The sequence below is a fragment of the Triticum aestivum genome, chromosome 4D (assembly GCF_018294505.1).
Source record: "Triticum aestivum cultivar Chinese Spring chromosome 4D, IWGSC CS RefSeq v2.1, whole genome shotgun sequence".
Classification (NCBI taxonomy): domain Eukaryota; kingdom Viridiplantae; phylum Streptophyta; class Magnoliopsida; order Poales; family Poaceae; genus Triticum; species Triticum aestivum.
Window position 1 is genome coordinate 478401402 of NC_057805.1, and position 72089 is coordinate 478473490.

At 43.8% G+C, this 72089-nt stretch overlaps 2 protein-coding genes and 4 pseudogenes across 2 annotated transcripts in view; 5 read left to right on the forward strand and 1 right to left on the reverse strand.

Annotated features, from left to right (window-relative positions):
- LOC123098798 (mitogen-activated protein kinase kinase 1) overlaps positions 1 to 2248 on the reverse strand; it is a 12618-nt gene extending 10370 nt beyond the window's left edge. Inside the window, exons 1-3 of the mRNA XM_044520872.1 lie at positions 1857 to 2248; positions 1642 to 1767; positions 1204 to 1291 (exon numbers count right to left, since the gene is read on the reverse strand). Coding sequence (XP_044376807.1) covers positions 1204 to 1291; positions 1642 to 1715 — 162 coding nt within the window. The 5' untranslated portion in view covers positions 1716 to 1767; positions 1857 to 2248. The remainder of the gene's footprint in view (positions 1 to 1203; positions 1292 to 1641; positions 1768 to 1856) is intronic.
- Positions 2249 to 12625: 10377 nt separating this feature from the next.
- On the forward strand, positions 12626 to 15793 carry LOC123100413 (calmodulin-binding receptor-like cytoplasmic kinase 2). Its single transcript, XM_044522353.1, has 6 exons — positions 12626 to 13004; positions 13458 to 13720; positions 13809 to 13977; positions 14075 to 14164; positions 14734 to 15026; positions 15180 to 15793. The coding sequence occupies exons 1-6, from the start codon at positions 12752 to 12754 to the stop codon at positions 15396 to 15398; spliced, it is 1287 nt and encodes a 428-aa protein (XP_044378288.1). The 5' UTR covers positions 12626 to 12751; the 3' UTR covers positions 15399 to 15793.
- Positions 15794 to 25952: 10159 nt separating this feature from the next.
- Positions 25953 to 29414, forward strand: LOC123097098 (uncharacterized; annotated as a pseudogene).
- An 8910-nt stretch (positions 29415 to 38324) lies between these two features.
- LOC123100414 (uncharacterized) lies at positions 38325 to 40499 on the forward strand (annotated as a pseudogene).
- Positions 40500 to 58524: 18025 nt separating this feature from the next.
- Positions 58525 to 59822, forward strand: LOC123097099 (uncharacterized; annotated as a pseudogene).
- Positions 59823 to 67575: 7753 nt separating this feature from the next.
- LOC123100415 (uncharacterized) lies at positions 67576 to 69819 on the forward strand (annotated as a pseudogene).
- Positions 69820 to 72089: the final 2270 nt, after the last annotated feature.

A 72089-nucleotide genomic window follows, 5' to 3' on the forward strand; every position in this document is an offset into this window, starting at 1 on the left:
CCAAGTTTAAACTGTAAGGGTTCCTCTGACCCCCGCGGTCCATAAATTAGCAACTTTGGTCGATGAAAGTACAACATGCCCCATCTTCACTTCCATCTACCCTATCGTGGCCCAGGCCTTCCTCAAGGTTGCTCCGCTCTCTCAGCATGCCTCCGCTGGGCAGATCCAAACTCCATATCTCCATAGCAGTTCACCTGGTCTCCTACCTACTCCCCAACTAGTTTAAGGCTTTGGCCAGTTCCATATTCATCTCCTAGCGAAGAAACACTAACCATAGGAAGATACCATTGTGACATCCTGGCTTAATAGGAATGATAGACTACTCATTTCAACAAGGTGCGCCTTCTTTTTCAGAAGCTCATCTCCAAAGAACCTCCAGGTTGCTTCGCATGGGGTAATTTGAGGATGGGTGACTGACCGAGAAGTCCTTCTGAGGTGCGCACGAGTGAGGACAAAGTGCGCAGGAAAGACTAGTGTTGGTCTATGGGGCTAGTCTAGATCCCGTCAGGCATAACGGCCAGGAACCGATGGTTGTGGCCGGGGCGTTACAACCATGAGGGGGAAGAGGCCGCTCAAGGAACTCCAGCTCGTTCTGCCGGCGTAGGAGACGCCTCTCAATAAACTCATGTAGGTTTCCTTGATTCATTGGCCTAAACTGCCCATTTTATATAATATGTTTTCCTTTTCCTTCTCCCTTTTCCTGTTGAAGCTATTGAAGGCTTGATCTTTTACTGCACTACTTTTTTGTGTCTAGAAATGTTTTTGAGACACTTCTTGTTTCTTCAGAACACGAAGTAATGTGCAAATTAAATGGTTGTCTTTGATTGCTGGAGGTCTTTAGACTTAATCAAAGCGGTTTGTGGCATCTCTGAGGAAAACAGAGATGAATATGTAAGTTCCTCGTTCGGTAATTTAGTGTTTGTGTTGTATTGCACTTCATGTGGCGACATGTATGCTTTTTTTTATAGTGGCGTATATACGATTCAATCTCAAATCTTATCGGATGTTTTGTTGGTTCCACCTGGTTGATCAAATGCAGTAGACCCTCTGAGTGCACTGACTCTGAAGCACGCAACAGTGCAACACGCATGCGCGCCCACGCATCAAACATGAACGATCGAAGTACAATACAACACAAACACAATTGGACAGATTGAGAGAGAACAAAAGTAGTCATTTAAAACTATTGAACCGGGAACTCACATGTTCATCTCCATTTTCCTCGGAGATAAGCTGCAAACCTCTTTGATTAAGCCGCAGTTCACCATCCTTGAATGTACCGCTCGCAGTCCTGAAATACCACAGGCAGCTCAGCAACTCAACACGTATTGAGTTCAAACTAATCATTGGACTTAAATACTTTCGTTGACATACAGACTGCTGAGTCAGCCAGCAGCTCAGACCGTAATAATTTCAAATCAAGCACTACACTTAATGCCTTCAAAGTAAATATATGCTTCAGCAACCCAGTAATGGCTACCCAGCCCCATCAAAATCCACAAATAAACCACAAAAATCTACCCAGGCACCCAAAAAATCTCTCATTTATTAGACATAAAGCGCAAACCTGTGATAGCTTTAGTGGGGGAAAAAGAGAGGGGGGAAACATGAAATTTAGGCCAAGGAATGGGGGAGACATACAGGAACTTATCGACGGGCGTCTCCTGCGCCGGCACGGAGAGCGTGAGCTCCTTGAGCGGCTTCTTGCCCCTCATGGTGTCCTCCTTCCTCTGGCTAGGGTTTCTCGGGCGGGAGATGGACGCGGAGCTGGACAAAGCCGGAAGCAGGTTAGATGGAGATCGGACGAGTCGGCATAAAGATACGGACTTTGGACCAGGCCGGATACGGAAGCTCACCGGAGGCGCGGCGGACGGGGAGGAGCGGCCGGGGCGCCGTCGGTGCGAGGGGAGGCCGGGGCCGGGGGAGGAATTTAGGGAGAAAAATAGCAGCGGCGGAGCTGGTCAAAATGGTGGCACGTGGTGCGACTTGGGTTGACTGAGAGGGCACGGCTAGCAGCCGTGCTCCACGTTGGTCGCTGGATCGATCCGCGCGGCGGGCGGTCGCTGTCGCCGGCCACTGGATGGATCGAGCTCGGAAGAAAGTTCCCGGCGGCGGCGGGCGGGGAGGGGTCAGGGGGCGCGCGGATCTGGAGGTGGGAGGTGAGGGGAGGAGATGCGGTCCGGCGGCGAGGGGTGGTCGGGTCGGCCGGGGACGTGGCGGCTAGCGGACGGAGGGGAGGGGAGGTGGGAGGGGCTGCCCTGGTCAGTAGACTCAGTAGAGAGTCAGACAGTGGTCGCGCTCAGTGAAGCCGACTGGGCTGTGTGTGGCCTGGCCCATCGTAGCTTTCAAAGCCCTAAATGTGAGTCAAGCTTTTCTGGGCCATGATCGATGTAGACCCAGTGCACATTCCTCCTCAGAAAACAGAAGAAGAATTCTCTAAGGAAAAACAAGAAGAAGAAGTGCACTTTCCCCACTTTCAGTGTGTAGAAGCTGCAGCAACACGTTGTGAGATCAAAAGATAAATTACATCATCATCAGTAGACTCGATCTCGCGTGTGTCCGTGCCTATGTACGTACTCCCTCCATTTCCTTTTACTCCGCATATAAAATTTGGTCAAAGTCAAACTATACAAAGTTTGACTAAATTTATATAAAAAAATATAAACATCTACAATCCTAAAACTATATAGTATGAAAATACATCTCATGATGCATCTGATAATATTGATTTCATATTATGAATGTTTATATTTTTTAATATAAAGTTAGTCAAACTCTACAAAGCTTGACTTTGACCAAACCTTATATGCGGACTAAAAAAAAACGGAGGGAGTACGTACTACGTGGTGTCCCTACGCACACACGCATACTGGTGATTTTGTCTCGATCCGACCAACTCTAGCCTCCCGGAAATGTCTTTGCAGTTGCAGGAATTAATTGGCCTCCAAGAAATGGACCACTTGATCAATTTTGGAGCTGATGACAACCTCTCCTCCAACAACTAGTTTATGTTGGATCAAGCTCCCCGACCGTTGATCATTAACTCATCGGTACGAAAAGTCATACCGGATCTAGATCATGCTTCCCTTCCATTCGTACGCACTTCCGTGGCTCCAGCCAATCCAAACAAGATCAAACCAGATGCTTCCTTTTCGAAAGAACACGAGGTGTCGGGAGACCGTTCATGTTTATCCCTTTTTCGAAAGCCTTTGATGTGAAAAAATCAACTTTAGTGGTAGATGTTATTTTTATATCTTGTGATGTTCATTTGTGGTTGTTCCTCATGAGAATGATTGGGTGCTTCATCACTATGTGCATTTCAAAATCGAATCGAACAACCATATCGAAAATAAATCGAACCGAACCAAATTTATTGTTTTTATGGTTTCTGATTTTGGTATGGTATGAACTTTTCATACCGATTTGAACTTTGGTTTTTATGGTATATACCAAAAAACCAAGCGGTTAACCGAATAAACCGAAGTAAAAAATAATTTTATATTTCTTGTGATCAACAACCATACAAGTTGTCATTTTTTTTATACATGAGTCAAATTCACTACTAAGCACGCAATTTTTTCTTGTAACACAGTCATTTTTCTCTTTTTAAAATGCTAAGCACGTCCATAACCAACAACAGATGAATCAATGCATGCATATATACTTTTATATATATCGGAAATTGGCAATGGCTTGTAGGTGCATATGCACCCATTGTCTAAATACACATTTTGAAAAGTTGAAAAATTCCGAACAAAAATCCCGCATGTATATCCGGACATTCTATATGCGTGCACAAAGTTTTCGGTGAAAAACGAGGTTTTTTGTGGCTTGTGTAAAAAAGACAATTTCTGATGCTTCATTACAACTATTCATTTTGCATTTCTTTATCTTTTTTACACAAGCCACAAAAACACATGGTTTGTCACCGAAACTTTGTGCATGCACATAGAATGTCCGAATATACCCGCTGGATTTTTGTTCCGAATTTTTTAACTTTTCAAAATGTGTATTTAGACAATGGGTGCATATGCACCTAGGAGCCAAAACACCGCGTAGTATGTATATACTATTTGTGTAAAACAGTATGTGTTTTGAGTCATAAATTTGTAAATTATTATTACGTCATTTTCAAATTCGCGTCAACTTTGGTTATTATGGTATATACCGAAACCATACCGAAATAATTTGGTATATACCGAAACCGAACCGTATTTTAATTTCTTGCCGTATTTACCGAAGTATTAATACTGTACAAACCGAAAAATCGTATAAACCGAACGCACAGAGTGAGTGCTTCTGCTTCTGCTTCTGCACAGAGTGAGACCTCCTTCCAAAAGAAAGGTCACCGCAAGCTGGATCTGGTGAATTCGCTCGCAATGGTGTGGTTGGAGGGTTGGCGGGTTCCGCACTCACGTGTTTGCGGGACTCGTCATAGGCGCAACAACACAAGGTCAAGGTTGTGATGCTTCAGGCAAATGCCTTCTGCCGGTGTTGTTGACGTTGATGACGGCGACACCTTTGGTCGCCATTTTTCTTCTTCAAGCATGATCGTGAAGCTTCTGCACCTTGTCCTCCAACGCGGTCCGGGTGAAAGCCTTAGATCCATATTTGGAATGAGCGACGATGGCACCATCAACATCGCTACTGAAGGAAATATGCCCTAGAGGCAATAATAAAGTTGTTATTTATATTTCCTTATATCATGATAAATGTTTATTATTCATGCTAGAATTGTATTAACCGGAAACTTGGTACATGTGTGAATACATAGACAAACAGAGTGTCACTAGTATGCCTCTACTTGACTAGCTCGTTAATCAAAGATGGTTAAGTTTCCTATCCATAGACATGAGTTGTCATTTGATGAACGGGATCACATCATTAGAGAATGATGTGATTGGCATGACCCATCCGTTAGCTTAGCACTATGATCGTTTAGTTTGTTGCTATTGCTTTCTTCTTGGCTCATACATGTTCCTATGACTATGAGATTATGCAACTCCCGAATACCGGAGGAACACTTAGTGTGCTATCAAACGTCACAACGTAACTGGATGATTATAAAGATGCTCTACAGGTGTCTCTGATGGTGTTTGTTGGGTTGGCATAGATCGAGATTAGGATTTGTCACTCTATGTTTCGAAGAGGTACCTCTGGACCCTCTCGGTAATGCACATCACTATAAGCCTTGCAAGCAATGTGACTAATGAGTTAGTTGCGGGATGATGCATTACAGAACGAGTAAAGAGACTTGCTGGTAACGAGATTGAACTAGGTATTGAGATACCGATGATCGAATCTCGGGCAAGTAACATACCGATGACAAAGGGAACAACGTATGTTGTTATGCGGTTTGACCGATAAAGATCTTCGTAGAATATGTAGGAACCAATATGAGCATCCAGGTTCCGCTATTGGTTATTGACCGAAAGTGAGTCTCGATCATGTCTACATAGTTCTCGAACCCGTAGGGTCCGCACGCTTAACGTTCGACGACGATCGGTATTATGATTTTATGTGTTTTGATGTACCGAAGGTAGTTCGGAGTCCTGGATGTGATCACGGACATGACGAGGAGTCTCGAAATGGTCAAGACATAAAGATTGATATATTGGACGACTATATTCGGACACCGGAAATGTTCCGAAGAAGTTTCGGATAAAACCGGAGTGCCGGAGGGTTACCGGAACCCCCCGGGGGAACTAATGGGCCACATGGGCCTTAGTGGAGAGAGAGAGAGAGAGGGGCGGCTAGGGCAGGCCGTGTTGGGGATCGTTGCAGAATTTTAAAATTTTCTACGCATCACCAAGATCCATCTATGGAGTTTACTAGCAACAAGGGGAAAGTAGTGCATCTACATACCCTTGTAGATCGCGAGTGGAAGCGTTCAAGTGAACGGGGTTGATGGAGTCGTACTCGTCGTGATCCAAATCACCGATGACCGAGCGCCGAACGGACGGCACCTCCGCGTTCAACACACGTACGGAGCAGCGACGTATCCTCCTTCTTGATCCAGCAAGGGGGAAGGAGAGGTTGATGGAGATCCAGCAGCACGACGGCGTGGTGGTGGAAGTAGCGGGGATCCCGGCAGGGCTTCGCCAAGCGCAAGCGGGAGAGAGAGGTGTCACGGGAGGGAGAGGGAGGCGCCAGGGGCTAGGGTGCTGCTGCCCTCCCCCCCTTTATATAGGCCCCCTGGGGGGGCGCCGGCCCTGGGATCCCATCTGCATGGGGGGCGGAACCCCCCGGGGGAACTAATGGGCCACATGGGCCTTAGTGGAGAGAGAGAGAGGGGGGGCTAGGGCAGGCCGCGCCCCCCTCCCCCTTGGGTCCGAATTGGACTAGGGAAGGGGGGCGCCCCCCTTTCCTTCTTCCTCTCTCCCTCTCCTTCCTTCCCCCTCTCTTCCCTTGTTGGAAACCTACTAGGAATAGGATTCCTAGTAGGAATCCTACTTGGGGCGCGCCCTATGAGGGTCGGCCGGCCTCCCCCTTGCTCCTTTATATACGGGGGCAGGGGGGCATCCTAGAACACACAAGTTGACAGTTGTCTTAGCCGTGTGCGGTGCCCCCCTCCACAGATTTCCACCTCGGTCATATCGTTGTAGTGCTTAGGCGAAGCCCTGCGTCGGTAACTTCATCAACACTGTCATCACGCCGTCGTGCTGACGAAACTCTCCCTCGACCTCAGCTGGATCTAGAGTTCGTGGGACGTCATCGAGCTGAACGTGGTGCAGATCGCGGAGGTGCCGTACGTTCGGTGCTAGGATCGGTCGGATCGTGAAGACGTACGACTACATCAACCGCGTTGTCATAATGCTTCCGCTTTCGGTCTATGAGGGTACGTGGACACACTCTCCCGCTCGTTGCTATGCATCACCTAGATGGATCTTGCGTGTGCGTAGGAATTTTTTTGAAATTACTGCGTTCCCCAACAGCTACCTCATGGGGCGGCTGTCTTGTGGCCATTGGTTCGTTGTTGGTTGTCTGAGGTCTTGATTGGAGCACGGTTGGTCTGTTTGCAATCATTGTGGAGGTATGTCGGTGGTGGATGAAGTGCTCTATGACAGCGGGTCAACTAAGTTTTTTGCCCCTTCATGTTCCATGTTCGACTTCCTCCCAAGGGTGTTGGTGGCGGTGGTGAGGTCTCAACGTTCAATGTTCTTTATTGACGTTTTGAGGCTTCGTTGCCTTGCATAGTGCCCCGGTCCACTCCTTTAGTTACGGTGGTCGTGGGTGGTCAAGAGGAGGTGCAGGGGTTGTTTCGGTGGAACATTGCACTTCGGCGCGGCCAATCGCTCACTTTCGACGTGCCCCTTGGCGGTTGGATGCCCTTTGCGGCGGCTGCGACTTTCCTAGTTCTTCGCGATGGGGAGTGACTGGAAGGCAAGTTGTAGACATCGGATATCTTTTCGACTAATTCAACAACACTCGCTATTGCTCTTTGTTGTCAAAGTTGTGCAATGAAGACCGAAAAGGTCAACCGGCGCCTTGTATGTTGGGAAGGAGGGAGTATGATCTAACGGTGATGCCAAGAACAAAAATGTTGGTCGTTTGACTGAGCTCCTCTCCGGTTCTCTTTCTCTATCTTCTTGTTGTGTGTCGGGTGCTACGTCTTTGTAACGGTTGTGTTGTGTATGCTTTTGCCCTTTAAAAAACGAAAAATAAAAAAATGGTTCTGGCTGACTTTTGGTCGCCGTAGTTACCACATTCGGCCCCGCCACGACCTTTTTAGCTCCGCGCTGCGGCCTGCGTACGTACGCCAGGCCGCGTGCTTTGCAAGTTGCAACCTCGTGCACCAGTGCTTGCCTTGGTCAAGTGCCGATCGACGCATGCTTCGCTCCGTGCTTCCGTCCCTCCGTCCGTGTAGCTCCAACTCCAAACCATACCAAACCAAACCAAAGGCGAATAGGCGATCGTCAGGAGCACGCGGCGCCGGCACGACTTTACCTGCGCACGCCATCGGCCGGCCGGGCGCTACCGTCATGTCACGCTGTCACGCATGCCGTAGCGCGCGGTGGCGACGCCGGCGCGGCCGTTTCGCGCACGGGATGGAGACGTGCGCTGGCCGCACGCCGCAACCGACGGAGAGTCTGAAACTCGCTCACAGCCAGAGTCTAGCCTGCTGCTGATTGCTGACCGCCCGCTCACCGGTCGCTGCATGCGGTGTGTGTCCAAGCCCCGAAGCCACGCTTTACTACGGCTGTACCAGCAGTCCAGCACGCCGTCGACTTCCATCCAGGTAAGCGGCTCCCGTGGGCTGCCGGCCGGGCCCCATGCTGCATGCGTAGGCACGTGTAGACCAAGACGAGGCGTTGGACGAACCAAATTGGACTGACTAGTACGTTTCTCGCGAAGCTAGAAGCTGGAGGAGATGCGAACGGGCTCACACGTACTAGTACGTTTCCTGCTCCACACGGCAACGCTAGCTTGTCCCGCTAGCTGCTGATCCATGACTGGTGAGCCATAGTGCACCTCTAGCACGATTTTTAGGTTCCTGACCACTAATATCTGTGCCGTAAATTAGTCTTCCGGTCAATCGCTTTTGTCTCTACTACTCTCTCCACTCCGACCCAATTAATGGACGCAACCTCTATACAACGTAAATGTAAAATGGACATTATACAGAGGCTGCGCCAATTGATTCGGACCAAAGGCAGTATTATAGTGATTTTCATTCTTTTAATCTCACGTTTGTGACATCGTTCACCTCATTTAGCAGCCTTTTACACTTAACTTGTGTCATAAATTATCCTATTTAAAAGCATAATTGGTTTGTTGCCAATATTTGGCTTGCCAAATGTTGGCATTGCCAACTATTGGCAATACCAAGACTTGCCAACTATTGGCAATTTTATGTGAGATAGGCAAAATAACTCGTAGTCAACCAAGTAGTTGCCAATATTTGGCACAATGCCAAATATTGGCAATGCCAATTTTTGGCAGCAAACCAATTATGCTCTAATTCTTTTTTTTGTTTTAGGTGTTCTTTTTTTTTTACTGTATAGGCGTTCTTTTTTCAGTTTTGAATTTTCTTTTGATTTACTTGGACCGAACCGCCCGCGCCAACCACCTAGTCACTTAACAATCCCATGCCCACACCGACCTCCCCTCCCCCCCGGGTCCTCCATGCGGTCGTTAACCCCTCCCACCATCTACCGCAGGGTTAAGCTTCACTAGGATCTCGTCGTATCCGGCTCGATGTCGGATCTCCTCCCCGGAGCCTCGTTCTCGACGGTTATCCACACCTCAGCTTCCATCGACCCTCTCCATGTACATCACCACATCGACAACCACCTCCGGTCACTCCCCCTCCCTCGCTTCCTCCTACCCCTGCCCTCTCCATCGACACACGCTCATCGCTCCGTTGACTCCCATTGGATGGAGGCAACCGCTGCGTCAGTGGCGGAGACAGGCCCCAGCCCTGGGGGGCCTAGGCCCGGGGCGTGTGGATGTATTCCTTCGTTGATTTTAGTGTTTTTTTGCATTGTTTCACACTGTTGAACACTGTAGCGGTGAAGCAGGCCCGGGGCCCAGTGCTAGCCTGGATCCGCCCCTGGCTGCGGTGCTCTGACTGATGCCTCGATGTAGGCCTGCGTCTGGCACTTGCTTTGGGAGAAATCCCCTATGACTTGTGCGTTAGATGACCACGACGACACCAACCGGATGTCGCCCACCTTTCTGGGGGTGTGGTCCTTGACCTGTACCTGACCCGCTCGATATGGGCCTCCGAACTAAAGTCCATTGACGGCGTCGTCTACATACGTCGTTTACCTTCTTGAAGACGTCAGTTCCGAGCCCTTTGCTATCATCCATCCACCTTTGTCCATTGTGTATTGCGCTGTCCCCGCTGATGCTTGCTCAAGACGGCGAGCTTCATGCTCTTGGTGTTGTCTCGGTTCATCTTCGCTGAATGATGGCGCAAGATGTTTCCCAACTTGCTAATCGTTTCGGTTTCCCATGGCGAAGTTCCCAGCCAAGGTTCATGTTCATCGGGGGTTGCATTGCTCCAATTCTTCTGGAGCATGTGGTCATGCTATGCCGCTCGTTGATTCTAGATGCTTTTGTGTTGCACCTCGGGGTTCGGATACACACGCCGATGCTACTGTCGTCTGTTTACAAAGTCTTGGTATTGTGATCCTTCAACTACATCCCACACCTATTTGTGTCTCTCATGGTGGTGTCCCTTCTATCTGCTAGCTAGACCATGCTTTGTCATGGGCACCCATTATTTTTTCTCTTCTTCTTTTACCCTTGTTATTTTTCCGGTTTTGGCCCGGTTTTCCGCATAAATGCGGTTGACTTGTTCAGATTTTCCTTCTAAACTTGGTCAAATTTTCTTTGAACCAGATCAAATTCAGGTGGGGAGTCCCTCCCCGGTGACTATTAAAAATAAACTTTTTTTTTACTGAAAAAGAGATGGTGGACATGGGCGAGGGACTAGTCGTACATGCAGTCGTTTACCTTCTTGAAGACGTCGTTTCCGAGCCCTTTGCTATCATCCATCCACCTTTGTCCATTGTGTATTGCGCTGTCCCCGCTGATGCTTGCTCAAGACGGCGAGCTTCATGCTCTTGGTGTTGTCTCGGTTCATCTTCACTGAATGATGGCGCAAGATGCTTCCCAACTTGCTAATCGTTTCGGTTTCCCATGGCGAAGTTCCCAGCCAAGGTTCATGTTCGTCGGGGGTTGCATTGCTCCAATTCTTCTGGAGCATGTGGCCATGCTATGCCGCTCGTTGATTCTGGATGCTTTTGTGTTGCACCTCGGGGTTCGGATACACACGCCGATGCTACTGTCGTCTGTTTACAAAGTCTTGGTATTGTGATCCTTCAACTACATCCCACACCTATTTGTGTCTCTCATGGTGGTGTCCCTTCTATCTGCTAGCTAGACCATGCTTTGTCATGGGCACCCATTATTTTTTCTCTTCTTCATTTACCGTTGTTATTTTTCCGGTTTTGGCCCGATTTTCCGCATAAATGCGGTTGACTTGTTCAGATTTTCCTTCTAAACTTGGTCAAATTTTCTTTGAACCAGATCAAATTCAGGCGGGGAGTCCCTCCCCGGTGACTATTAAAAATAAACTTTTTTTTACTAAAAAAGAGATGGTGGACATGGGCGAGGGACTAGTCGTACATGCAGTCGTTTACCTTCTTGAAGACGTCGTTTCCGAGCCCTTTGCTATCATCCATCCACCTTTGTCCATTGTGTATTGTGTTGTCCCCGCTGATGCTTGCTCAAGACGGCGAGCTTCATGCTCTTGGTGTTGTCTCGGTTCATCTTCACTAAATGATGGCGCAAGATGCTTCCCAACTTGCTAATCGTTTCGATTTCCCATGACGAAGTTCCCAGCCAAGGTTCATGTTCGTCGGGGGTTGCATTGCTCCAATTCTTCTAGAGCATGTGGTCATGCTATGCCGCTCGTTGATTCTGGATGCTTTTGTGTTGCACCTCGGGGTTCGGATACACACGCCGATGCTACTCTCGTCTGTTTACAAAGTCTTGGTATTGTGATCCTTCAACTACATCCCACACCTATTTGTGTCTCTCATGGTGGTGTCCCTTCTATCTGCTAGCTAGACCATGCTTTGTCATGGGCACCCATTATTTTTTCTCTTCTTCTTTTACCCTTGTTATTTTTCCGGTTTTTGCCCGGTTTTCCGCATAAATGCGGTTGACTTGTTCAGATTTTTAGTTCGGTTTTCCTTCTAAACTTGGTCAAATTTTCTTTGAACCAGATCAAATTCAGGCGGGGAGTCCCTCCCCGGTGACTATTAAAAATAAACTTTTTTTTACTAAAAAAGAGATGGTGGACATGGGCGAGGGACTAGTCGTACATGCAGTCGTTTACCTTCTTGAAGACATCGTTTCCGAGCCCTTTGCTATCATCCATCCACCTTTGTCCATTGTGTATTGCGCTGTCCCTGCTGATGCTTGCTCAAGACGGTGAGCTTCATGCTCTTGGTGTTGTCTCGGTTCATCTTTGCTGAATGATGGCGCAAGATGCTTCCCAACTTGCTAATCGTTTTGATTTCTCGTGGCGGAGCTCTGAGTCAAGGTTTGTGTTCATCGCCGCTCGCTGGGCTTGCATTGCTCCAATCTTCTGGAGCATGTGGTCATGCTATGCCGCTTGTTGATTGTGAATTCTCGTGTGTTGCGCCCTGGGGTTTGGAGACGCACGCCGATGCTATTATCATCTGTTTGCAAAAGTCTTGGTATTGTGATCCTTCGACGACACCCGCCATCTACTTGTGTCTTTCGTGGTGGTGTTCTTCTACTATATGCTAGCTAGGCCATGCTTTGTCATGGGCATGGGCGCCCATTTTTCTCTCTTCTTCTATTACCCTTGTCATTACTTGTTCGGTTTTCGGACCGGCTTTCTGCATAAATGCAGTCGACTTGTTCAGATTTTCAATCCGGTTTTGCTGATATAACTGGATATTTTTTCTTTGGACTAAGATCAAATTCAGGTGGGGAGTCCCTTCCCGGTGAGCGGTGACTGTAAAAAAAAAAACTTTTTCACTAAAAAGAGATACTGGACATGGGCGAGGGACTAGTCCTACATGCAGCCGTGGTCCACCTCTACGGGTCTTCTCTCCCTCGCAAGTCCTGAATTAGTCCACCTTGACGCGCCAAACTAAACAATCGTCGTCCATCAAAGCCACCGCTTTCCGCAGCAATAGCGAAGCCAGCGCGTCGTCCCGCTCCTTCCCTCTCCTCTCCGCGGCTGCCGCCTCGCCACGCCACCTCCATGAGGAGCAGCAGCAGCAGCGGCAGCGCCGGCTCGGCGCCCAGGAGGAGGCCGATGAGCGACCTCATCGGCGGCAGCGACGACCTCTCCCGCTACTCCGTCGCCACCACCACCGCCTCGTCCGAGCGCTCGTCCGGCAGCGTCCGCGGGGCAGCCGCCTTCCTCGACGCCTTCCGCTCCTGCTTCGCCCCCGGGGACGCGCGCTCGCCGGAGACCTCCCTCTCCGACGTCGACTTCGACGCCTCACACCAACGTACGTGCGCACCCGCCTTCCCTCAACCTTTTCTCCAGTGGCCCCTTTGCTCTTCTAATCCAAGATGTCATTCCTCTTCTTCTTCTTCTTCTTCTTCTGATATGATATGTATTATTCGTCAACTGTGCCTGGTCAACGCGTACGATTGTACTTCAACTTTGCTTTTTATAACTCGCTTGTACTACGTCTTCTAGGATCTTTGCAGGTGTACTGTTTGTGTACTACAGTAGTGTGTACGGCAATAACAGTACAAGATGCATTCTCCTCTTGAGCCTTAGTTTAATCAGACGTCTGTGACACACTCTCCTTCAGCTTGTACTTTCCTAATTACTAGTACTCCCTCTGATCCAAATTAACTGATGCACACTTAGTACAACTTTGAGTATTGTTTTCCATCTGTTCCATTCGATTTGTCAAGTTCATAGATGACGGTTGTTTCTTATGAATCTACAGACTCGCAGTCGCTGAGCTCTCAAGGTTCTACCAGCGGGAGCACTTTCGAGAGCAGGAGATCAGCTAGGGGACTATATGGCTCCACCCTCAGGAACTCTTCAGAGAGGGAGGTACCCGGCGATAGGAAGTTCACCTTGCCAGAGATCCAGAAAGCAACGAAGAACTTCTCACCCAACCTCAAGATTGGGCAGGGTGGTTCTGGGACAGTGTACAAGGGTCAGCTCAGCGATGGCACCCTCGTCGCCGTCAAACGGGCCAAGAAGGTTTGCAAGGGCTTACTTCTTATGATCGGTTCTCATAACTTGGTGACTGTTACATAACATGGCTATGTTCGTCTTCTTTTCATTTCAGAATATGTATGACAAGCATATGGGCCACGAGTTCCGGAACGAGATAGAGACGCTGCGATGCATCGAGCACCTGAATCTGGTCAGGTTCCATGGGTTCCTTGAGTTTGGTGGTGAGCAGTTGATCATTGTGGAGTATGTTCCCAATGGCAATCTTCGAGAGCACCTTGAAGGTAACAATCATAGGGTCCTGCCCGCTGCTCCTATGGGGATGACAAGTGCCATGGTTTTTGCTAATTCTATCGTCTTACCGAGTTTAGACGTATGCAGGTCTGAATGGAAAAGTTCTGGAGTTCTCCGTGAGGTTGGAAATCGCGATCGATGTGGCCCACGCCATTACCTATCTTCACACCTACTCTGGTAATGCAGAGTAATTATTAATGTTTCCTTGCATTTTGGTTTCAAGTTTCTCAGGTTGTTGGACAATTTTTGTTCTTATTTTGTTTTTTTTGTTCTTGAATCTGAAAGGTTTGGCAAATGATGTTGGCATACCGGGTGGCCAATACTTGTTTGTGCTCAGAAAAAATCCCCGGAAAAGAAATTAGAGAAAGAGCATTAAGAATTTTAATGCAGCACTTCCTTGTTTTAGTTCAGATACGATGCGCTGCAGAATCCTTCAGAAAGAAACAGAGTACTATTGCATCTGTTGGCTGCTTTTGCTTAGCTTGAGATGGAAGATAAGCTGAAACCCATGTTGAATATTTCTGGAACTGCCATAACAACCAAGCCTAGGATACTTCCTGGTATCAATAGGAAATAAGCCTATATGTAAACTGGGATTCGACTCTCGAAACCAAATTTAGACTAGAGCTATAATTGGTGATAGAAGAGGACCAGAGAGTTTTTATGTCAAATATCTCAATTCAAACAGGGGAAAGTATGATTCGTTGCACTATTAAGATTCTGACCCATATATTTCACCTGTGCAGATCAGCCGGTCATCCACAGGGACATCAAATCCTCAAACATTCTTCTCGCAAACAACTGCCGAGCTAAGGTTGCTGACTTTGGATTTGCGAAACTGGCTCCGACTGACGCTACCCATGTCTCTACTCAAGTCAAAGGAACAGCAGGGTACCTTGACCCAGAGTATCTCAGAACATACCAGCTCACTGAGAAGAGTGATGTCTACTCCTTCGGAGTGTTGCTAGTGGAGTTGGTTACTGGGAGGCGCCCGATCGAACCTAAAAGGGCTATCGTCGAACGTGTCACAGCAAAATGGGTTAGTTTGTGCCACTCTTATCATTATCTTTGTACCTTTAATAGTTTTCAATATCAAATGAAATATGTACTGTACAATAATTCAGAAAGATCGACAACTGATCCGTATATCTGGTTTTGCTAATTAAGTTTGCTCCATTTATGGTCGGCACAGGCAATGGAAAAATTCTCGAAGGGCGATGCGATATTAACACTGGATCCAAATCTGGAAGTGAACGACGCGACGAACCTGGCGATCGAGAAGATGTACGAGCTGGCCCTGCAATGCCTAGCTCCCAAGAAGAGGAACCGGCCGAGCATGAGGCGGTGCGCAGAGATCCTGTGGAGTATACGTAAAGATTACAGGGAGTTGGCTCAACCAACCTCCTCTTGAACCAAAGCAGCTCATATGGAGCAACCAAGAAAACAGAATGCAACAACATCCCCAGTTTGCCTCACTTCAATTCAAAGCATGGAGGCATGGATCAACCGACCGCTGAGCTACGGGTTGCCAAGCTGTGAATGGGACCTGTGGCCTTCCTAGAAATTGTGTGCTTATTAGGTATCAGCTAGGAAGAGTTACATTGAAGTTTCTCCTACACAGCAGTACACGTAGAATAGTCGCCATAGCAAGCACAAGCAATTTCAAATATGACTTGAATATACGATGGTGTCTGTATGTTATAGAAGGAAGATGATTTCTGAGGAGAGCATGCATTTCCCATGTATTAGATGCGTTCTCCTGTATATGATGAACAAAATTCAACAGCAGTGGTATATCTTACTTTTTGGGTGCTTGTGTGCGTCATTGTCAATGTTTGACATAGTATAGAAAATTACAGATGAAGAAAACTACAGAGCTGCAAGGAAAATACCGCGGAAGAAATTACAGATGTATATTCGTATTCAAATCTGTTTGTGTTCGCTCATGTGTGTGATGGTGCATCTTGCTCCACTAGATAAAATAGCAAAACCCCATGTCTCCATCTCTCTGCCTTCTCCGAGCTCCTCGACATGGCTTCCTTTCGACTCGAGGAAACGGTACAACCTCTGCCGATGTCGTTGACTCCATGCAGGGTTGGATGCTTTAGATGGGGAACTTTCTAGAGCGAGCTGAGTCTGTTCTAAGCGGGCTCTCTCATGTGTCACCTGTGTTGCAAATCGCTCCTACACCGCGCCCCCTGGTTGTGCCTGATGTCAACCTTGAGGACGAGAGTGGAGATGGGCTTCATGGACGTTTCTCTCCTTGTGCCGGGGTCAGATCGTCGTTATCTGCCTCTGAGGGTTCGTGCATCGATGTGGTTGTGGCTCCGATGCTACAGATCATGCCCAAGCTTCTGGAGCTGTGTGGGGAATCGACTCCGCCTCTGTCCGTCGAGTAACTGAAGGTGGACCCCCTTGAGATCTCAGTTGTAGCATTACCGCCATTACCACCCCTTGAGCCCAGCCATATGCTCGACTTCGAGGAGAAGGGAGATTCAGACGTTGCAATGTCTTGCTCATCCGAGTCCATTGGGCACATGGTTCCTGCAGGTGATGTGGTTGTCGCACCCAGAGCGATGGCTCGTGTGCCTAGGGCTCTCATAGCGAAAGAGATTTGTGATTCCCTCGCTACCTTGGACGTTGCTAACCCTGGATCCGGCAAGACAATTGGGTGTCTCCTCAAGGAGAAGGCCAACAGGGATAAGAAAAGTGGTGGTGCTAGCTCTCGTCCTGTCGTCTTGAAGGAGAAATCAAACAAGTGTAGAAGTAAGAAGAGTGGCGCTATAGGAAAGGCGTCGACAATTGCTTCATGGATAGCTCTCAGTGTTTGGACATGTCATCACGGGTGTGCTTAGGTCCGTGGCCTTTGCCGATGTTGTTTCCTCTAGTTACCTTCGATATGCGAGGGCTCACTTGTGAAGTTGAATTTCATGTGCAAGCGGATTGTAGGGGTGTCGTGATGGGGGCGTTTGTCTGTCTTTCTTTGTGGTCTTGTGGTCTTATGATTTGGGAGTAGTCCGCTTGTATCATGGGGTTGTGGCTTGGTTGTTTTTCGAGGCCAAGCATGTAGCGGTTTTCGCCCGGTTTTCTGTAAATTAACCGGGCAACTATTTTCTTAATTAATGAATGAGGTAAAGCTTTTGTTCGTTTAAAAAATGTCTCCATCTCTCTGCCTTCTGTGGTGTTATATGGGTCGCACATTCTTTGGTGTTGTAAACTTTCTTCTTAATGAATATACATGCATGCGGGTCTCGAAATAGAACAACAAAGAGCCCATGTCACATTCTCTCTGCTGCTTTGTCTCTCTTATGCAAAAATCCCAAATCCTGACATCTAAGATCACTGCCCCTCGCCGCTCCACCACTTGTCTGTGACTTGGTTCGATGCTCATTCCGAGAGGTGCCTTTTGGCAGTTGGTCTCCCTACTTTAACAACACATCACAACATCTATTTGCTATAATACCCACGCTTGCCTATGACAGTTCAACTCAACTGAGGTTGGCCACCATAGTCCATCATGTTCCATAGGATTTTTTTTGACTGCGCATGTGCTTATGACTATGGATTCTTAGTGTGATGATACAAAATGCAAATTCAGACATAGATTGCTGAATGACGTGTGTACTTGCCATTTCATAAGAAAATCATGTTTGTTTGTGTTCTATACACATATAAATGGAATGAAAGGCTAGCAACTATAAGTACATACCTTTCTTTTTGGCAAATTTCAAATGGGCATATATTTTCATGAAAGTTTGTAACCGCATGTGTTTCCATAGCGCCTATCAGACACCCACTATTTTGTCGCTCCGCCGTAATCCCAAACATTAGCCTATTGGACCCCACCATTTGTTGCTTTGTCATAATCCCAAAGTTTGTCGCTCTGCTGAACACAACACCTTGATTCGAGCCATGCGAATTCGCAAGAATCTTCAAGGCTACTCAAGTTAACCAACTTTGATGAGCACCATACAACGCTGCCTCCGCATCAGCCCGCATGGTCAAACTTAAGCATGCCGGCCATGATGCCACCAACAAATGCGAATGTTGGCCATCAACAAGATGATCGACCCAAAGCCCGCCTCAGAGATGGTCTGGGGGTTGAGCATGTCAACATGTGATGGGATGCGGGTTGAGGCCAACAATCTACATGTTAGTATCAACCTACTAATTTTCTAGAACATGGCTTGACATTTCTAGAACTAAAAATCGTGATTCGGGTGTGTGACCCTATAATGGATTTAGACTGGGCAAGATTGAGGTGACCAGTTCGCCAGACCAGGTTTTGTGCGAGCTCTATGCCTCGACCAGAACCCTAGTATATCTATGTGTTCCTCTTCATTATATGCATAACTCCTAGCCCATGTATATTTGTCTATTTTCCATGGTTAGTTTCTTGTAGTTTAGCATCCTTTGCGATTTTAGCATTTATGTGGTTAGCTTATTGCAGTTTAGCATCATTTACACTTGAACATTTATGTGGTTAGTTCTTGCAATTTAACATGGTTTACATTTTCCATACTTACATTTAGTTCCTTGCAATTGACAATCGTTTAAGTTTTAATACTTTAAGGGTTAGTTTGTTGCAATTGAACATCGTTTACACTCTTAACACTTAAGTTGTTAGTTTGTTGCAATTGAATGTCGTTTACACTTTTAACACTTAAGTGGTTAGTTTGTTGCAATTGAACGTCATTTACACTTTCAACATTTTCATGGTTAGTTTCTTGCAATTTAACATCATTTATATCAAGTGACTTGTATGGGTGGAATTAAAGATGACGCCTTTGAAAATTGCACCATGCATATCACCTGTAGAGTTGGCATGTGCAACTATGCCGCCACGAAGCAATTTGATGTAGAGTCAGTCATGAAAAAAACATAGAAGTTTGCCTTACTTCAATTAAAAAATATGGATGTATGGATAAACTGATTGCAGAGCCCGGAATCTGTTACTTGAGCTACGGTCGACAAAGTTGTGACGCAGACTCTTGGCCTTCCTAGAAGCAAAAACAATTTCAAAGACAAATATATTATGGTCTCAGCATATTTTAGGTTTTCCACTTTCTCTTGCACCGGAACGGGGTGAAGAAAGATGATTTCTGAGTAGAGCATGCATTTCCCACGGAGTAGATGTGTTCTCCGGTATATGATGCAGAAAATTATAGAATAATGGACACATGTTCCCTTTTGACCCCCATGTCGCCCCCTCTAGGGAGACTCAGGTGGTTCCCCACCCATAGCTTCCCCAGCTTGCCTACCACCATTCCCCCTCCCTCTTTGTTGGTCGAAGTCACTGGTGGAATGTTAGCGTTGTGGGCTATGCTTGCAACCGTATCATGGTGCGGTGTCTGCTCCTCTAGACTATTCTTGTGCAGCCCATGTCACTCACGTCATTCATGTTGTCATGCCTCTCTTCTCACAGTCATCCTCGGCTAGTTCCGGCGGCGACCGTGCCAGATCTGACTCTCCCTCCTCCTGTCGCCTAATCTCCGCCCGACAGATGGCTCTGGTCATTGGACACAAGCGATGTTGGTGTTATCTGGTTGTAGGTTGTCTGAGGACCCCTAGTTTGTAGCAGAGCAGGCATCGCGGGTAACCCCCTCTTTCCTCGGCTCATGTATGATGAGGGCGTGTCTTTGGACTTTCCCACCTTCCCTCTCTAGTCATGTTTGGAGTTGTCATTGGTCATGGATGGATTCATCTTTCGTGCCTGCTCTTCTGCTCCCCTAGGTTTGTGCATGTCCATCCCCTTGTTCCTCCTTCCATGGCCTAGGTAGTGATGTTTGAACAAAAGTGCTCTTGGATCGTTAATTGAGCAATTATGTAGATAAGGGAGCTAGAACTAAGGGTGCTCAGGCTGGGAGCAAAACTAATCTATATCTATATCTATACCTACTGATAAAGCAAGGTGCGTTTCGCCAATTTTTTCATCCGTTCACTGCCGAAAAGAATTTTTTCCTATCCAAGGTGGTACTAAATTCTTATGCATTCGTGTGCTAAAAGAAGGCTTTTCTAGAATTTCATACATGGACCGCGCGCTGTGGCCCAGCGTAGCCATCCCACTTATTTTTTTGCCCACGCAACAGTGAAAATTCTATTTTCCGCACAGGGCGACAAATAGTGGGAGCTTCGCACAGGACAACTAATAATGGCTGGCCTATTTTTCTTTGTTTCAGTGTTTTATTTATATTTTTATTCTCCTTCCCCTATCTCTTATTTCACTTCCAAGTTTTTTTTCTTATTGAATTTATTTCATAAATTCAAAATTCTCAAAAAACATTCATAATTTCAAAAAAATAATCAAATTATAGAAAATTTTCAGAATTCCAAATTGTGTTGCTATTTTGAAAAATATTCAGAACTTGAAAAATGTTTCCCATTTTTACGAAAACTTTTATTGTTTTTCAAAATTGTTCAAGATTTCTAAAAAGAAAATGGCAATTTAAAAAATGCTCCATATTCAAAACATATTCTTGTTTTAGTGAATTTTTCACAATTCAAAATAATGTTAAAAGATACACATTTTTAAAAATGTTATGAATTTTTAACACATGTTCCCGTTCCAAAAACAATTCACAGATTCAAATAATGTTCATGTTTTTATAAAAAAATGTTGTTGTTTTCAAAAAATATTTGCGAATTTTGAAAGATGTTCATGTTTCAAATTTTGTTCACGTTTTTCTGAAAGAGTACATAACTTTCGAAAAACTGTTCAGGATTTAAAAAATGGGTCATGTTTCCCACAATATTCAGAAAGTTCATACCTTAAAATCTCCCCGATTGACAGGAAAAGTAGATTGAATAATTCATGGGCCTTCTCTTACGTACAATGACATAACAAAAACTCTTAAATGCCCTCGATCAATGGATAGAAAAATAGCGGATTGATTACTTCACACTCGGCGAAACCAAGAAGCTAAATGTTCCTTTTCACGTGCGCACAGGGTTTTGCTTGCACATATAATTCTCACTAACTTTAAATGCATAGTAATTTTTCTCCCGTTGCAACGCACGGGATATGTGCTATAGAGAAAAAAGCAAGTGAAGTGTATCGGGCATCTCAAGGTTGGAGACGTGGAGTTCTTTGACCTTGTGGTTAACTGAAGATAACTAAAAATTGTTTGGTGTCATAGCCCTAGCTTAGTCTTTGCCTATCATTGCATGATCATCATTTCATCATGTTTTAATTCAAATGAATTTGAAATGGGGATAGCTGAAAGCCTTAGAAATCATTTTGGAATGATCAAGATAAAAAAATTGCTTTAAATAAGTCCAAGAAAATGTTTCTGTTTCTCTCTGAAAATATTGGCAAGAGGTAAAATTCAAACCAATATTTTTAGGAGCCTAGAAATATTTATTTTGGGCATTTGAGTTAATCCAATAATTATGTGGTTAGATGAAAATATACAAAACCACATAAAAAGTGCCAGAATTATTGGATGTATATTTAGGAGCGGCGCACCGCGAGGCGCTCGGAGATGTGTGAGAGAGAGAGGTCCAGGGGAGGGGAAAGAGGACATGAGAGAGGGGGAAGGATCAGGGCTCCGTGGCGTCGAGGGAGGCGTCCAACGCAAGCAGGGAGGCTAGAGGTGGCCTCGCGCATGCGTGTGCTCCGCGGGCACACGCCCTCCTGCCTATTGGCAGGAGGTTGAAGACGGTGGCGGCTTGGGTGGGCTGGGCCAAGTAAGTGGGCCGCCAGGTGGCCTACGGTAAGCTCTGTCTTTCTATTTCTGCTTTTTTTGTTTTTATTACTTTGCAATATGTTTTGATTTGACTTAAAATCAAACCATTTTATATGCTTCTAAAAATAATTATGTGGTTAGATGTAAAATATCCAAAACCACATAAAAAGTTCCAGAATTATTGGATGTACATTTAATATATAACAAATATAAATCCAATGCAAATAATTATTGGATTAACTCAAAAGCCCAAAATAAATATTTTTGGGCTCCTAAAAATATTGGTTTGAATTTTACCTCTTGCCAATATTTTCAAAGAGAAACAGGAACATTTTCTTGGACTTATTTGAAGCAATTTTTTTATCTTGATCATTTCCAAAATGATTTCTGAGGCTTTCAGCTATCCCCATTTGAAATTCATTTGAATTAAAGCATGATGACATGATGATCATGAAATGACAGGCAAAGACTAAGCTAGGGCTGTGACATTTGGTTGGCTCTATTACGCTTCCCCTTTTTGCTCTCCCGGTGCTGCTGTTGTGGTTCACTACTTTTATTTTAGTAAAAGTACCATTTACCCCAGAGTCAGTAGATTCTTTGGAGGGTTTCCAGCTTTTACCTGGCCTCCTTTTCTTGGATCTTGCTTGATCCTGGTGTGGATGGTTGGTTGGTCTTTGTACCTCCAACATGTAATGGGCTTCAACTCTCTTAACCAACGCTCGTGGCAACTTTTGGTTTGATTGGTGATGGTTGTCAACATTTTGTAAAAAATAACACTGTTTTCTTTATATGAAATCAGAGAGGGAGGCCTCTCTTTTGCTAAAAAATGATCAAGGTGGTTTTGGGTCTTACGATGTTGGGCTGGTGGACTCGTAACTTGGTGATGTGGTGTCTATGCTCGCTCAAGCAGTGTCGGTTCAAGGTGGATGGTCATTTTGAACTTGTGTTGCTTGTGCTTCAGTCATTGTAGTCACCATCACTATTATAGTAGACGTGTGGGTCATTTCATAGCTGACTAAAGTCCATGCGGTGGATAGGTCTTCATTTCTTGCCTCATGTTTTACTTTTGCTTGATTGTTGGATTCATTCATACTCTGGTCAAAAAATATAGACTCTTTGGTTGGTGATCCTTTTTTGTGTGAAGAAAGGCACCCAACGGGCATCTCGCATTTGATAAATATCAAGGAAAACAACTAGTACAATGGAAAGACAACTAGACACAGAATGACAAGTAAACAATAAAACTACACTGAAAAACATACTAGCCTTCTTCTTCCTTTGATTGATTGTCGTTCGCCGAAGATTGAAAATCGCACCGAACCAATAGTAAAGAAGAGGGACACCTGCAAACGCCCATGCCATACCAGGCTTTAAAGACCACAATAACCACTTGTCACTTGAAACGATATCTAAAAATCGGTGAAGAAACATGAATTGGAGCATCACCCTACGCAGTACAGGATTGCAGTCCATCACCACCAGTCGAGAGAGTTGGAGAAACCAAAACATGCCTAAAAAACACAAAAGGAGATGTCAAAGTCGCTGCACCAATAGCTAGTCAATTGCACTCCTTGATAGACAAATCAACTGCCAATATTCAAAGACAGCCAACAGATTTGGTGATGCAAACTCTGACAACCCCTTCGTTGGCGCCGGATCGGGCATAGTGGAGGTAGGAAGAGGCTGAAGAGACCTTACTCAAACACACCATCATCGCCACCACCTCGTTGATACCGCCAGGAAACCAAAACCTAAGTAAAGGACAAACATAACAGATGGCTCCCAACTCCTCTTGCCACCGACGAGGCCGCATGACAGGGGAGAGGATGGGGACAAAGCCGACTAGGGTTGGTGATAGTGAAATCATATGCATCTCTCCTACATTTTTTCAAATAAAAAAACTCAACAATAGTTGTATATCTCGCTTTCTAGGCGTCTATGAGCATCATTGTCAACATTTGGAAAAATGGTGCATTGAATTAAAATTGAAGAAACAATGGAGCAGCTAGACAAATACCATAGAACAAATTGTAGATTCCAAACTGTCATATTTGCTCGTGTGTGTGTGTGCATCTTGTTCCACTAGATAAAATAGAAACCCCCCACGTCTCCATCTCTCAAACTGTATATGGGTCACACATTCTTTGGCGTCATAAACTTCCACCTTAATGAAATGCATGCGGCTCTCTTTGTGTGCCGCTTGTTGGTGGCCTAATTCAAGTGATGATCATTCAAACATACATCACATCACTAACACTATCAATTTTGCCAATCTTGACCTCCATACATAGGCCATCATGTCCCACTGGATTGTCGTTTCCAATTTTCCATGTGGTATGCCTATGGCTCAAGTGTGATGACTATCTTGCCTTTTTTTTTTGCAAAAATTCGAAATTAAATAGATCTAGACATAGATGGTTGAATGGCGTGTGTACTTTCCATTTGGTAAGAAAATCATCGTTGTTTGTGTTGTACACATAAATGAAATGGAAGACTAGCAACTATAAGTGCATACCTTTTTATTTGGCAGAACACTGAAATTTCCATATTTTCTTGAAAGTTTGGAGATGCATATGTTGTCATAACACATTGGAAACTTTACTTTCCTTTTCGTTATTTCTGGAGACATATTTTAGTATTATGACTTTGGCCATATGAGCTTGATTCATCTTGAAGAATTTATGACTAATTTCCTTCTCATTTTGATGGTTTCCTCCATTCTAGTGCATTCAATGTCGTCATGTGATGACGTGAATTTTGCAATCTCTTAAGTTCATTTCCATTTTCCTAACAGGCAAAATAAAAGGCCCGCCATTGATTAAAAGAAGTCAACACATACCCCAAGGGACAAATTATTACAATGCCCCAGATAACACGTGCCACTCAACCATGCAGGTAGAGGGCACGTGGAGGGCCACACGTCTAGCAAGCGCTGGGAGAGTCGACCGACCCTACTCCACCTCAAAGCCTCGCCGCCAAAAATCACCATCGAGTAGGACCCGCAGCCGAACGCCGTTGATGAAGATGATGGCCGACAACCTAAAGGTGGATGAAGACGACTTCATCTAGCATCCTTTGGACATAGAGGATCAATGTCTCACCAACACCGAGGATCTTGTCAAACAACTTGCACCGGAGAGGAATATGCCCCTTAAGGAGGCGGTGGCTTCCTCAAAGAAGTTGAAGCGACACTGAAGATCTGCTTGCCAAGGATATGCATCGAAAGACAACAAATTTGGCCTCCAAGAGGAGGTTGAGAGGGATGCCATTACATGCACAAGAATTTGACAGAGACTCCCTCCAGCTAGAGCAGTAGATGTGGTATGATAAATCTCCAACTCAAGTGAAGAGGACTGTTGCCTATCCATGGAAGAAGAAAGAGCATGCACTGATTCCAAAGGAGGTCGGTTCAGTTTTTTGGATACCAATAGTGAAGCACGAGATCGCTAGAAAATGTTATTTTGAGTCTTTGGAGGTATGACAGGTATAAGTTTGCAGGAGATTAAGGGATAGGGGAGGGGCAACGATCCAGGGAGATCCCCGATGCAACATTTTACCGATGGCTTGGCACCATCGCGGGGCCAAAAATCAAAATGGGAGAAAATGATGGGGAAATCAATGGAAGAGAAGGGAGGTTACTTGGAAGGGCACCTTCGGTACGAATCGAGCAGAGGCCTTTGACGAGGAAGGCGGTGACGGAGACCATACAAAGGACTACCATGATAGGAGCTCGGGTTCAACATATTATGCTTGCTTTGGCTTGCTAATGGCTCTAGGTTTTCTTCAGCATGTGCTTTGAGTGTCTAGAAAACTATATTTCTTTCTGGCTCAAAATCTAACATTGGTTATGTACATATTGCTGCGTATTTGACACTTTAGTTTGCCGTACCATTCCCAATGATCCCACCTTTTGTATGAAAACATACATAAAACTGTTTTTGGTTTTGCTAATACATGGTACTCGCTTGCTTTTGGATCTTGGACGCCACCCTTTTTTGGCCACTAAGAATTGATACTTGTGTGTTTGTTTTCCTTGGTATACTAAAATCTAAAAGTATGCTTAATATTTTGTCTACGTGCTTGGCCAGAGTATTATTGATACATGGCATACCTTGGAAACATATGGCTCTCTTTCCTGTTTCCTTCTATCTAGATTTTATTTCCAGCTGTCCCCAACCAGCCTCACTCATCACTCACAACCCGCCGACCATAGTTCCCACATCGCAAATCCGATCTGAACCCCAATCAGTCCCACCACCGATTGCCGTCGCCCGAGCACGATGTTTGATTTCGGCAGCAAAGAGGACATGTGCAAGATCTTCTCCATCTCATGCGAGTCCCCGAGGCACCCACATCATGACGCCGTGTCCCCTCCCCCGCATGGATGTTCCTCGAGCCGCTGGCGTACCTCGCCAACGTGAGGAACGCCACTACCGTGGAGGCCTTCTCAACCGGCGGCCACATTGTCCAGGTCATCCTCTGCATCATTGACCAACCTCCTACCTGTGCGTCTACTGCCCTGGCCTCATGGAAGTCGGCCGCGGCATGCCCACCATCCTCTTCTTATAGAAGGAATTCCTCGTTATCTACATCCTCTTCCTACCCATCCTGAGAGGGCACCGCAAGTACTTTGTCTATGAGGTCGGCCCCATGCCATCGCTGCCTACTCCTAGGTCCCTACCCGCACATCCTCACATCCTCGGACCCCGACTTCTTGACCTGCCACGACGACGACCATTTCATCCTAGCCGCGTTTTGCTATTCATCGATCCCTTGGGTTTATACCCTCCATACCTTCTCCTCCAGGACCTGGGTTTGGAGCGGTAAAGTGTCGCAGGTGGAGCAATCTACATGTTAGCATCAACCTACTACTTTTCTAGAACATGGTTGACATTTCTAGAACTAAAAATCATGATCCGGGTGTGTGGCCCTATAATGGATTTAGACCGGGCGAGACTAAGGTGACCAGTTCGCCAGACCAGGTTTTGTGCTAGCTCTATGCTTCGACCAGAACCCTAGTATATCTATGTGTTCCTCTTCATTATATGCGTAGCTCCTAGCCCATGTGTATTTGTGTATTCACCATGGTTAGTTTCTTGCAGTTTAGCATCCTTTGCGATTTTAACATTTATGTGGTTAGCTTATTGTAGTTTAGCATCATTTACACTTGAACATTTATGTGGTTAGTTCTTGCAATTTAACATGGCTTACATTCTCGATACTTACGTTTAGTTCCTTGCAATTAATAGTCGTTTACAGTTTTAATACTTTAAGGGTTAGTTTGTTGCAATTGAACGTCATTTACACTCTTAGAACTTAAGTTGTTAGTTTATTTCAATTGAAAGTCGTTTACACTTTTAACACTTAAGTGGTTAGTTTGTTGCAATTGAACGTCATTTACACTTTCAACATTTACATGGTTAGTTTCTTGCAATTTAACATCATTTATATCAAGTGTCTTGTACAGGTGGAATTTAAAGATGATGCCTTTGAAAATTGCACTATGCATATCACCTACAGAGTTGGCATGTGCAACTATGCCGCCACGAAGCAATTTGATGAAGATCCAGTCATGAAAAAAATAGAAGTTTGCCTCACTTCAATTAAAAGTATGGATGTATGGATAAACTGATTGCGGAGCCCGTAGTCTATTCCTTGAGCTACGGTCAGCAAAGTTGTGATGCAGACTCTTGGTCTTCCTAGAAGCAAAAACAATTTCAAAGACAAATATATTATGGTGTCCACATATTTTAGGTATTCAACTTTCTCTTGCACCAGAACGAGGTGAAGAAAGGTGATTTCTGAGTAGAGCATGCATTTCCCACGGAGTAGATGTGTTCTCCGGTATGTGATGCAGAAAATTATAGAGCAATGGACACATGTTCCCTTTTGACCCCCATGTCGCCCCCTCTCGCGCATCCTCACATCCTCGGATCATGGCCTCTTGCCCTGCCACGCCGGCGACCATTTCATCCTAGCCGCGTTGTGCTATTCACCAATCCCTTGGGGTTTTACCCTCCATATCTTCTCCTTCAGGACCTGGGTTTGGAGTGGTAAAATGTTGCAGGTGGATTCATCGTTCCATGTCAGAGCATGGATGACCTTGTTTCTAGCTTCCAAGGTGATTCACTTTGGAGAATCTCGGTTGGGTTGATCTATCGACGGGGATTCTGTTCTGCAACGTGCTCGACAAAATGCATGTGACGCGATTCATCACATTTCCTAAGGTGATGCCTGGCAACCCGGACAATGAGAAATTGTCTGTGTGGCTGGATCAGAATGTTGCATTCAGTAATGATATGATCAAGTTTGTTGAGATATAATAATATGAAAGAAAAGATGTTGATGAAAGGTTGCATGATGACATGGATACACTCTATGAGTCAGACTGCTTGATGAACCCCAAAGAAATTTGTTGGAGGGCCATGACTTTGTACAGAATGAGTTGATGGGACCATTGGAGCAAGGGACTCATGGCTTATGACAAGGAAATCTCGGTTGACTACCCAAGTCATTCTAAGTTGTACCCTGACCCGACTCTGAGTGACACCTCTGCAAGAGAGTTGACATTGAAGGACCTGCTAGCATCTCACCCTTTCCTGACCTTGACATGTGATTGTGATGATGTTGTTTACTTGTTGTGCAAATCCAAATTTTGCAACATAAAGACTTGGCTGATCACGTTGACCTGAAAATAAGATATTAGTTGATATGGCACCATTTTCTTTCAAAGGCTCAGTCCACCCTTGTGCATTGTCCAAGTATCTAGACATAGCTCCAGGTAATTATGCTAATGCTTGCTTGTTGATTATTTGATTTCTTCTTGGAGGCAAAGTACTTTGTTACTTGGTTTTGATGAAAGCAAGTGTTATGATTATGAGTACATTTGAGCATGCAGATTAGAGACATGTTTTAGTGGTGTATCCTGGTTATCCACTACACTAGGTAGGGTTCACATATTACTCATGTCCTAATGAACAAATATAAATTTGTTTATAACTTCAGCTGGCTTGATGGATGCAAATCAATTAATAAGGACACATGCATCCTTTGTTTGCTAATGCGCCCTTGGTTTTTTGATCTAGAGTCCACCTTGCATGTGCAATGTTTATTATGGTGATTGCATTTTGTTCACATGTGGTTGCCGAGTCTAGAATTAAATCCTGATAGCCGTCATACTGTGTGGGCAAGACTCAAATGGATAAGCATTTATTGTTGTCAAAATTTACCCACATGTGTGGTTCTCAATCTTTGAAATATCTGGGTGTTCTAATTGATCAACAAAGACATGCATCATAGGATTTTCACTATCAGGTTATAGAGGATAGTACTGCAGCAAACTAAAAAAAGATTTGTGCAAAATACAATTCAGTCAACTAAGCACCTGGAAATATTGAATGTGACCTAGAGACGTGACTGTGAACTCTGTGGGGATATAGCAACTTCTAACCACATCGTGCTTTGCTATCCTTTAGCCTTTTTTGAGATTATCTGACAATCAGTTGTGGACTTTTGTGGCCGAACTCTCAGTTGACCATGGTACCTAACAATATTAGATATTTCCTGACCAATTGATGTGATTTTGGTGATGAATGATTTAATGGGATTCTTATATTTGGTATATTCTCGTGTGGTGATACATGAGAAACACCATGACCATAAATTGATTTTGGACCCACTGATGCTCATTTATCTCATGTGTCCCTAAAGCAGCAATGGAAGGTAGTTTAGGAGGACCGTGAGGAGCTTGTGACAAAGACATTTTTCTCTCGAGCGCCATCCTCATCATCTCAAAAGCCAACTCAAGCTTCCCTAAAATGCAAACATGGAGATCTTTAAATGGTGGCCCTAGCTTCTGTTGCGCATCCTCTGGGAGAAATTTTTCACTAGGCTATCTTGTGTTCCTATGACTAGCTACCTACCATTTCAGTATTATTAGCTTAACATTATGTGTAGTTCTATCGAGTATGTTTGTATGGTTAACTGGTTTCTCCAATTTGTGGACCCTATCTGTCTAGTTTGCTTTCATCAAAACCAAGTAGTGAAAATCGTACCGTTGGTCTAAAATATCTAAGGGTTGGCAAGAGAATCTATTCTTTATATGTGGAAGATTAGTTCTTATCAAAGCTAATTTAAGTAGCAATATAACACCCTTTCTACATGCTTGTCTCTTATAGCCCTCCGAAAATGTCGAAAAAGGAGTAGACTTTTTTAGGTAGACATGTGGTAACGGGGCAGAGGACAAAAAACCACCTAGTTAATTGGTCTTCAGTTAGTGTGTACCCAAATCAAGTGGTTGATCTTAACCTCGCAGTGATGAATATGACTATTTTGGAAATGGTTATAGAATCTTGAAATGAAAAGGGGTTAGTTTTGTTGATAAAAAACCATGTCCGACAAATTTTGTCTCTACTTGAGGCTTCTTTGAACTACAAAACAAGAGTGGGGACCCCCCTCTCTCACCTCACTGGCAGGCGAGGCCGCCGGATCTAGTGGAGAGAGATGGATCTGGGGAGGAGGAGAAACACAGGAGGGATGTGGAGGGGAGAGGTAGAGTAAAGAAGGTTGGGGCATCCATTTGTAGCCATGTTGGCTATGGAATCTTAACTTCAGTGCCGCAAAAGTGACATGTTTTACATTCAAGGGATGCATTTGAGAGATGACACATGGTTGCCTCTTGAATTTCATTTTTTGAAGGTACCCGCATTGTGCGCATCTAATGCAATTTTGTGGTTGTGCATTTGCTTTCCAATATTAAATTCGAGACTATCATTCTTAAATACCATTCTTTTCAAGAACAAAACAAGAGCGTGTATGTGTAGTAATAAAATATTGCCGTGCAAATATGAACACAATGAAAAGCGTAAGTCTTGCAAGCATAGGAGTTATCTTGCAAACCTCTCAAACAAAGTGTCTCTACTTATAAGATTGACTTAACTTATTGTTCCGCTTATAAACCATTTGGCAATAGACAACTGAGACCAAAAATATAAAATCAAAGTCTTTATGCATCAGTTGGACACGCATACACAGATAAATAGATCCTCTATAGCCCCTTCAAAATACCACATTGTCTGTTTAGCATGCCTTACTACAGAGGCACATGGGATAAATTCAAGGATATTTTCCATAGTAACCCCATCATATATTGTTTCGCTGCCCGCAATTCCCTGATCCAATCCATGAGGATCCACATGAATCCTTCAAGGATATTCATGCTATTGAATTCTTGTAGAACCACCCTGAATTACCTTTGCACCAACTCATACAACCAAGCCCTATGCATGCTGGCCATGATGCCATGAACAAATATAGAGGTATGGTTATCATTGATAGCATCAACTCAATCCCCACTGCATAGGACAGTGTGTGGGTTGAGCATGTCGGCATGGGATTTGAGATCCGAGCTTGATGCCACCAATACATAAGTTAACATCCGCCTTCTACTTTATAACTTTGTATTTGGAGCGTAGCCATGCTTCCCCGCGTACGAGATTCAACTATTTTTAAATCGAGCAGATCGAGGTGATGAGTGGTCATACCAGGTCTTGATCTAGCTCTACGTCCCTTAGTAAAACCTTAGTAGACCTATGTGCTCCTCTTCATTGTTATGCATAGCTCCTAGCTTTTGTGTATTTGCTATGATTAGTTTCTTATAGTCTAGCATGGTTTACATTTTAAAATTATGTGGTTAGCTTCTTGTAATTTAGCATCGCTTACACTTTTAACATTTTATGTGGTTAGTTCTTTCAATTTAACGTAGTTTACAAATTTAGCATTTATCTGATTAGTTCTTGCAATTTTATGAGGTTTACACTTTTAACATTTATGTAGTTAGTTGTTGCAATTTAGTGGTTTACAATTTTAACACTTCACTGATTTGGTTCATGTAGGTTAATGGCATTTACACTTTTTGCACTTAATTGGTTAGTTTCTTGCAATTGTTCTAGTTTATACTTTCATCATTTATGCTTGATCTCACGCACACATGATGAAGTTTGTAAGGATGCAATTTCACGAGGGTGCCTTTGAAAACTGTATTTTGCCCCTTACGTGTAGAGCTGGCTTGAGAAAGTGAGTTGTGGAGAAATTCAATGAAGAGTTGATCATGGATGACAAGATAAATAAATATGAGTTTACTGAACAGATGGACCAAGTTGTTTCCTCTGAGCTAGATTACTTGAGCATGACATCTAGCTCCGAAGTGGGTGTCTGCTCCAATCGGTGCAAGTGGAACAATGTGGTTTATGGTTGGGGAGAGGGTTACCACCACTACAAATTCTTCAGCCCATTCCGCAAGAAAGCGAGCTAAGTCGGGCGAGAAACAAATCCAATGATTAAAATCTAGGTGTTGTGGTGGTGACCTAACGAAGTTGCATTGACTGTTTGTGTTCGATAGTTTGCACCATTAGCTTGGATGCTTTATTTGTTTTTATCACATTCATCGTGTGAACTCTATGTTGTATCATCTATCTATTTTTATAATATTATGCAGGGAACTGGGACTTGTTGTTTTGGCAAGAGTTCCAATTTGTGAGAAATTCCATGTTTGTCGTTTGAAAGATAGGGAATTATAGATCAACCATCAGAAGTAAATTGCTGATATATTTGCCCATACAACCATCACAAGTAAATCAGACATATCTTGCCCACACCATGAAGCAAAAAATGGTTTCATGTGACTGTACCCACAAATTTTTCTAGGGGTAAGGTGAAAGGAAACATGGGGTCTTGCCTTTTCCACTGGGAAGCAGAACAAGATTTAGGTTTAGGATTAACTGTTCGAAAGGAGAGCTAGGTTTGTGAATGAACAAAACAGGAAGCAAGGCAAACGATGGACTGGCACAAATCAAATTTGGTGGCCATAGGCACAACAACAAAATTTGGTTGTCACAATAACACCGATGGGTAATTTCTTTGGCTCCCAACAAAGCATCAAACTCATGTAGCATTTCTAGAACAACTGAAAGTGTCATAATAAAACAAAATGTCCCTACCGTTTATCCCTCATCTGGAAGACCTCTTTGTTATCTCTTTGTCCTTCTCGTCTCTGTTTCTCCTCCCTATATCTATCAAATGATATGTTAATCAAAGTGTTCCTTATTTTGCAAAGAAGAAAATTACATGTTGCATTTATGTATTGCTGACTACTAGAGGCATAAGATTGGGGTTTTATTTTATGTATTGCTGACTACTAGAAATCTACCAAAAGCACTAAGTTTTAGCATTCATGTAGTTAGCTGTTGCAATTTTATGTCGTTTACACTTTTAACACTTCACTGATTAGGTTCTCGTAGTTGAACGTTGTTTACACTTTCAATACTTATGTGTTTTGCTTTTTGCAACTTAACATCGTTTTATATCGAGTGTCAACTTATGCTAGAGCTCAAACACATGATCATTTTTGCATCGGTGGAATCATAGGTGGATGTCCATGAAAACCACATTGTGCCCGTCACTTGCAGAGCCGATCTATGCAACTATGATGTCGTGGATAAATTTGATGAAGAGTCGATCGTGGATGACAAGCTCAAGAAATATGAGGTTGTTGAATAGATGGAACAAGATGTATATAGGATAGGATATGTTCGTCGATTGAAAATTTAAAAAAGTATACCAAAGTGTATGTAATTGATAGCAATATAGCATGAATCATACTTAAATTATAAATATGTTTGGGATGTATCGTCTTCTTCCATCTCCTCTTCCACATCTCACTCTCTTTCTCACCACCACTCTTCCACCATGAACCCCTTCCCACCAGCCCTAGATGGACAACATTGCTCCTCGGGTGCTCATGCAGCGACCACTTAAAGTTTGTGAAGCCTATGGAGGTGTACTCTCGGTTCAACACCGTGGACGAGATTATCAAGGAGGCAGAAGTTGTGCTTTCGCAGGCAATGAAGACTGAGATAGATATGATGATTCCTGACACAACCAAAGGTGCTATGTACGTGGACATACTATTGTGGCGACGGAGGAGGCCAAGTCGCGAGATTTAGGTCAGAGAGCTTGATGGGCCAAGTACAGGTCTACCATTGTGGTGGCACCGACCACCATTGTTCTGGAGGACCATAACAAGGAGGAGATGGTGGAATTTGGCGATGCCAAAGTGGTCGAGATAGTTGCCAGGGTTCCTGAACCTGGCTCCTCTACAATGCCGTTGTAGGTCGAAGAGTACCAACATGAAGGTTACCACCGCTCCAAGCACCTCTAGGCTCGCTGCGCCTAGTTAAAATAAAGGGATGTTAGGGGATTCTAATCGATTTAACCCCCTTTCAGTCAAAATCATCCCCAGTACCCTTGTACGGACAAACCGAACAAGCCTTAAACAACATCTCTTAGTTTAATTAATGCCTAAATCAATCACTCTCCATTAAACCGATGTGTGAAGTTTAATCGATGGGTAAACGATGCCTTAATTGATCCATGTGAAGGTGTGGAGAGAGGGCTTACCTCCATTGACGAAGGCATGTCAGAGAGGTGAAAATCAGTGATGAAGCCGGTACTTGCCTCTGGTGCTTGCCATCCAGATCTTGCCTCCTACGATGGTCACCGCCGCTAGTGAGAATGGAGAGGGGGGAGAGTGAGCATTGAGAAATGAGTGAAGGGATTTATGGTTCCACACCAGGAAATAATGCAGTGTCTCTCACGTGTCCCACACGTGCACCTGCCTGCAACCATGAGCGATCGCTCAAATCGCTCGGGTTTAGCTCACTAGAAGTAGTTCCGGCCATTCCTTCAGAGCCAGGCCGAACGGTGCTTCAACATTCATGCCATGTAGGCCAAATAGTAAAAGCAGACATCCAAATGAGCCAATTTGGCTCCCCAGAGCCCTCATGGGCCTCATGAAGCCTACCAAACACACCATAAGGGGTGGATTGTAGCCATGTCGTGGTGCGGCATCAACTCCTTTGGTTGTCCATGTACATCCCCGTCCCACTCTTGTCAAGTAGATCCATAAGTGCCTCTGTCTGATCTAGAAGTCCCATGTACCTCATCTCATCTTCAATTGACATATGGCTCTCCTCGTTGACCATGAGTTGTGATGGCGTTGGCTTGTTGCAGGCTGCTCGCCGGTATACCCATGGTGTGGGCTTTTTTGGTAGTTCGACCCCCTCCTTCTTTGGCTCGGCCAGATTGAGGGCGCGATCAAAACTTTCCCACCCCCTTGGCCGTGTTTAGCTTTGTTGCTAATCATGGACAACTTCATCTTTTGTGCTTTGCCATACCTTTCTTCCCCTTCGGTTTGTTCATGCCCACACCTCGGTCCTCCTTCTACGACATGGATGCTTGTTATTTTGACAACATCGGGCTACTGGATTCTACGCTTGGTGACATGGTGTCTACAATCACACACGTGTTGTTGGCTCAAGGCTAATGGTGGTTTTGTCCATCTGTTACATGTGCTTCAGTTATTGTCATTGTCCTTGCTATAGTAGTCATGTTGTTTCAGTTATAGTTCATCGGTGTCCAGGCCTTAGCAGTGGATAGTTCTTCCTTTCTTGCATTGTGTTGTACTTTTACTAGTATGCTGGTTTCAGTCATCTTTTGGTTGCACAACTTCAACTCTTGGGTTGGCTGTCCTTAGGGTGGTTTGGTTCTTATGTTAGTTTCATGTGTCGGGCCTCTCTGGAATGTTGTATGGGTCATTCCTTCTTTGGATTTTTATCATCTTCTTTCTCAGTTAAATCACATGCAACTCTCTTGCATGGTTCGAAGAAACTCTCCGACATGGTGTAGAAAAATATATCTTACACTCTAGGTGTTTTTGTGCACCATTGTCAATGTTTGGCATAATAGTTTAGAAAATTAAACATGAAGAAATATGAAGCATCGAGAAAAATGCTGCAGGAGAAAATGCATATATCCGTAAGAACTATTGGTATTCTCTCATGGGTGTGATGGATCATTTTGCTCCACTACACAAAATAGCGAAACCCCACGTCTCCATCTCTCTACCTCTCCGGGGCTATATGGGTGGCACATTCTTAGATATCGTTTGTCATAAAGTTCCACCTTAATGAATACACATGCGTCGCTCATGCATGCCACTTATCGGTGGCTTTATTTGAGCAATGCTCATTGTGGCATACATCACAACGCCTATTTGCTATGACACAGTCAATTCAGCCGAGCGAGCTTTACCTCCATACATAGCCCATCATGTCCCAATAAGTTTGTTGTTTCCAACCTCGCATGTGCCCATGAATAAGGATCCCAATTGTGATAAATATCTTGCCTATTTTTTGTGTTCATGAAATAAAATAGAAACAAATCTAGACATAGATTCATGAATGACGTGTGTACTTGCCATTTGGCAAGAAAATCATGGTTGTTTATGTTATCCACATAAATGAAATGGAAGTCTAACTACTATGCGTGCATATCTTTTACTTGGCAGAACACTCTATTCGCCATACATTTTCATGAAAACTCAGAGTTGTATATGTTTCCATAACACCTTGGAATTTTCACTTACCTTTTAGTTATTTATAACGATGCCATTTAGTGTTATGACAAGGGGCATACGAGATTGATTCATCTTGGTGATTTCCCAGCGTAGTTTAATTTTCGTTTGAGTGAAATGCGCCACTATTCCATTAACTCAAATTGACTGCACACTATAGACCAATAACTTGGAAAATGATCACATTTGGGCCATAAATTCGTTAATTTTATCAAATAAGGCCAAAGTCGATTTGGGACGGAAGACGGACCACATGGCTGCCACGTCACATTATCTTTAACTGCTTGTAAACAGACTAGTTTTCACATAGGTCTTTTTGCAACAATGTCGACCTCATAAACTGACTATTTTTTGCAGCTCTGACTTTTGCAATTGCTTCGACTCAATTCGATCAGCACACCGGTTTCCCTCTATTTAGGTCAAGGTTTTTTTTAAAGGTTGCATGTTCCATGATACTTGAACCCACAACGTGAGGGTGTAAACAATGGGCTTTGTAAGCACTAGAACACCAAGATCTTTGCGTACAAGGATGGAGTGGACAATATATATATATATATATATATATATATATATTACAACACAAAGATGTGGTTAATTGTTACAAAAGTGCATTATAAAATATATAAGATGAGGGCATGTTTGATGGGACTCGAAACCACACCCTAATGAAGGGGGGGGGTGCATGTTGACCTCTAGAATGCAAATTATTTTGTTTCTACATGGTTACACAATGTATATAGAATTCGAGGATTCTGCATGCCACACAACCACGCAGGGAGAGAGCACATGGAGGGCCACACGTCTAGCAAACGCTGGGACAGTCGACCGACCCTGCTGCACCTCCAAGCCTCACCACCAAAAATCACCATCGAGTAGGACCCACAACTAATCTCCGGTGATGAAGATGATGGCCGGCGTCCTAAAGGTGGATGAAGACGACTTTGTCTAGTAGCCTTTGGACATAGAGGATCAATATCTCACCAACATCGAGTATCCTTTAGAACAGCATGCACCGGAGAGGAATATGCCCCTTAAGCAGGCAGTGGCCTCCTCAAAGAAGCTAAAGCGACACTGAAGACCTGCTTTCCAAGGATCTACATCCAAAGACAACAAATTTGGCCTCCAAGATAGGAGGTTGAGAGGGATGGTTGCCACTACATGCACATGAATTTGACAAAGACTCCGCTCCAGCCAGAGAAGTACATGTGGTATGATAAATCTCCAACTCAAGTGAAGAGAACCGCCACCTATCCATGGAAGAAGAAAGAGAATGCACCGATTCCAAAGGAGGTTGGTTCAGTTTTGATTGTTGAATTCACTATTGTTGGAGACCAATAGTGAAGCAGGAGATCTCCGGAAAGGATTTTTGTGTCATCGGAGGTATGACGGGTATAATTTTGCAGGAGATTATGGGATAGGGAAGGGGCAACGATCCAGAGAGATCCCTGATGCAACCTTGGGCCAAATGCTTGGCACCATCGCGGGGCCAAAAATTGAAATGGGAGAAAATGATTGGGGAAATCACAAGAAGAGAAGGGAGATTATTTAGAAGGGCACCTTTGGGACAAATCGAGTAGAGTACTTTGGCGAGGAAGGCAGTGATGGAGACCATACTAAGGATGACCATGATAGGAGCTCGTGTTCAACATATTATGCTTGCTTTGGCATGCCACTGGCTCTAGATTTTCTTCAACATGTGCTTTGAGTGTCTAGAAAACTATATTTCTTTCTAGCTCAAATGCTAATATTGGTCATGTACCTATTGTTGCGTATTTGACACTTAAGTTTGCTGCACCTTTCCCAAAGATCCCACCTTCTGTATGCAAACAAAGATAAAACTGATGCTGCTTTTGCTAATACATGGTACTCGCTTGCTTTTGGATCTTGGCGCCAACCTTTTCTGGCTACTGAGAACTGATACCTGTGTGTGTTGTTTTCCTTGATATGCTAAAATTCACAAGTATGCATAATTTTGTTCTGCATGCTTGGCCAGAGTGTTATTGATACATGACATACCTGGGAAAAGTATTGTTGTTTCCTGTTTCCTTCTACCTAAATTTAATTCCAGCTATCCCCAGCCTTCCTCAGCACTCTCAAGAAACCCATAGGCTACAACTCCCACTTCCCAAATCCGATCTGAACCCCGATCAGTCCGAGCGCCGATTGTTGCCGCCCGATCATGATGTTTGATTTTGGCAGCAAAGAGGAGAAGAGAAAGATCTTCTCCATGTTATGTGGGTCCCCGACACACCCTCATCGTAACGCTGCATCCCCTTCCGTGCCTAGGTCTTCCCTGAGCCACTAGCATACCTCACCCACGCGAGCAATGCCACCACTGCGGAGGCCTTCTCGAGCGATGACCACATTGTCCAGGTCACCGTCTGCATCACCAACCAGCCTCCTATCTATGTGTCCACTGCCCTGGCCTCATGAAAGACGGTTGTGGCAGGCCCAACATCATCTGCTCGGAGAAGGATTTCCTTGTCCTCTCCATCCTCTTCCTACCCGTTCTCAGAGGGCGACGCGAGTACTTCATCTACAAGGCCAACCCCGTGCCATCATTGTGCCTGCTCCCAGGTCCCCACCAGTGCATCCTCACATCCTCAGATCTCGGCCTCTTGCCCTATGATAATGGCGTCCATTTCGTCCTGGCTGTCTTGTGCTATTCACCGATCCCTTGGGAGTTTACCTCCTCCAAGACCTGGGTTTGGAGGTGTAAAGTGCTGCAGGTGGAGCTATCGTTCCATGTCAGAGCATGGATGACCTAGTTTCTAGCTTCCAAGGTGATTCACTTTGGAGAAGCTCGAATGGGTTGATCTCTAGACGGGGACTCTGTTCTGCAAGATGCTCAAAAAAATGCGTGTGGCGTGATTCATCGCATTTCCTAAGGTGATGCCTGGCAACACAAACATCGCAAAATTGTTTGTGCGACCAGTTTAGAATGTTGCATACAGTAATGGCATGATCAAGTTTGCCGAGATAAAAATATATGAAAGACCATATGTTGATTAAAGTTCGTATGATGACTTGGATATAGAATGACTTCTTGCGACCAATGAAGCAAGGGATTCATAGCTTATGACAAGGAAATCTCGGTTGACTAACCAAGTCATTCTATGTTGTTGCCTGACCTGGCTCTGAGTGACACCTATGCAAGAGATTTGACATTAAAGGACCTGCTAGCATCTCACCTGTCTCGCGCTTGACCTGTGATTGTGATAATGTTTTTTTACTTGTTGTGTAAATCAAAATTTTGTAGCATAAAGACATGGCTGAACACAGTTGACCTGAAAAAGAAGATGTTGGTTGATATGGCACCATTTTCTTTCAAAGGATATACCTCTGCCCACCCTTGTGCATTGTCCAAGTATCTGAACATAGTTCCAGGTAATTATGCTAATGCTTGCATGTTGATCATTTCATTTCTTCTTGTAGTCAAAGTACTTTATTAATGTTTTTCTCGTGAAGGAAGTGTTATGATTATGAGTATGTTTCAGTATGGAGATGAGAAACATGTTTAGTGGTGTATCTCGGTTATCCACTACACTGGGTGGGGTTCCCATATTACTCATGTCCTAATGAACAAATATAAATTTGGTTACAACTTTAGTTGGGTTGATGGATGTAAGTAAATTACTGAAGCCACATGCACCCTTAGTTTGCTGTTGCACCCTTGGTTTTCTGATCTAGAGTCCACCTTGCATGTGCGATGTTTATTATGTTGATTGCATTTTTTTCACATGTGGTTGATGAGTCTAGCATTAAATCCTGATAGTTGTGATACTGTATGGGCAAGAATCAAATGGAGAAGCATTCATTGTTGTCAAAATTTACCCGCATGTGTGGTTCTCAACCTCTGAAACATTTGGGTGTTCTAATTAATCAACAAAGACATGCATGATAGGATGTTCACTGTCAGGTTGTAGAGGATAGTACTGCATCCAAACAAACTAAAAAAGGATTTGTGCAAAATACAATTCAGTCAGTTAAGCAACTAAAAATATTCTATGTGACCTAGAGACGTGAATGTGAACTCTATGGGGATATTGCAACTCCTGACCACATCGTGTTTTGCTATCCTTTAGCCTTTTTTGAGATTATCCGACAATCAGTTGTTGACTTTTGTGGCTGAACTCTCAATTGACCCCAATAGCTTATAATCGATTAGTAGATATTTCCTGACCAATTAATGCGATTTTGGTTATGAACGATCTAATGGGATTCTTATATTTGGTATATTCTGGTGTTGAGATGCATAAGAAACACCATGACCATAAATTGATTTTGGACCCTCTGATGCCCATTTATCTCATGTGTCCCTGATGCATCAATGGAAGGTACTTTAGGAGGACAGTGAGGAGCTTGTGACAAAGACATTTTGCTCTTGAGCGCCATCCTCATCATGTCAAAAGCCAACTCAAGCTTCCCTAAAATGCAAACATGGAGATCTTTTATGGTGGCCCTAGCTTCTGTTGTCCGTCCTCTGCAAGACTCTATTATTGCCATTTTATTCATTGGGCTATTTTGTGTTCCTATGACTAGCTACGTACCATTTCAGTATTATTAGCTTAACATTATGTGTAGTTCTATCACGAATATTTTTGTATGTTTAGTTTCTCCAATTGTGGACCCTGTCTGTCTGGTTTGCTTTCATGAAAACCAAGTAGTGAAAAATCGTACCGTTGGTCTAAAATATCTAAGGTTTGGCAAGAGAACCTGTTATGTTGCAAACCACCTAAACAAATATCTCTACTTATAAGATTGATTTAACTTATTGTTCCACTTATAAACCGCATGGCAATAGAAAACCGAGACCAAAAAGGCCAAAAAGTAAATGAAAATCAAATTCGTTATGCGTCAGTTGGACATGCATGCACAAATAAATAGCTCCTACCACAACGTATGTTTAACATGCCTTACCAAAGAGGCACATGGGAGATATTCAAGGATTTTTTCCACACTAACACATGCATTTTCACACGACCAAGTGATATGTTGTAAGTACAGGAAATGTGTAAACAAATATAGAAATGATAAAATCAGCAAAGTAAAAAAGCTAGTTCCACATCTCCCTGCCCCATCCCGCTGCAATCTCAAACCCTAGCCTATTGGAGTACCACTTGTCACTTTGCCTCTATCACAAACCCGAGCCTACTAGACCCCACCACTCATCACTTTGTCACAATCTCGAGCCCTAGCCTGCTAGACAGTACCATTTGTCGCTCAAACATAATCTCAAACCCTACCCTAGCAGACCCCATCATCAATTGTTCCTCCGCCCGCAATCCCTGATTCAATCCATGAGGATACGCAGGAATCCTTCAAGGATATTCATACTATTAAACGCTTGAAGCACCACCCTGAATTACCTTTGTGACATCTCACACAATCAAGCCCTATGCATGCTGGCCATGATGGCATGAACGAATATAGAGGTATGGTTATTCTCGAGAGCATCAACTCAACCCCCATTGCATAGACACGGTGCGTGGCTTGAGCATGTCGGCATGGGATTTGTGATCCGAGCTTTATGCCACCAATACAAAGGTTAGCATCTGTCTTCTACTTTATAACTTTGTATTTGGATTATATCCATGCTTCCCTACATATGGGATTCAGCTGTTTTTAAATCGAGCAGATCGAGGTGATTAGTGATCATATCAGGTTTTGATCTAGCTGTACGTCCCTCAGTGGAACCCTAGTAGACCTATCTTCTCCTCCTCATTGTTATGCATAGCCCCTAGCTTTTGTGTATTTGCTATGATTAGTTTCTTATAGTCTAGCATGGTTTACATTTTAACATTATTTGGTTAGCTTCTTGTAGTTTAGCATCGCTTATACTTTTAGCATTTTTTGTGGTTAGTTCTTTGAGTTTAACATAGTTTACAAATTAAGCATTTATCTGGTTAGTTCTTGCAATTTTATGAGGTTTACACTTTTAACATTTATGTAGTTAGTTGTTGCATTTTAGTGGTTTACAATTTTAGCACTTCACTGATTAGGTTCTTGTAGGTTAATGCCATTTACACTTTTTGCACTTATTTGGTTAGTTTCTTGCAATTGATCTAGTTTATACTTTCAACATTTATGCTTGATCTCATGCACACATGATGAAGTTTGTAACGATGTAATTTCACGAGGGTGCCTTTGAAAACTACATTTTGCCCATTACGTGTAGAGTTGGCTTGTGCAATTGAGGTACTGTGGAGAAATTCAATTAAGAGCTGATCATGGATGCCAGATAAACAAAGATGAGGTTATTGAACAGATGGACCAAGTTGTTTCCTCTGAGCTAGATTAGTTGACCATGACATCTATCTCCAAAGTGGGCATCTGCTCCAATGGGTGCAAGTGGAACAATGTGGTTTATGGTTGGGGGGGGGGGTTACCACTACTACACATTCTTCGACCCATTCCGCAAGAAAGCGAGCTAAGTCGGGCGAGAAACAAATCCAATGATGAAAATCTAGGTGTTGTGGTGGTGACCTAATGATGCTGCATTGACTGTTTTTGTTTGATAGTTTGCACCATTATATTTGATGCTTTGTGACCTAATCATCTATTTGTTTTACCATATTATGCAGGGAATCGAGACTTTTTGTTTTGGCAAGAGTTCCAATTTGGGAGAAATTCCATGTTTGTCATTTGAAAGCTATTGAATTATAGTTCTAACATCAGAAGCAAATTGCTGACTTATTTTCCCATACAACCATCACAAATAAATCAGACATGTCTTGCCCACATGATGAAGGAAAAAATGGGGTCATGTGATTGTACCCACAAATGTTTCTAGGGATAAGGTGAAAGAAAACATGGGGTCATGCCTTTTCCACTGGCAAGTAGAACAAGATTTAGGTTTAGGATTAGCTGTTCGGAAGGAAAGCTAGGTTTTTGAATGAACAGAACAGGAAGCAAGGCAAATGATAGACTGGCACCAATGAAATTTGGTGGCCATCGGCACAAAAAAATTGATTGTCACAAGCACACCGACGGGTAATTCCTTTGGCTCCCAGGACAAAGCATCAATCTCATGTAGCATTTCTTGAACAACTGAAAGTGTCGTAATAAAACTAAATGTCCCTACCGTTTATCCCTCATATGGAACACCTCTTTGTTATCCCTTTGTCCTCCCCATCACTGTTTCTCCTCCCTATATTTATCACATGATATGTTAATAAAGGTGTTCCTTCTTTTGCAAATAAGAAAATTACATGATGCATTTATTTATTGATGACTTCTAGAGGCTTAAGATTGGGTTTTTGTCTTTCAAGCTAGTAGAAATCTAGCAAAAGGACTATACTTTAGCATTTATGTAGTTAGCTGTTGCAATTTTATGTGGTTTACACTTTTAACACTTCACTAATTAGGTTCTCGTAGTTGAACGTTATTTACACTACTAATACTTAAGTGTTTTGTTTCTTGCAACTTAATATCATTTTATATCGAGTGTCAACCTATGCTGGAACTCAAACACATGATAATTTTGCATCGGTCGAATCATAGGTGGATGTCCTTGAAACAACATTTTGCGTGTCGCCTACAGAGTCGGTCTATGCAACTATGATGTCATGGAGAAATTCAATGAAGAGTCGATCGTGGATGAAAAGCTCAAGAAATATGAGGTTCTCTAATAGATGAACAAGATGTGTGGAGGATAGGATATGTTAGTCCAATAAAAATTAATAAAAAATATGCCAAAGTGTATGTAATTGATAGCAATATAGCATGAATCATACAAAAATTATAGATATGTTTGGTACATATCATCTTCTACCATCTCCTCTTCCACATCCCACTCTCTTTTTCACCATCGTTCCACAACCATGAACCCCTCCCCACCAGCCTTCGATGGACAACACTGCTCCTCGGGTGATCGCGTGGCGCCCACTTAAAGTTTGTGAAGTATATGGAGGTGTACTCTCGGTTCAACACCATGGACGAGATGATCAAGGAAGGAGAAGTTGTGCTCTCATAGGCAATGAATACTGAGATAAAGATGATGAAGCCTGACCCTGCCAAAGGTGCTATGCAAGTGGACATACTGTTGTGGCCTTGGATGAGGATAAGTCGGAAGATCGAGGTGAGAGAGCTAGATGGGCCAAGTACAGGTCTACCATTGTGGTGGCACCAACCACCATTGTTCTGGAGGATGATAATGAGGAGGAGATGGTGGACATTGGCAATACCAAAGCAGCCAAGATGGTGGCCAGGTTTCCTGAGCCTGGCTCCTCTACAATGCCGATGTAGGTCAAACAGTACCAGCATCAAGGTTACCACCGCTCAAAAAGCACCTCTAGGCCTGCCGCGTCTAGTTAACATAAAGGGATTCTCATCGATTATAACCCCCTTTTAGTCAAAATCCTTCCGAATACCCTTGTACGGACTAACCGAGCAAGCCTTAAATGAACTCTCCTAGTGTAACCAATGCCACAACCGGTCACTCTCCATTTAATCGATGTGTGAAGTTTAATCAATGGGTAAACGATGCCTTAATTGATCCTTTCGAAGGTGTGGAGAGATGGCATACCTCCATTGACGAAGGCGTATGGGAGAGAGAGAATCAGTGATGAAGCCGGTATGTGCCGCTGGTGCTTGCCATCCAGATCTTGCCTCCTACGATGGTCACTACCGCTGGTGAGAATGAAGGGAGGGGAGACCGAGCATTGAGAAATGTGTGACGGGATTTATAGTGCCACGTCGGGAAATAATGCGGTGCCTCTCGCGGGTCCCACACGTGCAGCCGCCTGCAACCATGTGTGGCCGCTCACATCGCTCGGGCCTAGCTCATTGGAAGCAGTTCATTGGGCTGTTCCTCTAGACGTAGGCCGAACGGTGCTCTAATTGTCATGCCATGTAGGCCAAATAGTAAAAGCAGGCATCCAAATATGGGCCAATTTGGCTCCCCAAAGCCTGCATGAGCCTCACAAAGCCTACCAAACACATGATAAGCGGTGGACTGTAGAAATGCTGTGGTGCGGCATCAGTTCCTTCGTTTGTCCATGTACATTCCCATCCCACTCTAGTCATTCCTCTTATCATGCCTCTCTCTCCTGTCGGTCGTCCTTAACTAGATCGAAAGTGCCTTTGTAAGATCTAGCGGTCCCACCTCACCACATCTCATCTTCAATTGGCATATGTCTCTTCTCGTTGACCACGAGCCGTGATAGTGTTGGCTTGTCGCATGTCAGTCGCCGGTATACCAGTGGTGTGGGATTTTTTGGTAGTTCAACCCCCTCCTTCTTTGGCTCGGACAGATTGAGGATGCGATCCAAACTTTCCCACCCCATCCATTGTGTTTAGCTTTATTGCCGATCTTGGATAGCTTCGTCTTTTGTTCTTTCCCATACCTTCCACCTGGGTTTGTACATGTCCACACCTTGGGCCTCCTTCTACGACATGGATGGTTGTCATTTTGACAACATCGGGCTACTAGATGTTGGAAATATGCCCTAGAGGCAATAATAAATGGTTATTATTATATTACTTTGTTCATGATAATTGTCTATTTCATGCTATAATTGTGTTATCCGGAAATCGTAATACATGTGTGAATACATAGACCACAACGTGTCCCTAGTAAGCCTCTAGTTGACTAGCTCGTTGATCAACAGATAGTCATGGTTTCCTGACTATGGACATTGGATGTCATTGATAACGGGATCACATCATTAGGAGAATGATGTGATGGACAAGACCCAATCCTAAGCATAGCACAAAAGATCGTGTAGTTCGTTTGCTAGAGCTTTTCCAATGTCAAGTATCATTTCCTTAGACCATGAGATCGTGCAACTCCCGGATACCGTAGGAATACTTTGGGTGTGCCAAACGTCACAACGTAACTGGGTGACTATAAAGGTACACTACGGGTATCTCCGAAAGTGTCTGTTGAGTTGGCACGGATCGAGACTGGGATTTGTCACTCCGTATGACGGAGAGGTATCTTTGGGCCCACTCGGTAATGCATCATCATAATGAGCTCAAGGTGACTAAGGAGTTAGCCACGGGATCATGCATTACGGTACGAGTAAAGAGACTTGCCGGTAACGAGATTGAACAAGGTATTGGGATACCGACGATCGAATCTCGGGCAAGTAACATACCGATTGACAAAGGGAATTGTATAAGGGATTGATTGAATCCTCGATATCGTGGTTCATCCAATGAGGTCATCGTGGAACATGTGGGAGCCAACATGGGTATCCAGATCCCGCTGTTGGTTATTGACCGGAGAGGCGTCTCGGTCATGTCTGCATGTCTCCCGAACCCGTAGGGTCTACACACTTAAGGTTCGGTGACGCTAGGGTTGTAGAGATATTAGTATGCGGAAACACGAAAGTTGTCCGGAGTCCCGGATGAGATCCCGGACGTCACGAGGAGTTCCGGAATGGTCCGGAGGTGAAGAATTATATATAGGAAGTCCAGTTTCGGCCACCGGGAAGGTTTCGGGGGTTATCGGTATTGTACCGGGACCACCAGAAGGGTCCCGGGGGTCCACCGGGTGGGGCCACCTATCCTGGAGGGCCCCATGGGCTGAAGTTGGAAGGGAACCAGCCCTTAGTGTGCTGGGGCGCCCCCCATGGGCCTCCCCCTGCGCCTAGGGTTGGAAACCCTGGGGGTGGGGGGCGCCCCACTTGACTTGGGGGGGGGAGTTTCTCCCCTGGCCGCCGCCCCCCTTGTAGATGGGTTCCAGGGCTGGCGCCCCCCTCCAGGGGGCCTATATATAGGGGGGGGGGGGAGGTAGGGCTGCTGTACCCTAGCCCTTGGCGCCTCCCTCTCCCCCTGCAACACCTCTCCGTCCCGCTTGTGCTTGGCGAAGCCCTACCGGGATCCCGCTACTTCCACCACCACGCCGTCGTGCTGCTGGATCTCCATCAACCTCTCCTTCCCCCTTGCTGGATCAAGGAGGAGACGTCGCTGCTCTGTACGTGTGTTGAATGCGGAGGTGCCGTCCGTTCGGCACTCGGTCATCGGTGATTTGGATCACGACGAGTACGACTCCATCAACCCCGTTCATTAGAACGCTTCCGCTCGCGATCTACAAGGGTATGTAGATGCACTCCTTTCGCCTCGTTGCTAGTATACTCCATAGATGGATCTTGGTGATGCGTAGGAAATTTTAAAATTCTGCTACGATCCCCAACAGTGGCATCATGAGCCAGGCCTATGCGTAGTTACTATGCACGAGTAGAACACAAAGCAGTTGTGGGCGTAGATGTTGTCAATTTTTCTTGCCACTACTAGTCTTATCTTGTTTCGGCGGTATTGTGGGATGAAGCAGCCCGGACCGACCTTACACGTACGCTTACGTGAGACAGGTTCCACCGACTGACATGCACTAGTTGCATAAGGTGGCTAGCGGGTGTCTGTCTCTCCCACTTTAGTCGGAACGGATTCGATGAAAAGGGTCCTTATGAAGGGTAAATAGAAATTGGCATATCACGTTGTGGTTTTACGTAGGTAAGAAACGTTCTTGCTAGAAACCTATACAAGCCACGTAAAAACTTGCAACAACAATTAGAGGACGTCTAACTTGTTTTTGCAGCATGTGCCTTGTGATGTGATATGGCCAGAAGATGTGATGAATGATATATGTGATGTATGAGATTGATCATATTCTTGTAATAGGAATCACGACTTGCATGTCGATGAGTATGACAACCGGCAGGAGCCATAGGAGTTGTCTTTATTTTTTGTATGACCTGCGTGTCATTGAAGAACGCCATGTAAATTACTTTACTTTATTGCTAAACGCGTTAGCCATAGAAGTAGAAGTAATCGTTGGCGTGACAACTTCATGAAGACACAATGATGGAGATCATGATGATGGAGATCATGGTGTCATGCCGGTGACGAAGATGATCATGACGCCCCGAAGATGGAGATCAAAGGAGCAGAATGATATTGGCCATATCATGTCACTATTTGATTGCATGTGATGTTTATCATGTTTTGCATCTTATTTGCTTAGAACGACGGTAGTAAGTAAGATGATCCCTTATAATAATTTCAAGAAAGTGTTCCCCCTAACTGTGCACCGTTGCGAAGGTTCGTTGTTTCGAAGCACCACGTGATGATCGGGTGTGATAGATTCTAACGTTCGCATACAACGGGTGTTGACGAGCCTAGCATGTACAGACATGGCCTCGGAACACACGCAATACACTTAGGTTGACTTGACGAGCCTAGCATGTACAGACATGGCCTCGGAACACGGAGGACCGAAAGGTCGAGCATGAGTCGTATAGAAGATACGATCAACATGGAGATGTTCACCGATCTTGACTAGTCCGTCTCACGTGATGATCGGACACGGCCTAGTTAACTCGGATCATGTTTCACTTAGATGACTAGAGGGATGTCTATCTGAGTGGGAGTTCATTGAGTAATTTGATTAGATGAACTTAATTATCATGAACTTAGTCTAAAATCTTTACAATATGTCTTGTAGATCAAATGGCCCACGTTGTCCTCAACTTCAACGCGTTCCTAGAGAAAACCAAGCTGAAAGATGATGGCAGCAACTATACGGACTGGGTCCGGAACCTGAGGATCATCCTCATAGCTGCCAAGAAAGATTATGTCCTAGAAGCACCGCTAGGTGAAGCACCCATCCCAGAGAACCAAGACGTTATGAACGCTTGGCAATCACGTGCTGATGATTACTCCCTCGTTCAGTGCGGCATGCTTTACAGCTTAGAACCGGGGCTCCAAAAGCGTTTTGAGAAGCATGGAGCATATGAGATGTTCGAAGAGCTGAAAATGGTTTTCCAAGCTCATGCCCGGGTCGAGAGATATGAAGTCTCCGACAAGTTCTTCAGCTGTAAAATGGAGGAAAATAGTTCTGTTAGTGAGCACATACTCAGAATGTCTGGGTTACACAACCGCTTGTCTCAGCTGGGAGTTAATCTCCCGGATGACGCGGTCATTGACAGAATCCTTCAGTCGCTTCCACCGAGCTACAAGAGCTTTGTGATGAACTTCAATATGCAGGGGATGGAAAAGACCATTCCTGAGGTATATTCAATGCTGAAATCAGCGGAGGTGGAGATCAGAAAGGAACATCAAGTGTTGATGGTGAATAAAACCACTAAGTTCAAGAAAGGCAAGGGTAAGAAGAACTTCAAGAAGGACGGCAAGGGAGTTGCCGCGCCCGGTAAGCCAGTTGCCGGGAAGAAGTCAAAGAATGGACCCAAGCCTGAGACTGAGTGCTTTTATTGCAAGGGAAGTGGTCACTGGAAGCGGAACTGCCCCAAATACTTAGCGGACAAGAAGGCCGGCAACACCAAAGGTATATGTGATATACATGTAATTGATGTGTACCTTACCAGTACTCGTAGTAGCTCCTGGGTATTTGATACCGGTGCGGTTGCTCATATTTGTAACTCAAAACAGGAACTGCGGAATAAGCGGAGACTGGCGAAGGACGAGGTGACGATGCGCGTCGGGAATGGTTCCAAGGTCGATGTGATCGCCGTCGGCACGCTACCTCTGCATTTACCTACGGGATTAGTTTTAAACCTCAATAATTGTTATTTAGTGCCAGCTTTGAGCATGAACATTGTATCTGGATCTCGTTTAATTCGAGATGGCTACTCATTTAAATCCGAGAATAATGGTTGTTCTATTATATGAGAGATATGTTTTATGGTCATGCCCCGCTGGTCAATGGTTTATTCTTGATGAATCTCGAACGTGATGTTACACATATTCATAGTGTGAATACCAAAAGATGTAAAGTTGATAACGATAGTCCCACATACTTGTGGCACTGCCGCCTTGGTCACATTGGTGTCAAGCGCATGAAGAAGCTCCATGCAGATGGACTTTTGGAGTCTCTTGATTACGAATCATTTGACACGTGCGAACCATGCCTCATGGGTAAGATGACCAAGACTCCGTTCTCCGGAACAATGGAGCGAGCAACCAATTTATTGGAAATCATACATACCGATGTGTGCGGTCCAATGAGTGTTGAGGCTCGCGGAGGATATCGTTATGTTCTCACTCTCACTGATGACTTAAGTAGATATGGGTATGTCTACCTAATGAAACACAAGTCTGAAACCTTTGAAAAGTTCAAGGAATTTCAGAGTGAGGTTGAGAATCAACGTGACAGGAAAATAAAGTTCTTACGATCAGATCGTGGTGGAGAATATTTAAGTCACGAATTTGGTACGCACTTAAGGAAATGTGGAATCGTTTCACAACTCACGCCGCCTGGAACACCTCAGCGAAATGGTGTGTCCGAACGTCGTAATCGCACTCTATTGGATATGGTGCGATCTATGATGTCTCTTACCGATCTACCGCTCTCATTTTGGGGCTATGCTTTAGAGACTGCCGCATTCACTTTAAATAGGGCTCCGTCGAAATCCGTTGAGACGACACCGTATGAATTATGGTTTGGGAAGAAACCTAAGCTGTCGTTTCTAAAAGTTTGGGGATGCGATGCTTATGTCAAGAAACTTCAACCTGAAAAGCTCGAACCCAAGTCGGAAAAATGCGTCTTCATAGGATACCCTAAGGAAACCATTGGGTATACCTTCTACCTCAGATCCGAAGGCAAGATCTTTGTTGCCAAGAATGGGTCCTTTCTGGAGAAAGAGTTTCTCTCGAAAGAATTAAGTGGGAGGAAAGTGGAACTTGATGAGGTGATAGTCACCCCTTCCGAACCGGAAAGTAGCGCAGCGCGGGAAGATGTTCCTGTGGTGCCTACACCGACTGGGGAGGAAGTTAATGATGATGATCATGAAGCTTCGGATCAAGTTACTGCTGAACTTCGTAGGTCCACAAGGACACGTTCCGCACCAGAGTGGTACGGCAACCCTGTCCTGGAAATCATGTTGTTAGACAACGGTGAACCTTCGAACTATGAAGAAGCGATGGCGGGCCCGGATTCCGACAAATGGCTAGAAGCCATGAAATCCGAGATAGGATCCATGTATGAAAACGAAGTATGGACTTTGACTGACTTGCCCGATGATCGGCGAGCCATAGAAAACAAATGGATCTTTAAGAAGAAGACAGACGCGGATGGTAACGTGACCATCTATAAGGCTCGACTTGTCGCTAAGGGTTATCGACAAGTTCAAGGGGTTGACTACGATGAGACTTTCTCACCCGTAGCGAAGCTGAAGTCCGTCCGAATCATGTTAGCAATTGCCGCATTCTATGATTATGAGATATGGCAAATGGACGTCAAAACGGCATTCCTTAACGGCTTTCTTAAGGAAGAATTGTATATGATGCAGCCGGAAGGTTTTGTCGATCCTGAGAATGCTAACAAGGTATGCAAGCTCCAGCGCTCGATCTATGGACTGGTGCAAGCATCTCGGAGTTGGAACATTCGTTTTGATGAGATGATCAAAGCGTTTGGGTTTACACAGACTTATGGAGAAGCCTGTGTTTACAAGAAAGTGAGTGGGAGCTCTGTAGCATTTCTCTTATTATATGTGGATGACATACTATTGATGGGAAATGATATAGAGTTCTTGGAAAGTATAAAGGCCTATTTGAATAAGTGTTTTTCAATGAAGGACCTTGGAGAAGCTGCTTATATATTAGGCATCAAGATCTATAGAGATAGATCAACACGCCTCATTGGTCTTTCACAGAGTACGTACCTTGACAAGATATTGAAGAAGTTCAATATGGATCAGTCCAAGAAGGGGTTCTTGCCTGTATTGCAAGGTGTGCAATTGAGCACGGCTCAATGCCCGACCACGGCAGAAGATAGAGAAAAGATGAGTGTCATCCCCTATGCCTCGGCCATAGGGTCTATTATGTATGCCATGCTGTGTACCAGACCTGATGTAAACCTTGCCGTAAGTTTGGTAGGAAGGTACCAAAGTAATCCCGGCATGGAACACTGGACAGCGGTCAAGAATATCCTGAAGTACCTGAAGAGGACTAAGGATATGTTTCTCGTTTATGGAGGTGACGAAGAGCTCGTCGTAAAGGGTTACGTCGACGCTAGCTTCGACACAGATCTGGATGACTCGAAGTCACAAACCGGATACGTGTATATTTTGAATGGAGGGGCAGTAAGCTGGTGCAGTTGCAAGCAAAGCGTCGTGGCGGGATCTACATGTGAAGCGGAGTACATGGCAGCCTCAGAGGCAGCGCAAGAAGCAATCTGGATGAAGGAGTTCATTACCGACCTAGGGGTGATTCCCAATGCGTCGGGCCCGATGACTCTCTTCTGTGACAACACTGGAGCTATTGCCCTTGCCAAGGAGCCCAGGTTTCACAGGAAGACCAGGCATATCAAGCGTCGCTTCAACTCCATTCGTGAAAGTGTTCAAAATGGAGACATAGATATTTGTAAAGTACATACGGACCTGAATGTAGCAGATCCGTTGACTAAACCTCTCCCTAGAGCAAAACATGATCAACACCAGAACGCTATGGGTGTTCGATTCATCACAATGTAACTAGATTATTGACTCTAGTGCAAGTGGGAGACTGTTGGAAATATGCCCTAGAGGCAATAATAAATGGTTATTATTATATTTCTTTGTTCATGATAATTGTCTATTGTTCATGCTATAATTGTGTTATCCGGAAATCGTAATACATGTGTGAATACATAGACCACAACGTGTCCCTAGTAAGCCTCTAGTTGACTAGCTCGTTGATCAACAGATAGTCATGGTTTCCTGACTATGGACATTGGATGTCATTGATAACGGGATCACATCATTAGGAGAATGATGTGATGGACAAGACCCAATCCTAAGCATAGCACAAAAGATCGTGTAGTTCGTTTGCTAGAGCTTTTCCAATGTCAAGTATCATTTCCTTAGACCATGAGATCGTGCAACTCCCGGATACCGTAGGAGTGCTTTGGGTGTGCCAAACGTCACAACGTAACTGGGTGACTATAAAGGTACACTACGGGTATCTCCGAAAGTGTCTGTTGAGTTGGCACGGATCGAGACTGGGATTTGTCACTCCGTATGACGGAGAGGTATCTCTGGGCCCACTCGGTAATGCATCATCATAATGAGCTCAATGTGACTAAGGAGTTAGCCACGGGATCATGCATTACGGTACGAGTAAAGAGACTTGCCGGTAACGAGATTGAACAAGGTATTGGGATACCGACGATCGAATCTCGGGCAAGTAACATACCGATTGACAAAGGGAATTGTATACGGGATTGATTGAATCCTCGACATCGTGGTTCATCCGATGAGATCATCGTGGAACATGTGGGAGCCAACATGGGTATCCAGATCCCGCTGTTGGTTATTGACCGGAGAGGCGTCTCGGTCATGTCTGCATGTCTCCCGAACCCGTAGGGTCTACACACTTAAGGTTCGGTGACGCTAGGGTTGTAGAGATATTAGTATGCAGAAACCCGAAAGTTGTTCGGAGTCCCGGATGAGATCCCGAACGTCACGAGGAGTTCCGGAATGGTCCGGAGGTGAAGAATTATATATAGGAAGTCCAGTTTCGGCCACCGGGAAGGTTTCGGGGGTTATCGGTATTGTACCGGGACCACCGGAAGGGTCCCGGGGGTCCACCGGATGGGGCCACCTATCCCGGAGGGCCCCATGGGCTGAAGTGGGAAGGGAACCAGCCCTTAGTGGGCTGGGGCGCCCCCCATGGGCCTCCCCCTGCGCCTAGGGTTGGAAACCCTAGGGGTGGGGGGGCCCCACTTGGGGGGGAAGTTTCCCCCCTGGCCACTGCCCCCCTTGTAGATGGGTTCCAGGGCCGGCGCCCCCCTCCAGGGGGCCTATATATAGGGGGGAGGGAGGGCTGCTGTACCCTATCCCTTGGCGCCTCCCTCTCCCCCTGCAACACCTCTCCGCCCCGCTTGTGCTTGGCGAAGCCCTGCCGGGATCCCGCTACTTCCACCACCACGCCGTCGTGCTGCTGGATCTCCATCAATCTCTCTTTCCCCCTTGCTGGATCAAGAAGGAGGAGACGTCGCTGCTCCGTATGTGTGTTGAATGCGGAGGTGCCATCCGTTCGGCACTCGGTCATCGGTGATTTGGATCACGGCGAGTACGACTCCATCAACCCCGTTCATTAGAACGCTTCCGCTCGCGATCTACAAGGGTATGTAGATGCACTCCTTTCCCCTCGTTGCTAGTATACTCCATAGATGGATCTGGATGATGCGTAGGAAATTTTAAAATTCTGCTACGATCCCCAACACTAGATTCTTAGCTTGGTGACATGGTGTATATGATCACACAAGTGGTGGCATCTCAAGGCTAATGGTGGTTTTGTCCATCTATTACATGTGCTTCAGTCACTGTCATTGTCGTCGCTATGGTAGTCACATTGTTTGGTTTATAGTGGATTGGTGTCCACGCCTTAGCTGTGGACAATTCTTGCTTTCTTGCATTGTGTTGTAATTTTACTTGTATGTTGGTTTTAGTCATCTCTTGGTTGCACAACATCAACTCTTGGGTTGCCTATCCTAAGGCCGGTTAGGTTCTTATGTTTGTTTCAAGTGTCGTGCCTCTCTGGCATATTGTATGGTTGTTGCTTCTTTGGATTTGTATCATCTTCTTTCTTAGTTAAATCACATGCAACTCTCTTGCATGGTTCGAAGAAACTCTCCAACATGGTTTAGAAAGTATATCTTACATTCTAGGTGTTTTGTGTGTACCATTGTCAATGTTTGGTATAATAGCTTAGAAAATTAAACATGAAGAAATTATGAAGCATCGAGAAAAATGCCACAAGAGATAATACATATATCAGTAAGAAGTATTGGTATTCTCTCATGGGTGTGATGGTTCATTTTGCTCCACTACACAAAATAGCAAAACCCCACTTCTCCATCTCTCTACCTCTCTAGTGCTATATGGGTGGTACATTCTTAGCTATCGCTTGTCATAAAGTCCCACCTTAACGAATACACATGCGGCTCTCATGCATGCCACTTATCAGTGGCTTGATTTGAGCAATGCTCATTGGGCATACATCACAATGCCTATTTGCTATGGCACAGTCAATTCATCCGAGCAAGCTTGACTTCCATACATAGCCCATCATGTCCCACTAAGTTTGCTGTTTCCAACCTCACATGTGTGTATGAATAAGAATCCCAATTGTGATAAATATCTTGCCTATTTTTTGTGTTCATGAAATAAAATAGAAACAAATCTTGACATAGTTTCATGAATAACGTGTGTACTTGCCATTTGGCAAGAAAATTATGGTTGTTTGTGTTCCTCCACATAAATGAAATGGTAGTCTGGCAACTATGAGTGCATACCTTTTATTTGGTAGAACACTCCATTTGTCATACGTTGTCTTGAAAGCGCAGAGTTGTATATTTTTCCATAATATCTTGGAATTTTCACTTGCCTTTTAGTTATTTCTAGCAACGCCTTTTAGTATTATGACAAGAGGCATATGAGCTTGATTCATTTTGGTGATTTTTTGGCGTAGTTTACTTTTCATTTGAGTGAAATGCGCCATTATTCCATTAACTCAAATTGATTGGGCACTATAGACTAACAACGTGGAAGGTGGTCACATTTGGGCCATAAAATCATTAATTTTATCAAATAAGGCCAAAACTGATTTCGGACGGAAAACTGATCACGTGGCCATGTCATATTATCTTTAATTGCTTGTAAACAGACTATTTTTCTACATAGGTCTTTTTGCAACAATGTCGACGTCGCAACTGACTTTTTTTGCAGCTATGACTTTTGAAATTGCTTCGGCTCAATTCGATCAGCACATCGGTTTCCCTCTGTTTGGGTGAAGGAAAAAATTTAAAAGGTTGCGTGTTCCATCAGACTTGAATCCGCAATGCGAGGGTTAAGCAATGGGCTTTATAAGCACTACAACACCAAGATCTTTGGATACAAGGATTTTGTGGACAATATATATTACCACACAAGGATATGGTTAATTGTTTCAAAAGTGCGTTTATAGAATATATATAAGATTAGTGCATGTTTGATGGGACTCGAAACAACACCCTTGTGAAGGGGGGGGGGTGCATGTTAACTGCTAGAATGCAAAGTATTTTGTGTGTCTACATGAATACACAATGTATTTAGAAGTCGAGGATTCTTCTGCCATTGCAGTTGATTCAACTTCCACAAAATTTGATTTTGCTGCCATGTCATCTGATTGGGAGAAAAGTGGCAACAGATCGATCACAATAGAAGCAAAGTGTTCGACTGATTAGATCAAATGGGCACCCTTTCAAAGAAAATAACTCCTCTAAAAACCTGCGTGCAACATAACAATAATAGTTAATGAGTTTTGGTTCTGCCCTTAAGATTATTGGTTCCAGCCTTGTTGAATGGACCAAAAAACCATTAATTATTGTTATTTTTTGAAAGCAAGGAAACAAGGAGGAAGTCAACACTGTTGCAAAAAGAACCCTCCATACATAGTCCATTGTGTACCAATGGGTTTCTTTTTCCAACTTTCCATGTGCTTATGCCTATGGCTCGAGTGTGATGACTATCTTGCCTTTTTTTGCAAAAAAATGTAAACTAAGTAGATCTACACATAGATGGTTGAATGGCGTGCGTACTTTCCATTCGATAAGAAAATCATGGTTGTTTGTGTTGTACACATAAATGGAATGGAAGACTAGCAACTATAAGTGCATACCTTTGTATTTGGTAGAACACTCAAATTTCCATATTTTCTGGAAAGTTGTAAGATCCATATGTTTCCATAACACATTGGAAACTTTAACTTGCCTTTTCGTTATTTCTAGAGACATCTTTTAGTATTATGACATTGGGCATATGAGCTTGATTCATCTTGATGAATTTATGACTAATTTCCTTGTCATTTTGATGGTGTCCTCCATTCTAGTGCATTCAGTGTCATCATGTGATGATGTGAGTTTTGCAGTCTCTTAAATGGATTTCCCTTTTACTAACCGGTGAAATAAAAGGCTTGCCACTGATTAAAAGAAGTGAATACATACCCCAAGGAACAAATTATTACATTGCCCCAGATAACACATGCCACTCAACCACGCAGGGAGAGGGCACGTGGAGGGCCACATGTTTACCAAACATTGGGAGAGTCGACCGACCCTGCTCCACCTCAAATCCTCGCCGCAAAAAATCACCATCGAGTTGGACCCGTAGCCGAACACAGGAGATGAAGATGATGGCCGGCAACCTAAAGGAGGATGAAGACGACTTCTTCTAGCAACTTCTGGACATAGAGGATAAATATCTCATCAACACCGAGGATCCTTTAGAACAACATGCACCGGAGAGGAATATGCCCCTTAAGCAGGTTGTGGCCTCCTAAAATAAGCTAAACGACACTGAAGACCTGCTTGCCAAGGATATGCATCCAAAGATAACAAATTTGGCCTCCAAGATAGGAGGTTGAGAGGGATGGTTGCCACTACATGCACAAGAATTTGATAGAGACTCCCCTCCAGCCAGAGCAGTAGATGTGGTATGCTCAATCTCCAACTCAAGTGAAGATAATCGCTGCTTTTCCATGGAAGAAGAAAGAGCATGCACTGATTCCAGAGGAGGTTGGTTCAGTTTGTTGGAGACCAATAGTGAAGTATGAGATTTCCAAAAAAGTATTTTTTGTGTCTTCGGATGTATGATGGATTGATGGGTATAAATTTACAGGAGATTCAGGGTTAGGGGTGGGGCAACGATCCAGAGAGATCCCCGACGCAACCTTTGGTCGACGGCTTGGCACCATCATGGGGCCAAAAATTGAAATGGGAGAAAATGACTGGAGAATTCACTAGAAGAGAAGGGATGTCATTTAGAAGGGCACCTATGGGACGATTCAAGAAGAGGCCTTTGACGAGGAAGGTGGTGATGCAGAGCATACAAAGGATGACCTTGATAGGAGCTCATGTTCAACATATTTTGCTTGCTTTGGTTTGCCACTGGCCCTAGATTTTCTTCAGCATGTGCTTTGAGTGTCTAGAAAACTATATTTCTTTCTAGCTCATATCTAATATTAGTCATGTACCTATTGTTGTGTATTTGACACTTTAGTGTGCCGCACCGTTCCCAATGATCCCACCTTCTGTATGAAAACAAAGATAAAATTGATGTTGTTTTTGCTAATACATGGTACTCGCCTGCTTTTGGATCTTGGACGTCACCCTATTCTGGCTACTGAGAACTGTTACTTGTGTGTTTGTTTTCCTTGGTATGCTAAAATCTACCAGTAAGCTTAATTTTTTTCTACATGCTCGGCTAGAGTGTTATCGGTACATGGCATACATTGGAAATGTATGGCTATTACCTGTTTCCTTCTATCAAGATTTTATTTCCAGCTATCCCCAACCAACCTCCCTCAACACTCACAAGAGGCCCACAGGCCACAACTCCCACTTCCCAAATCTGATATGAACCCTGATTAGTCCAACCATCGATCATCGCCGCCCGAGCATGATGTTTGATTTCGGCAGCAAAGAGGACATGAGCAAGATATTCTCCATGTCATGCGGGTCCCCTTCGCACCTGCATCGTGAAGCCGCATCCCCTCCCTCCGCTTGGTGTTCCTCGAGCTGCTGGTGTACCTCGTCGACGTAAGGAATGCCACCACCGCGGAGTTCTTCTCAAGCGCGGCCACATTGTCTAGGTCACCGTCTGCTTCACTGATAGGCTCCTACCTGTGCATCCACTGCCCTGGCCTCAAGGAAGCCGGTTGTGGCAGGCCCAAAATCGTCTTCATGGAGAAGGACTTCCTCGTCCTCTCCATCTTCTTCCTGCCCGTCCTTAGAGGGCGGCACGAGCACTTCGTCTACAAGGCTATCCCCGTGTCATCACTGTGCCTGCTCCTAGGTCCCTACCTATTCATCCTCACATCCTCGGATCTCGACGTCCTGCCTTATGATGATGACAGCCTCTTTGTCCTGGCCGCCCTATGCTATTCACCGATCCCTTGGGTTTTGACCTCCATATCTCCTCCTCCAGGATCTGGGTTTAGAGGTGCAAAGTGCCACAGGTGGAGCTATCGCTCCATGTTAGAGCACAGATGAGCTTGTCTATAGCTTCTAATGTGATTCACTTTGGAGAAGCTTGGATGGGTTGATCTCTGGATGGGGATTATGTTCTGCAACGTGCTCGAAAAAATGTCTGTGGCACACTTCATCACAATTCCTAAGGTGATGCGTGGCAACAAGGACAACGTGAAATTGTCTGTGAGGCCGGTTCGGAATGTTGCATATAGTAATGGTATGATCAAGTTAGCGAGATAGAAAAATATGAAAGACCAGATGTTGATGAAAGGTCGTATCATGACATGGATACACTCTATGAGTCAGACTACTTGACAAACCCCAAAGAAATTTGGTGGATGGCCATGACATGGTAAAAAATAACTTCTTGGGACCATTGGAGCAAGGGATTCATGACTTATGACAAGGAAAACTCTGTTGACTACCCAAGTCATTCTATGTTTGTTGCCTGACCTGACCGTGAGTGATACCTATGCAAGAGAGTTGACACTTAAGGACCTGCAAGCATCTCACCCTATCCTGAGATGGACTTGTGATTGTGATGATGTTGTTTACTTGTTGTGTAAATTCAAAATTTAAAACATAAAGACATGGCCAATAACTTTTGACCTGAAAAATAATATGTTGGTTGATATGGCACCATTTTCTTTCAAAGGATATACCTCAGCCCACCCTTGTGGATTGTCCAAGTATCTGAACATAGCTCTAGGTAATTACGATATGGCTTGATTATTGATCATTTGATTTATTCTTGGAGGCAAAGTACTTTGTTAATGTTTTCCTTATGAAGCAAGTGTTACAATTATGAGTACGTTTCAGTATGGAGATTAGAGACATGTTTTAGTGGTGTATGTATGTTATCCACTACACTGGGTAGGGTACAGATATTAGTCATGTCCAAATAAACAAATATAAATTTAGTTACAACTTTAGCTAGCTTGGTGGATTTAAATCAATTAATAAAGACACATGCACCCTTAGTTTGCTGATGCACCCTTGGTTTTCTGATCTAGAGTCCATCGTGCATGTGCGATGTTTATTATGTTGATTGCATTTTGTTCACATGTGGTTGCTGAGTCTAGCATTAAATCCTAATAGCTGTCATTCTGCATGGGCAAGACTCAAATGGAAAAGCATTTATTGTTGTCAAAATTTACCTTCATGTGTGGTTCCCAACCTCTGAAATATTTGGGTTTTATAATTGGTAAAAAGACATGGATCATAGGATGTTCACTATTAGGTTAGAGAGGATAGTACTGAAGCCAAACAAACTAAAAAAGGATTGTGTAAAATACAATTCAGTCATCTAAGCAACTGAAAGTATTGTATGTGACCAAGAGACGTGACTGTGAACTCTGCAGGGATAAAGCAACTTCTAACCACATCATGTTTTGCTGTCCTTTAGCCTTTTTTGGATTACATGACAAGCACTTGCAGACTTTTGTGTTTGAACTCTCAGTTGACCCTGATACCTTACAATCAGTCGATATTTCCCGACCAATTGATGCGGTTTTGTTTATGAATGATTTAATGCAATTCTTGTATTTGGTATATTCTGGTGTTGTGATGCATAAGAAACACCATGACCATAAATTGATTTTCGACCCTCTGATGCTCGTTTATCTCATGTGTCCCTGATGCAATAATGGAAGGTACATTAGGAGGATAGTGAGGAGCTTGTGACAAAGACATTTTTCTCTCGAGCGCCATCCTCATCATCTCGAAAGCCCACTCAGGCTTCCCTAAAATGCAAACATGGAGATCTTTTGTAGTGGCCCTAGCTTCTATTGCCCGTCCTCTGCAACACTTTGTTATTGTGATCTTATTCACTGGGCTAGTTTGTGTGCCTGTGACTAGCTACCTACCATTTCGGTGTTATTAGCTTAACATTATGTGTAGTTCTATCGAGTATGTTTGTATGGTTAACTGGTTTCTCCAATTTGGGGACCTTATCTGTCTAGTTTGCTTTCATCAAAACCAACTAGTGAAAAGGCGTACTGTTGGTCTAAAATATCTAAGGGCTGGCAAGAGAATCTGTTCGCTATGTGGAAGATTAGTTCTTATCAAATCTAATTTAAGTACCAATACAACACCCTTTCTACATGCTTCTCTCTTATAGCCCTCCAAAAATGTCGGAAAAGGAGTAGACTTTTTTATGTAGAGATGTGGTAACGGGGTTAGGTGACAAAAAACCACCCAGTTAATTAGGTGTCAGTCAGTGTGGGCCCAAATCAAGTGGTTGATCCTAACTTGGCAATGATGAATAAGGATTTTTTTGGAAATGGTTATAGAAGCATCAAAATGGAAAGGGGTTAATTTTGTTGACAAAAAACCCTACTTGGCAGATGTTCTTTCAAAGGATATACAAAAGCTCAAGCTTCCCTAAAATGCAAACATGGAGATTTTTTATGGTGGCCCTAGCTTCTGTTGTCCGTCCTCTGCAAGACTTTGTTATTGCCATTTTATTCATTGGGCTATTTTCTGTTCCTGTGACTACCATTTCAGTATTATTAGCTTAACATTATGTGTAGTTCTATCACGAGTATTTTTGTATGGTTAACTGGTTTCCCCAATTTGTGGACCCTGTCTGTCTGGTTTGCTTTCATGAAAACCAAGTAGTAAAAAATTGTACCGTTGGTCTAAAATATCTAAGGTTTGGCAAGAGAACCTGATATGTTGCAAACCTCCTAAACAAAGTATCTCTACTTATAATATTGATTTAACTTATTGTTCCACTTATAAACCTTGTGGCAATAGAAAACCGAGACCAAAAAGGCCAAAAACTAAAATTAAAATCAAAGTCCTTATGCATCAGTTGGACATGCATACACAAATAAATTGCTCCTACCACAGTTTATGTTTAGCATGCCTTACCAAAGAGGCACATGGGAGATATTCAAGGATATTTTTGACACTAACGCATTTTCGCATGACCAAGTGATATGTTGTAAGTAAGGGAAATGGGGAAAAATATAGAAATGATAAAATCAGCAAAGTAAAAGGCTAGTTCCACATCTCCCTGCCCCATCCCGCTGCAATCCCAAACCCTAGCCTATTGGAGTACCACTTGTCACTTTGCCTCTATCACAAACCCGAGCCTACTAGACCCCACCACTCATTGCTTTGTCACAATCACGAATCCTAGCCTGCTAGACACTACCATTTGTCACTCAAACATAATCTCAAACCCTACCCTAGCAAACCCCATCATCAAAATTGGTCCTCCGCCTGCAATCCCTGATTCAATCCATGACGATCCGCAGGAATCCTTCAAGGATACTCATAGTATTAAACACTTGAAGCACCACCCTGGATTACCTTTGCGACATCTCACACAATGAAGCCCTATACATGCTGGTCATGATGCCATGAACAAATATAGAGGTATGGTTATTATCGAGAGCATCGACTCAACCCCCATTGCATAGACACAGTGTGTGGCTTGAGCATGTCGGCATGGGATTTGTGATCTGAGCTTGATGCCACCAATACAAAGGTTAGCATTTGTCTTCTACTTTATAACTTTGTATTTGGATTGTATCCATGCTTCCCTGCATATGGGATTCAACTGTTTTTAAATCGAGCAGATCGAGGTGATGAGTGATCATATCAGGTTTTGATCTAGCTCTACGTCCCTTAGTGGAATCATAGTAGACCTATGTGTTCCTCTTCATTGTTATGCACAACCCATAGCTTTTGTGTATTTGCTATGATTAGTTTCTTATAGTCTAGCATGGTTTACATTTTAACATTATTTGGTTAGCTTTCCATCCAGATCTTGCCTCCTATGATGGTCACTACGGCTGGTGAGAATGAAGAGAGGGGAGACCGAGCATTGAGAAATGTGTGAGGGGATTTATGGTGCCACATCAGTAAATAATGCGGTGCCTCTCGCGGGTCCCACACGTGCAGCCGCCTGCAACCATGTGTGGTCGCTCACATCGCTCGGGCCTAGCTCATTGGAAGTAGTACATTGGGTTGTTCCTCTAGACGCAGGCCGAACAGTGCTCTAATTTTCATGCCATGTAGGCCAAATAGTAAAAGCAGGCATCCAAATGGGCCAATTTGGCTCCCCGAAGCCTGCATGAGCCTCATGAAGCCTACCAAATACACGATAAGGGGTGGACTGTAGCAAAGCTGTGGTGCAGCATCAGCTCCTTCGGTTGTCCATGTACATCCCCGTCCCACTCTTGTCATTCCTCTTATCATGGCTCTCTCTCCCGTAGGTCGTCCTTAAATAGATCGAAAGTGCCTCTGTAAGATCTAGCGGTCCCACCTCACCACATCTCATCTTCAATTAGCGTATGGCTATCCTTGTTGACCACGAGCCGTGATAGTGTTGGCTTGTCGCAAGTTGGTCGCCGGTATACCCGTGGTGTGGGATTTTTTGGTAGTTCAACCCCCTCCTTCTTTGGCTCGGACAGATTGAGGATGCGATGCAATCTTTCCCACCCCATCGGTTGTGTTTAGCTTTGTTGCCGATCTTGGATAGCTTCGTCTTTTGTTCTTTCCCATACCTTTCTCCCCCTGGGTTTGTACATGTCCACACCTCGGTCCTCCTTCTATGATATGGATGGTGTTCGTTTTGACAACATCGGGCTACTAGATTCTTAGCTTGGTGACATGGTGTCTATGATCACACTAGTGGTGGCATCTCAAGGCAAATGGTGGTTTTGTCCATCTATTACATGTGCTTTAGTCAATGTCACTGTCGTCGCTATGGTAATTAGTTATAGTGGATTGGTGTCCATGCCTTAGCATTGGACAGTTCTTGCTTTCTTGCATTGTGTTGTAATTTTACTTGTATGTTGGTTCCAGTCATCTCTTGGTTGCACAACATCAACTCTTGGGTTGCCTATCCTAAGGCCGGTTAGGTTCTTACGTTTGTTTCAAGTGTCGTGCCTCTCTGGCATGTTGTATGGGTTGTTCCTTCTTTGGATTTGTATCATCTTCTTTCTTAGTGAAATCACATGCAACTCTCTTGCATGGTTCGAAGAAACTCTCCAACATGGTTTAGAAAGTATACGTTACATTCTAGGTGTTTTGTGTGCACCATTGTCAATGTTTGGTATAATAGCTTAGAAAATTAAACATGAAGAAATTATGAAGCATCGAGAAAAATGCCACAGGAGAAAATACATATATATCTGTTAGAACTATTGGCATTCTCTCATGGGTGTGATGGTTCATTTTGCTCCGCTACACAAAATAGAAAAACCCCACTTCTCCATCCCTCTACCTCTTTGGCGCTATATGGGTGGTACATTCTTAGCTATCGCTTGTATAAAGTTCCACCTAAATGAATACACATGTGGCTCTCATGCATGTCCCTTATCAGTGGCTTGATTTGAACAATGCTCATTGTGGCATACATCTCAACGCCTATTTGCTGTGACACAGTCAATTCAGCCGAGCGAGCTTGACCTCCATACATAGCCCATCATGTCCCACTAAGTTTGCTGTTTCCAACCTCACATGTGTGTATGAATAAGAATCCCAATTGTGATAAATATCTTGCCTATTTTTTGTGTTCATGAAATAAAATAGAAACAAATCTTGACATAGATTCATGAATAACGTGTGTACTTGCCTTTTGGCAAGAAAATTATGGTTGTTTGTGTTCCTCACATAAATGAAATGGAAGTCTGGCAACTATGAGTGCATACCTTTTATTGGGCAGAACACTCCATTCTCCATACGTTATCTTGAAAGCGCAGAGTTGTATATGTTTCCATAATACGTTGGAATTTGCACTTACCTTTTAGTTATTTCTAGTGACACCTTTTAGTATTATGACAACATGCATATGAGCTTGATTCATCTTGGTGATTTTCCGGCGTAGTTTACTTTTATTTGAGTGAAATGCGCCATTATTCCATTAACTCAAATTGATTGCACACTATAGACTAACAACGTGAAAGTGATCACATTTGGGTCATAAAATCATTAATTTTATCAAATAAGGCCAAAACTGATTCCGGACGGAAAACTGATCACGTGGCTGCCACGTCAAATTATCTTTAATCGCCTGTTAAACAAACTATTTCTCTACATAGGTCTTTTTGCAACAATGTCGACGTCGCAACTGACTTTTTTTGCAGCTATGACTTTTGAATTGCTTCGGCTCAATTCGATCAGCACGTCGGTTTCCCTCTGTTTGGGTGAAGGAATTTTTTTTGAAAGGTTGCGTGTTCCATGAGACTTGAGTCAGCAATGCGAGCCTGTAAGCAATGGGCTTTGTAAGCACTAGAACACCAAGATCTTTGCATACAAGGATTTTGTGGACAATATATATTACAACACAAGGATATATATGGTTAATTGTTTCAAAAGTGTTTATAGAATATATAAGATGAGTGTATGTTTGATGGGACTCGAAACGACACCCCAGTGAAGGGGGGTGCATGTTAACCGCTAGAATGCAAAGTATTTTGTGTGTCTACAGGAATACACAATGTATTTAGAAGTCGAGGATTCTTCTGCCATTGCAGCTGATTCAGCTTCCACAAGATTCGATTTTGCTGCCATGTCATCTGATTGGGAGAAAAGTGGCAATAGATCGATCACAATAGAATCAAAGTGATCGACTGATTAGATCAAATGGGCACCTTGCAAAGAAAAGAACTCCTCTAAAAACCTGCGTGCAACATAACACTAATGGTTAATGAGTGTTGGTTCTGCCCTTAAGATTATTGGTTCCAACCTTGTTGAATGGACCAAAAACCATTAATTATTGTTATTTTTTAAAGAAAGCAAACAAGGAAGAAGTCAACACTGTTGCAAAAAGAACCCTCCGTACATAGTCCATTGTGTCCCACTGGGTTGCTTTTTCCAACTTTCCACGTGCTTATGCCTATGGCTCGAGTGTGATGACCATCTTGCCTTTTTTTTGCAAAAAATGTAAATTAAGTAGATCTACACATAGATGGTTGAATGGCGTGCGTACTTTCCATTCCGTAAGAAAATCATGGTTTTTGTGTTGTACACATAAATGGAATGGAAGACTAGCAACTATAAGTGCATACCTTTTTATTTGGTAGAACACTCAAATTTCCATATTTTCTGGAAAGCTGTAAGATCCATATGTTTCTATAACACATTGGAAACTTTAACTTGCCTTTTCGGTATTTCTAGAGACATCTTTTAGTATTATGACATTGGGCATATGAGCTTGATTCATCTTGATGAATTTATGACTAATTTCCTTGTCATTTTGATGGTGTCCTCCATTGTAGTGCATTCAATGTCATCATGTGATGATGTGAATTTTGCAGTCTCTTAAATGGATTCCCCTTTTACTAACCGGTGAAATAAAAGGATTGCCATTGATTAAACGAAGTGAATACATACCCCAAGGAACAAATTATTACAATGCCCGAGATAACACATGCCACTCAACCACACAGGGAGAGGGCACATGGAGGGCCACATGTTTAGCAAACGCTGGGAGAGTCGACCGACCCTGCTCCACCTCAAATCCTTGCCGCCAAAAATCACCATCAAGTTGGACCCGTAGCCGAATGTCGGTGATGAAGATGATGGCCGGCAACCTAAAGGAGGATGAAGACGACTTTGTCTAGCAACTTCTGGACATAGAGGATAAATTTCTCATCAACACCGAGGATCCCTTAGAACGACATGCACTAGAGATGAATGTGCCCCTTAAGCAGGTTGTGGCCTCCTAAAAGAAGCTAAAGCGACACTGAAGACCTGCTTGCCAAGGATATGCATCCAAAGACAACAAATTTGGCCTCCAAGATAGGAGGTTGAGAGGGATGGGTGCCACTACATGCACAAGAATTTGACAGAGACTCCCTTCCAGCCAGAGCAGTAGATGTGGTATGCTTAATATCCAACTCAAGTGAAGAGAACCGCTGCCTATCCATGGAAGAAGAAAGAGCATGCACCGATTCCAAAGGATGTTGGTTCAGTTTGTTGGAGACCAATAGTGAAGTATGAGATCTCCAAAAAAGGATTTTTTGTGTCTTCGGAGGTATGATTGTCTACAAAACTGTAATTCTTTCTAGCTCAAATCTAATATTAGTCATGTACATATTGTTGCGTATTTGACACTTTATTGTGTCGCACTGTTCCCAATGATCTCACCTTCTATTTTAAAATAGAGATAAAATTGATGTTGTTTTTGCTAATACATGGTACTTGCTTGCTTTTGGATCTTGGACGCCACCCTTTTCTGGCTACTAAGAACTGATACTGGTGTGTTTGTTTTCCTTGGTATGCTAAAATCTACCAGTAAGCTTAATTTTTTTTTCTACGTGCTCAGCTAGAGTGTTATCGGTACATGGCATACCTTGGAAATGTATGGCTATTACCTGTTTCCTTCCATCAAGATTTTATTTCCAGCTGTCCCCAACCAGCCTCCCTCAACACTCTTAAGAGACCCACATGCCGCAATTCCCACCTCCCAAATTGGATATGAACCCTGATTAGTCCAACCATCGATCACCGCCGCCCGAGCATGATGTTCGATTTCTACAGCAAAGAGGACTTGAGCAAGATATTCTCCATGTCATGCGGGTCCCCTTCACACCCGCATCATGAACCCGCGTCCCCTCCCTCCGCCTGGTCTTCCTCGAGCTGTTGGTGTACCTCGCCGACGTAAGGAATGCCACCACCGCGGAGTCCTTCTCAAGCGAGGCCACATATACCTGGTCACCGTCTGCATCACTGACTAGGCTCCTACCTGTGCATCCACTGCCCTGGCCTCAAGGAAGCCGGTTGTGGCAGCCCAAAATCGTCTTCATGGAGAAGGACTTCCTCGTCCTCTCCATCTTCTTCCTGCCCATCCTTAGAGGGCGGGACGAGCACTTCGTCTACAAGGCTAGCTCCGTGTCATCACTGTGCCTGCTTCTAGGTCCCTACCTGTGCATCCTCACATCCTCAGATCTCGAACTCCTGCCCTACAACGATGACGACCTTTTCGTCCTGGCCGCGCTATGCTATTCACCGATCCCTTGGGTTTTACCCTCCATATCTCCTCCTCCAGGATCTGGGTTTAGAGCTGTAAAGTGCAACAAGTGGAGCTAGCGCTCCATGTTAGAGCACGGATGACCTTGTTTCTAGCTTCTAATGTGATTCACTTTGGAGAAACTTGGATGGGTTGATCTCTGGACGGGGATTATGTTCTACAAGGTGCTCGAAAAAATGTCTATGCCACACTTCATCGCAATTCCTAAGGTGACGCGTGGAAACAAGGACAACGTGAAATTGTATGTGTGGCGGGTTTGGAATGTTGCATATAGTAATGGTATGATCAAGTTTGCCGAATAGAAAAATATGGAAGGCCAGATGTTGATGAAAGGTCGTATGATGACATGGATGCACTGTATGAGTCAGACTACTTAACAAACCCCAAAGAAATTTGGTGGATGGCCATGGCATGGTACAAAATGACTTCTTGGGACCATTGGAGCAAGGGATTCATGGCTTATGACAAGGAAATCTCTGTTGACTACCCAAGTCATTCTATGTTGTTGCCTGACCTGACCGTGAGTGATACCTATGCAAGAGAGTTGACACTTAAGGACCTGCAAGCATCTCACCCTATCCTGAGATGGACTTGTGATTGTGATGATGTTGTTTACTTGTTGTGTAAATTCAAATTTTAAAACATAAAGACATGGCCAATAAGTTTTGACCTGAAAAATAATAAGTTGGTTGATATGGGACCATTTTGTTTCAAAGGATATACCTCAGCCCACCCTTGTGCATTGTCCAAGTATTTGAACATAGCTCTAGGTTATTATGCTATTGCTTGATTGTTGATCATTTGATTTATTCTTGGAGGCAAAGTACTTTGTTAATGTTTTCCTTGTGAAGCAAGTGTTACAATTATGAGTACGTTTCAGTATGGAGATTAGAGACATGTTTTAGTGGTGTATGTCAGTTATCCACTACACTGGGTAGGGTACAGATATTACTCATGTCCAAATGAACAAATACAATTTTGGTTACAACTTCAGCTAGCTTGGTGGATGTAAATCAATTAATAAAGACACACGCACCCTTAGTTTGCTGATGCACCCTTGGTTTTCTTATCTAGAGTCCACCGTGCATGTGCGATGTTTATTATGTTGATTGCATTTTGTTCACATGTGGTTGCTGAGTCTAGCATTAAATCCTAATAGCTGTCATTTTGTATGGACAAGACTCAAATGGAAAAGCATTTATTGTTGTCAAAATTTACCTGCATGTGTGGTTCCCAACCTCTGAAATATTTGGGTTTTCTAATTGATAAAAAGACAAGGGTCATAGGATGTTCACTGTCAGGTTATAGAGGATAGTACTGAAGCCAAAGAAGCTAAAAAAGGATTGTGCAAAATACAATTCAGTCATCTGAGCAACTGAAAAATATTGTATGTGACCTAGAGACGTGACTGTGAACTCTGCAGGGATAAAGCATCTTCTAACCACATCGTGTTTTGCTGTCCTTTAGCCTTTTTTTTGGGATTACATGACAAGCAGTTGAAGACTTTTGTGTCTGAACTCTCAGTTGACCCTGATACCTTACAATCAGTAGATATTTCCTGACCAATTGATGCGATTTTGCTTATGAATGATTTAATGGGATTCTTCTATTTGGTATATTTTGGTGTTGTGATGCATAAGAAACACGATGAACATAAATTGATTTTGGACCCTCTGATGCTCATTTATCTCATGTGCCCCTGATGCAATAATGGAAGGTACTTTAGGAGGACAGTGAGGAGCTTGTGACAAAGACATTTTTCTCTCGAGCGCCATCCTCATCATCTTGAAACCCAACTCAAGATTCCCTAAAATGCAAACATGGAGATCTTTTGTAGTGGCCCTAGCTTCTGTTGCCCGTCCTCTGCAAGACTTCGTTATTGCGATCTTATTCATTGGGCTAGTTTGTGTTCCTATGACTAGCTACCTACCATTTCAGTATTATTAGCTTAACATTATGTGTAGTTCTATCGAGTATGTTTGTATCGTTAACTGGTTTCTCCAATTTGGGGACTCTGTTTTTCTAGTTTGCTTTCATCAAAACCCAGTAGTGAAAAGTCGTACTGTTGGTCTAAAATATCTAAGGTTGGCAGGAGAATCTATTCGCTATATGTGGAAGATTAGTTCTTATCAAATCTAATTTAAGTACCAATACAACACCCTTTCTACGTGCTTCTCTTATAGCCCTCCAAAAATGTCGAAAAAGGAGTAGACTTTTTTATGTAGACATGTGGTAACGGGGTTAGGGGACAAAAAACCACCTAGTTAATTAGGTGTCAGTCTGTGTGTGCCCAAATCAAGTGGTTGATCCTAACTTGGCAATAATGAATAAGGTTTTTTTTTGAAATGTTTATAGAAGCATCAAAATGGGAAGGGGTTAATTTTGTCGACAAAATACCCTATTGGCAGATGTTCTTTCAAGTTGAGGTTTTTTTTGAACTACAGAACAAGAGTGGGGACACCACTCTCTCACCTCACAAACTCGCGAGGCTACCGGATCTAGTGGAGAGAGAGGGATCTGGGGAGCAGGAGAAACACGTGAGGGATGTGGAGGAGAGAGGTAGAGAAAACAAGGTGGGGGCACCCATTTGTAGCCGTGTTGGTTGCGGAATCTTAACTTCAATGCTGCCAAGTTGTTTCCCCTAAGCTAGATCGGTTGAGCATGAAATCTAGCTCTAAAGTGGGCATATGCTCTAATCGGTGCAAGTGGAACAATCTGGTTTATGGTTGGGGAGAGGGTTACCACTACTACATATTCTTTGGCCCATTCCACAAGAGAGCGAGCTAGGTTAGGCGAGAAAAAAAATCCAATGATGAAAATCTAGGTGTTGTGATGATGACATAACGAGGTTGTATTGAACGTTTGTGTTTGCTAGTTTGCACCATTAGCTTGGATGATTTCTTTCTTTTTATCACATTCATCATGTGAACTCTACATTGTATCATCTATCTGGCATTAGCATATCATGTAGGGAACCAAGACTGGTTGTTATGGAAAGAGTTCCAATTTGGAAGAAATTGCATTTGTTGTTTGAAAGCTATTGAATTGTAGATCAACCATCACAAGTAATATGCTAACATATTTGACCATACAACCATCACAAGTATATCAGACATATCTTGCCCACACTATGAAGCAAAAAATGGGTTCATGTGACTGTACTGACAAATGTTTCTGGGGGTAAGGTGAAAGGAAACATGGTGTCTTGCCTTTTCCACTCAGAAGTATAATGAGATTTAGGTTTAGGATTAGCTATTCAGATGGAGAGCTAGGTTTGTGAATGAACAGAATAGGAAGCAAGGCAAACGATGGAATGGTACCAAGGAATTTTGTGGCCATAGGCATAATAACAAAATTAGGTTGTCACAAGCACGCCGACGAGTAATTCCTTTGGCTCCCAAAACAAAGCATCAAACTCATGTAGCATTTCTTGAACAACTGAAAGTGTCATAATAAAATAAAATGTCCCTACCGTTTATCCCTCATTTGGAACACCTCTTTGTTATTGCTTTGTCCTCCCCGTCTATGTTTATTCTCCCTATATCTATCACATGATATGTTAATCAAAGTGTTCCTTCTTGTGCAAAGAAGAAAATAATAGATGCTGTAGTGACCCGACTCGGTAACGATCGAAGTCTCTGTGCTTACCGTGCTAGTCCTTGGACCGACTTCCTAGCGCACACAGTACTCGATTAAATAACATAAATGACACACATCTCTTTATTACATCGATAGTCCATGAGTAATGCAATTTATTACAAAGATATGGCATCAGGCCAAATAAAACAAATACCGCAGAAGCATCGAAGTAAATGAGTCCATCAACTCCACGAGCAAAAGCTGAGTGTAGAACATCGGCCTATATCACACCTTAATCCTCATTGGATAAATCTGCATCATGATAGGTTGCAGCCATGTAGGTCAGTACATGGAATGTACTGGCAAGTCACATCATAAGAGCATAATGAACATACTTGTACATGAAATTTGGCTGGTGGAAAGCTCTA

Excerpts from the sequence above, each read along its gene's own strand:
- LOC123100413 (XM_044522353.1), top strand. The coding sequence starts at position 12,752 with ATGAGGAGCAGCAGCAGCAGCGGCAGCGCCGGCTCGGCGCCCAGGAGG. Across the intron at positions 13,005-13,457 it reads CTTCGACGCCTCACACCAAC|ACTCGCAGTCGCTGAGCTCT; the intron begins GTACGTGCGCAC and ends ATGAATCTACAG. Across the intron at positions 15,027-15,179 it reads AACGTGTCACAGCAAAATGG|GCAATGGAAAAATTCTCGAA; the intron begins GTTAGTTTGTGC and ends TGGTCGGCACAG.